The 72,089-nt window shown below is 36.8% G+C and overlaps 3 protein-coding genes across 3 annotated transcripts in view; 1 reads left to right on the top strand and 2 right to left on the bottom strand.

Annotated features, from left to right (window-relative positions):
* The first annotated feature begins 19,668 nt into the window (after positions 1-19,668).
* Positions 19,669-31,650, top strand: LOC121433963 (prolactin-8A9-like). Its single transcript, XM_041632642.1, has 7 exons — positions 19,669-19,686; positions 21,589-21,712; positions 26,470-26,648; positions 27,458-27,496; positions 28,340-28,447; positions 30,196-30,375; positions 31,462-31,650. The coding sequence occupies exons 1-7, from the start codon at positions 19,669-19,671 to the stop codon at positions 31,648-31,650; spliced, it is 837 nt and encodes a 278-aa protein (XP_041488576.1).
* A 2,156-nt stretch (positions 31,651-33,806) lies between these two features.
* On the bottom strand, positions 33,807-41,487 carry LOC121433926 (prolactin-2B1-like). The gene is made up of 5 exons (XM_041632609.1): positions 41,457-41,487; positions 39,152-39,330; positions 36,601-36,708; positions 35,448-35,627; positions 33,807-33,989 (listed from the first exon to the last, which is right to left on the bottom strand). Exons 1-5 carry the CDS (start codon positions 41,485-41,487, stop codon positions 33,807-33,809), a joined length of 681 nt encoding a protein of 226 aa, XP_041488543.1.
* Positions 41,488-65,929: 24,442 nt separating this feature from the next.
* The window catches only part of LOC121433962 (prolactin-7A1-like), an 11,426-nt gene continuing 5,266 nt past the window's right edge, over positions 65,930-72,089 (bottom strand). The window contains exons 2-6 of the mRNA XM_041632641.1: positions 71,798-71,967; positions 70,915-70,998; positions 69,638-69,745; positions 67,723-67,902; positions 65,930-66,145 (exon numbers count right to left, since the gene is read on the bottom strand). Coding sequence (XP_041488575.1) covers positions 65,930-66,145; positions 67,723-67,902; positions 69,638-69,745; positions 70,915-70,998; positions 71,798-71,967 — 758 coding nt within the window. The remainder of the gene's footprint in view (positions 66,146-67,722; positions 67,903-69,637; positions 69,746-70,914; positions 70,999-71,797; positions 71,968-72,089) is intronic.

The following is a 72,089-nucleotide window of genomic DNA, read 5'->3' as shown; positions in this document are numbered from 1 at the left end:
CACATTAAGTGAATAATATATTTTCAAAAGTCAATAGTAACTGTTGATTCCCCAATTTATAGGTCACTCCAGAGAGCTGTTATTGGCCACTTAACTAATACATTTTTTTCTTGTCCACTTACTCAGTCACTTTGGCAAGTGGTGGGTTTACACTGGAGCAAAATGTCATATGCATCTGACTGCATTAAATGTAATTTCTAACTGGGAGAGAAACAAAACACAAACAAGACCCAAGAACACTGTGAAGCAGATGAACAGATTTTGGGGAAGTGTAGACTCCAAGACAAAGCTTATTTCCTGTGGTACATCAAACTATGTGTGCTTTCTTGGATCATAGATCAAGCTTTTGCTCTGTACTTTACAATTTAAGATGCTCTTACATGATTTCAAAATATCGTTTTCAGATATCTTGAAAGAGGGAGACATTATGGGGTTAGGGAGAAACGTGGCACTAGGAAAATCCCCAGGAATCCAAAGGATGACAGCTAAGACCTTAACAGTAGTGGAGAGGGTGTCTGAACTGTCCATACCCCGTAATCAGATTGATGACTACCTTAATTGTAGTCATAGAACCTTCATCTAGTAATTGATGGAAGTAGAGGCAGAGATCCACAGCTAAGCACTGGGCTGAGCTTCTGGAGTCCAATCAAAAAGGAGGATCGATAATATGAACAAAGGAGTCAGCACCATGATGGGGGAATCCCACAGAAACAGCTGACCCAAGCTAGTGGGAGCTCACTGACTCCAGACTGACAGTCTGGAAACCTGTGTAGGACCAAACTAGGCCCTCTGAATGTGGGTGACAGTTGTATGACTTGGGCAGTAAGTGAGGCCACTGGTAGTAGGATCAGGATTTATCCCTAGTACATGAACTGGCTTTTTGGAGCCTAGTCCCTCTGGAGGAAACTTGCTCAGTTTTGATATAAGGCAGAAGGGCCTTGGTCTTGCCTCAAGATGATGTGTCAGACTTTGTTGACTCCCATTGGGAGATCTTACCCTCTCTGAGGAGTGGATGGGGCGTCGGATGAGAAGAAGGTGGAGGAGCGGGAGGAGGAGAGGCAGAAACTCAAATTGGTATAAAATAAAAAAACGGTTTTAAAAAAGAGAAAAGAATAAAAGAATTTAATATGAATCTTAATAGATTATTGGGAAAAATTTTAAAAATGTCTCTTTCTAGCACAAGCTAAGCTGTAGGTGGGTACTTCAAGTAGATCTGAACAAGGGAGCCCTAACTATGCAAACATTCCAGTTAAACTGAAAGATTTTGAGAACAAATATTCAGCAATCTCCTGAAAATTCAGTACATATTGAATATATGCTTAAAACTTTTTCCAGAAGCCAGGCAATGGTGACATACACCTTTAATCCCAGCACTTGGGAGGCAGAGGCAGGCAGATCTCTGTGAGTTCAGGGCCAGCCTGGTCCAAAATAGCTAGTTCCAGCACAGGCACCGAAGCTATAACCCTGTCTCCAAACAAGCAAACAAAAATACTGTTTCCAGAGTATAGAAACTTAATCTCACTCTATTCACCAAGTATTACCAGTATTCAGAATTATGTAATTAAATTGTAACATACATATTGCTATTATTGCAGTGCAATGACTTATAATTCACACGAAGTTTTGAGTGACCAAGATATATTGAAAGTAGAAATGGTTATTTTTGTAAGGACCCTCATTTCAAAGTCTAGTGTCTTTTTCCTAGAGACACACCAGAAGAACACACAGTTGGATGTGGTTATGACTTAATTATATGTGCCTCTAGGAGACCATTATATATTTTAAGTAAGACACCCAACAACATGATTAAGAATCATGCTCCCTGTGCTCGCTAGAGTTGGGCACTGAGAGAGCTACATTGTTTTCTTCATGTTCAGTAGACCATCAGGTAGATGAAACTCTATAGGGATTGTTCATTCAGGAATTAGATAGTAAGTATTATAGACATATACATATATCAAAATGGCTCAGGAAAATATGTAATGATATAGAAAACACTCTAAGGTTTGAAAAATGACTATTCACTTTGAGTTCTTTTATCAACACCATCAATATAATATGGATACATTATTTCTTTTTTTTTCTTTTTTTATTGAGAAAAGGAGAAAAAAAAAACAAGTTTCCACCTCCTCCCAGCCTCCCATTTCCCTCCCCCTCCTCCCCCCCTACGCCCCCTCCTCCCACCCTTCTCCCCCTCCCCCCACTCCTTTCCCCCTCCCTCTCCAGTCCAAAGAGCAGTCAGGGTTTTCTGCCCTGTGGTAAGACCTAGGACCTCCCACCTCCGTCCATATCTAGGAAGGTGAACATCCAAACTGGCTGGGCTCCCACAAAGCCATCATATTACGTAGGATCAAACCCCCGTGCCATTGTCCTTTGCGTCTCATCAGCCCTCATTGTTCGCCATGTTCAGAGAGTCCAGTTTTATCCCATGCTTTTTCAGTCACAGTCCAGCCGGTCTTGGTGAGCTCTCAATAAATCAGCTCCACTGTCTCAGTGGGTGGGTGCATCCCTCGTGGTCCCGACTTCTTTGCTCATGTTCTCCCTCCTTCTGCTCCTCATTGGGACTTTGGGAGCTCAGTCCAGTGCTCCAGTGTGGGTCTCTGTCTCTATCTCCATCCATCACCAGATGAAGGTTCTATGATGATATGCAAGATATTCGTCAGTATTGCTCAAGGATAGGGTCATTTCAGGTTCCCTATTCTCAACTGCCCAAGGAACTAACTGGGGACCTCAGCTTGGGCACCTGGGAGCCCCTCTAGGGTTAGGTCTCTTGCCAACCCTAAAGTGGTTCCCTTAACTAAGAATTGTGGTTCCGTGCTCCCCTGTCCAACCTTCCTTTATCCCAATCCTCCTGCTTTCCCAAGGCCCGACCTCCTTCCCTTCTAACTTTTCTCTCCCCATCTCCCCTTACCCCCAACCCACCCCACCCCAAGATCCCAATTTTCTCCCCGGCAATTTTGTCTACTTCCCTTAGCCAAGAGGATAACTATATGTTTTTCCTTGGGTTCCCCTTCTTACTTAGCTTCTTTAGATTCACCTATTGTAGACTCTGTGACCCTTATTTATGGTTAGAAACCAATTATGAGTGAGTACATCCCATGTCCATCTTTTTGGGTCTGGGATACCTCACTCAGGATAGTGTTTTCTATTTCCATCCATTTGCATGCAAAATTCGAGAAGTCATTGTTTTTTACCGCAGCGTGGTACTCTAGCGTGTATATATTCCATACTTTCTTCATCCATTCTTCCATTGAAGGGCATCTAGGTTGTTTCCAGGTTCTGGCTATTACAAATAATACTGCAATGAACATAGTTGAACAAATGCTTTTGTCATATGATAGGGCTTCTCTTGGGTATATTCCCAAGAGTGGTATTGCTGGGTCCAGGGGTAGGTTGATCCCGAATTTCCTAAGAAACCGAAACACTGACTTCCATAGTGGTTGCACAAGATTGCATTCCCACCAGCAATGGATGAGGGTACCCCTTCCTCCACAACCTCTCCAGCAAAGGTTATCGTTGGTGTTTTTGACTTTAGCCATTCTCACAGGTGTAAGATGATATCTCAAAGTTGTTTTGATTTGCATTTCCCTGATTGCTAAGGAAGTTGAGCATGACCTTAAGTGTCTTTTGGCCATTTGAACTTCTTCTGTTGAGAATTCTCTGTTCAGATCAGTGCCCCATTTTTTAATTGGGTTAATTAGCATTTTAAAGTCTAGTTTCTTGTGTTCTCTATATATTTTGGAGATCAGACCTTTGTCTGTTGCGGGGTTGGTGAAGATCTTCTCCCAGTCAGTAGGTTGCCTTTGTGTCTTAGTGACAGTGTCCTTTGCTTTGCAGAAGCTTCTCAGTTTTAGTAGGTCCCATTTATTCAAATATTTATTCAAACACAATGTGGATGGACAAGTTTCTTAACCTTATGGGCATTTGTTCTAAAATGTAAAAAAAAAAAAAGTTAGACTACAACTGCCAGTTTAGTATCAGACAGTGGAGACATCAGGTATTGAAAAATATCCAAGTTGTCTCCTTCCTGCCCTGATTTTTAATGGAGTTTCCTTGAGGAGGGGCAACAGGGTCTTTCCTGATACCATAAGCTAAGAAATAAAATGTCCAGTGATAGGAAGGGTGATTCTTTTGTAGGTGTTGTTCCGTGAAGTACTATAGATACGAACACTAAAGGTTATTGACAATATTCTGGATATCCTCATTGGTGAAGACACACGTAAGTCATATAACATGGAGAAATTAAAGTGGTACATATCTTGAAGCTTTATCACTACTGCATAAATTCTATAGTGCTATGAAGAGTACCAGGGAAGAAAAAGGAGTCATCAATTTGACCCAGTGATGAAACATGCAAGTTACAACATTGCCTGTCTGGCAAAAATAACCACTGGTGCAATAGTGTCAGGAACACTCTGGAAGTAATAAGTCACTTTCTGGTTAGTTTTAAAGCCCCAGTGCATGAGAAAGCCTGTATCTGATACGACTGGACTAAGAATATATAGCTAAAGAATTCATTGACCATAGATGACTACCACTTCCTATTATTCTCTAGACAGAAATTAGTACTAAAAAGACTCCTAATAACTTATTATTATATTCCCAAATAAGTTCATCTCTAAACTGTTATCTGAGAAACTACTTTTTGCAGTAAATGTTGATTAATAAATAGACCTACTGAGCATGTTAAACAGTATAAGGCTGTAGAATGATTACAACTAGATGGAACACATACACCCAATTCCTTTCAAGACTCAAGGGTCCCTGATGAAGTGGGGGCAGAAAGAATGTAAGGGCTATAGGACAGGAATAGTTATATTGAAAGTGTCTTCTCTGTACAGCACAGAAGCTGCAATATAATCTCATGCTACTTGTGACAGTATGCTTAAGATTTTTATTTGCCCAAGATAGAAAAACTACCAATCTGGAAAAGGGACTTTGGCAGGAAGTTGTACCCCTATCTAAGGACCATTTGTATTGATAGCTACTGAGAGATAGAGAGACAGAGACAGAAATAGAGACACAGAGAGAAACAGAGAGACTGAGATAGAGACAGAGCAAGCAGAGTAAAACAAGAGACAGAGAGACAGAGAAACACACAGAGATGGAGAGAGATAGAGACAGAGAGACACAGAGAGAAAGACAGAGAGAGAGCGAGAGCACCAGAGTCAGTTTTCTCTAGAAATTCAGACCATTGGAAGATGATTATGCACCAATAAAAGTCCATACAACCAAAAATATTTGGCGGTACAAATTGGTCTTGATAAGTTTCACAATAGTCACAAAAGGAAACAAAAGCAGCAACGGTGGGTGAGCAGAACGTAGGGTATATCTTGGAAGATAAATGAATAAATTCAAAACATGTTGTACAAGCTTCTCAAAAACAAATAAAATATATTTTAAGTAGAAGGGGGAGATTAGTAAGGAAGCAAGAGTTCATTAGGATGGGGAAACCAGTTAATAAAGTCATTGTGATCAAAGTACAGAATGTTGAAATAAAACCCATTATAATCACTTTTAGTATATGGCAATAAAAATTTTTAAAGAGGTAGATTTGGGAAACACAAAATCATCCTAAGTATACTCCAATTCATGACTACCTCCTAAAACTAAAATCGTCTGGATTATCACTGGGGATGGATAAGCACAGAGACATGAAGATGAACAAGCTGAAACTTAAGAATGGACAATGGTTCCCTCCTCAATGAGTACATTGTGTACCGCTCTATCCTACGCACGGGATTCTTAGGAATGCTGCATAAGAGTGTTCAGGGGAGCATCTGCTATAGAACCTTTTGTAAGCCTCTTCTCTGAGGATGTGAAATATTATGCAATCATTTGTTTTCCCAGAAATTTATCTGTGGGGAAGAAGCTGTTCACCCAACTCCAGGCCGTTTCAGAAAGCACTCATTGCAGTAAAACAGCTCTGTTCTATAGGGCTAACCAAAAGTCAGAGTGGACTGCTGACTGTGGCATAGAAGACCTACATCTATCAAGGTTGGTGATGCCATGGCAAAGAATCAGGGCAAACCACTCAAGAAAAAAATGGATTATAGGTCTGAAAAGTACATATTGACATCTATTGATAAACATTCTATTATATCTGAGTGTTTGCTTTAGAGCAATGGTTCTCAGCCTGTGGGTCATGACCCTTTTGGGAGGGTGGGGGTTGAATGATCCTTTCATTGAGGTCACCTAGGACTATTGGAAAACACATATAATTACATTAAGATGCATAACAGTAGCAAACTTGTAGTTATGAATGACAACAATTTCATGGTTGGGGTGTCACCACAACATGATAAGCTGTAATAAAGTGTCAGAGCACTAGGAAGGTTGAGAATCACTGCTTTTGAGGAAAACATTGATATGAGAATGGGATCTGTTCATGACATACTGAACAATTATGAGGGTTTTGTTTAGCATCCACATAGATGAAAATTTCAGATGCAATTTTACCCTTTCGTGAAGTAGGCCACGCTAGGCACTAGAAAACATGCTAACCCTCACCAAAGCTACTGTTATCTAACACCAACCTCTGTGTGTCTTAATAGTTTAGTGATGTATCAGAAGAAGACTGACATGTTACCAGCTACAGTTAGCTGTTAAAAGAAAAGGAATAAGATATGAAAGGGGGAAGTAGGGAGAGGGGGAAGGAAATGGGAGGCGGGGAGGAGGTGGAAAGTTTTTAAAAAAAAATCTTACTAGAGTATCTAAATATTTTGAAATCTTCTCTGAATGCATATTATCTCAGCCAGATTCAGTAAAGTCTAGGCTTCAGTGAGGTAGATTTTCTTTTCTCCATCCCAAAGTTTGATTCATAAGAATGAAAGAAGAAAACTAAGAGGTTTTAGCTGACCCAAAAACTTGACTTAAGAATAAAAGGACATGTATCAAAAGGATGATGTAAAAAAAAATAAGGAATAATATAGTATACACAGGCATAGGGGAAAAGCATCTCTAATAGTTCTATGTTTATTGAATGAAATGCCACTAACTGGCATGTGTTACCTCATTGTGACTTAGTGAGCAGCAAGGTTTCTACGTCTTCTTACACCATTCTGGTTGTTTAGACTACATTTGGACACTTGTTGGAACAAACTGATTGGACCCAGTTCCTGAAAGACATTCAATTGTCTTATCCCATTATGTGGAAAAATCAGACTGGGGTTGAACTGGAATCTTCTTTTATGCTCCTTGTTTCACAATTTAAAAGACACTAAGGGATCTGCCTGGGGATAACTGGCACCAATGAAAGAAGCAAGGGTGGGTCAATGACAAGGGCATCTCAGAAAAGTTTCACCTCAGTATGTGTGCCCCTGGAAAAGGTTAGTGTACTAGAGTCCTGGTTTCTGTGTACTTTTGAACTCATGTATACTCTAGTAGATTTCCCAAGGCCACTCACAGGTATACCAGCAAGGAAATCAGGTTTAAAACCCTGGATAATTTTCCAATTACTCTCCTGCTTCTGGAAATTGTGGTAGTGTTATCACTATTATGGAACTGTTGTATCAGTGTGTGTCTGCTATTGGTAGGGTTAACTAATGACCAAGTCAATTTAGAGTTCCCCAATGCCAAGTTGACTACACAATCACTGATGGACATGTCAGACCATGTGTAAATTTGTGTATGCTAATTACATGCTAAGGCCAGGAGCAAGCATAGCAAAGCATGTCCACCACACCCACTATAACACAGCAATTTTGGTTATAGGAGTAACTGCTAGTTAAACTGCTGCAAGAAAAAACTGATAGGTGCTGTGACATACTGGCTCAATATTGAGTAATAAAGCATACACATACATCATTCTTTCAAAGAGGCATGAAATTTATAAACCTTTACTGAAAGATTGCAAGAGTATGAGGAAGGAAAACATGTGAAAACATACATGAATGTTACACCTGGTCTGATATGTCCATCAGTGATCATGTAGTGATCTTGGCTTTGGGGAACTCTAAATTGACTTAGACACTAGTTACGGCCTACAAATAGCAGCCTCACAGACAAAAGGGTTCCATGATAATAGTGATAACACTACTAACATTTGCAGAAGCAGGAAAAATACCCAGGGTTTTAAACCTTATTTCCTTCCTGCTATAGCTGTGAGTGGCCTTGCGGTAACCTGCTGGGCATATAGGAGGTCAAAAGCAAACAGAAATCAGGATTCCAGTGCAGAAGCCTTCCAGTGCCCTTCATTCTGTCCCACATATAAGAAAAAAGACATTCTAATAGTTAGAAATCATAAACACTGCTTAAAAGTCATCAATTGCCATGACAGTTTCCAGAAAAAAACATATAGTTCAAATGTTGATTTTGCTGAGATTCAGAAATGGTAATTTACAGAGAACACAAATGTTCAAAATGTCACAGCTAAGAATGAAGAAAATTTTTCTTGACTCTTGCATCTTATGCATGAGTTTGACTACTTGGATTAACCTTCAAAACTTTCAGTTCTGAAGCCCTGAACAGACAATGATAGTGGATGTATTTCTTACATGCTTGACTAATCAGGGGATATGGAATTATTTAAACAACATCAATATATTTACTGACTGTGTTGGTACTAAAGTTCTATAAGTAACGAGCACAGGAAAACAGAATTAATGATATCAATGTATTTTATAAAATAGAAAACAAAAGTATTTGTCTACTTCATGTTAAATTATGGAAATTGGAAAGCATACCTATATATACATACATAAGCATGCATCTATAGACAGATAACTATTTATTTATAAAATATAGATTTATATATATTTTGCAAAATAATGTCTGAAGCCAAGATATGAATAATTAAAGTCTAAAATATGAGTTCATCTAATAGCTTAGTTATTTACCTAAGAAGTCTTTAGCAAAATTGCTTAATACAAATGTTTAGATCCTCTTACTTGTGAGCATTTGAGTTTAGGTATACTTCAGTCGTAAATCTTTAACATTGGCCTGGTATATCCTGAGTACATGTTCATGAGCATCACAGAAATTTGTGTAGAATTTAGATCACTGTGAATCACATTACTTTCTTATTTTGCCATTATTTATGGGTAGTGATAACAACTTGGTTTCTATATCCAGTTTATTTTTGTTGAGACTGTAACTGTTGATATGTTGGAGACTTGCCACTGTCTATTGTTTCAGCAAATTAGGGAGGAATTCATCAGTGGTCACTGTCAAAAATATAAATATAAAGCCGGGCGGTGGTGGCGCACGCCTTTAATCCCAGCACTCAGGAGGCAGAGGCAGGTGGATCTCTGGGAGTTTGAGGCCAGCCTGGTCTACAAGAGCTAGTTCCAAGACCGGCAACAAAGCTGCAGAGAAGCCCTGTCTCTAACCCAGCAGCACAGACATTAAGGGCAACATTGAATAAATGGGACCTACTAAAACTGAGAAGCTTCTGTAAAGCAAAGGACACTGTCACTAAGACAAAATGGCAGCCTACTGACTGGGAGAAGATCTTCACCAACCCCGCAACAGACAAAGGTCTGATCTCCAAAATATATAGAGAACTCAGGAAACTAGACTTTAAAATGCTAATTAACCCAATTAAAAAATGGGGAACTGAACTGAACAGAGAATTCTCAACAGAAGAAGTTCAAATGGCCAAAAGACACCTAAGGTCATGCTCAACCTCCTTAGCAATCAGGGAAATGCAAATCAAAACAACTTTGAGATATCATCTTACACCTGTCAGAATGGCTAAAGTCAAAAACACCAATGATAGCCTTTGCTGGAGAGGCTGTGGAGGAAGGGGTACCCTCATCCATTGCTGGTGGGAATGCAATCTTGTGCAACCACTTTGGAAATCAGTGTTTCGGTTTCTCAGGAAATTCGGGATCAACCTACTCCTGGACCCAGCAATACCACTGTTGGGAATATACCCAAGAGAAGCCCTATCATATGACAAAAGCATTTGTTCAACTATGTTCATTGCAGTATTATTTGTAATAGCCAGAACCTGGAAACAACCTAGATGCCCTTCAACGGAAGAATGGATGAAGAAAGTATGGAATATATACACATTAGAGTACTACGCTGCGGTAAAAAAAAAAAAAAGGGTCACGGAGTCTACAATTGCTGAACCTAAAGAAGCTAAATAAGAAGGTGAACCCAAGGAAAAACATATAGTTATCCTCTTGGCTATGGGAAGTAGACAAAATTACCGGGAAGAAAATCGGGATCTTGGGGGTGGGGTGGATGGCGGTTAGGGGAGATGGGGAGAGAAAAGTGAGAAAGGGAGGATGGGGGGAACTTAGGGAAACAGGATGATTGGGATAAAGGAAGGTTGGATAGGAGAGCAGGGAAGCACAATTCTTAGTTAAGGGAGTCACCTTAGGGTTGGCAAGAGACTTGAACCTAGAGTGGCTCCCCGGAGCCCAAGGCGATGTCCCCAGTTAGTTCCTTGGGCAGCTGAGGATAGGGAACCTGAAATGACCCTATCCTAGAGCAATACTGACGAATATCTTGCATATCATCATAGAACCTTCATCTGGTGATGGATGGAGATAGAGACAGAGACCCACACTGGAGCACTGGACTGAGCTCCCAAGGTCCCAATGAGGAGTGAAAGGAGGGAGAACATGAGCAAGAAAGTCAAGACCATGAGGGGTGCACCCACCTACTGAGACAGTGGGGCTGATCTACTGGGAGCTCACCAAGGCCAGCAGGACTGTGACTGAAAAAGCATGGGATAAAACTGGACTCTCTGAGCATGGCGAACAATGAGGGTTGATGAGAAGCAAAGGACAATGGCTCCGGGTTCTGATCCTACTACATGTTCTGGTTTTGTGGGAGCCTAGCCAGTTTGGATGTTCACCTTCCTAGACATGGACGGAGGGGGGAGGACCTTGGACTTTCCACAGGGCAGGGAACCCTGACTGCTCTTTGGACTGGAGAAGGAGGGGGAGAGGAGTGCAGGGAGGGGGAGAAGAGGGGAGGAGGGGGAGGAAAATAGGAGGCTGGGGGAGGTGGAAACTTTTTATCTGTTTTTTTTTCCTTTTCTCAATAAAAAAAAAAGAAGAAAAACCGCCCAAAAATAAATAAATAAATAAATAAATAAACAATAAATATAATATTTTTACAGAACAAGAGATGTGGATAAAAATAAAGATTACTAGGGCTTCTGTGCTTATGTGACCAAAGGTCAGTTTCCATGTTGGGTACAGAGTTCATAGTGCTGGCCTTCTGCCTCTTAGCATCTATTAATAGTACTTAGTTCTTTTGGTATTTTTCATCTTATTTTTGCTTGTTTTTATTTCTACCTTTTTTTGTTTTGCTTGTTTTGTTTTTGTTTCAAAGAGACAAAGAGAGAGTAAATAAGAGTTTGAACAAGAAGTTAAGTGGGAATGGAAGTTGGAGATTTAAATCTCTATGGGAGAGGGTAAAGAATATAATCGAACTATGTAGTATGAAAAAAAAATAGTAACAAAAGCGAGAAAAGGGAAGTGAGAATAGCTTATCTTTGCTTGATGTCTGCATTTTATCTGAACAAGGGCATTCAGTGGAGATGATGAGAAAATAAATTAGACCTCAATCCAAAAGATGACACCCAGAAAACATATCACAGCATTTGTAATAAATGTCATTGACAATTCTTTTTACTCACGTGTTTTTCTTTCATTTTGTGTTCTAGATTTTACAGTCATCAACAGACTATACTTTCTAATAAACCATTAAATGTTCACAAAATACCTGATTTTTATCCTAAATAAAATAGTTAAATAAATATGTTTAAGATGTATGTGATAATTAATACATACTAATTTACATTTTTGTATTTTAATTTCTTCTTGTTTAGTCTTTTGGAAAATGTTAGATTAATTTTATCAACACAATTCCATTCAGTATTTATGATTAATTTTCAAGAAATAATTAAATATGTTCAGTGATAATAGAAAGAATTGTCCAATTTAACAATATATAGTTAAATGAACCATCAGTTTTGAACACCAAAAAACAAGACAGTAATAAACTTTAACTCAAATCCCAGAGCAAAACGAGCTTTGAAACAAGAGCTTTTTTGTTATTTGAAAGACTCCATTTCAAACCATAAATACTGAGAAGGGTGAGAATACAGAGCAACAGTGAGAGAGGATATGGCGCAGAGGTTAGACATTTAGATGAAAACAAACTGAGATTGCAGATCTAATGAGAAGGAGTTGATAAAACAGACATTTTATTCCTTAATTTCAGGTTTATTTGACACTCACTTTTAAAATTGCAAAGTATTAAATGCATTCAATGCATTCCTATTCTGATCACGGATTCCTCAGTTTTTGTTTTAACATTTACAGACATTAGAATTCCTCAGAGATCATGGTCAAAACTTTCAACAGTTGCCACACTTTTTCTCTCAACACCCTAAAAACAAAAAGGAAGTCAAAATGATCTCAGTGAGTCCTCAGTCCATGGTTTTTTCCTAAAGAGCTCAAGCTGCACACTGGATCAGCCATTCTGTATGTCATTGTGACCACTAGATACATGTTATAATCACACCGACAAGGAAATGCTGAGAAATTGAGCAATGACAGAAAATCGTATTATATAGTTGATGAACTGTAAGCAAATAAAATTTTAATAATAAATAATAAAATTTTGTAACTGAGTTATAAATTGTTCCTTTAGATTATGCTAGTTTAGCAATGTCTGGCTACCAGGTTTTATTGATTATTCTGTAGGAAGCTGACCTGAATTGGATACCTATTTCAAATATTCATTCATATATGTACATAAGAATGTAAATCCGGTTGTTTTTATTACATATTACTAATGGCATCTCATTAGTAATATTTTATATTACTGACCACTAAATCAGCTCTTCTTGATTCTGAAGAATCCTCTGGTTCCATGTTTGCATCTTATTCATATGTTATTAATCTCTGTTTTCATGAACTTTTCCTATGGCTTTACTGAAAGGACTCAAACATGAAGATCATGCAAATACTATATAATGTTCCTCAGAGTGAAACCATGCTCTCAAATATTAGGGAAAGATCTACTTACTATGGCAGTTGTAACTTGTAATTTATATGTTCATTCCTGTATGACCTTTACCATAACTTCTCTTAAAATGATTTGATTTGGTTTGAACATCATATGGAAGTAATAATGAGAAATGAAGGGAGAGGGAGAAATAAGATTTTTATGACATTCTACACTGGTAGACTCTTCATGAACTAATATATTGATTTCACCCCAGTGTCCTCAAAAAATGGAATATTATCATACTAACTGAGGAATATAAAGTGAATATTTGAAAGGTTATTACAAAATTTTAACCAGCAATATGCCCAGAAAGAGTGGGAATCTGTAGTTTCTCTAACTCATGCTTTCACCGTTAGTGATATGCCACAATGCTGCGAGGATCCATCACTATTGGTAAGGTCTTTTCCTTCATATCTTTATATAAAAGCAAAGTTTGTTTCATACCTTTCTAGTTGTTATATTTTATTACCACAGAGTTGCTTATAAATACCAACACTGTCAGTATTTTAAATCAGAGCTGTTTCCTGTCTGATCCAGGCAGTGAGCACACACTGGGAGGTCAAACTCCACTGAGATCCCCACTGATGCTAAAAATGAAGCGAGCGCTGTGCCATCGCCCTTCATCTGCTCGTGCTGACGGATGGACTGCTCGGCTAGAGGCAAGGACAGAGAGTAAAACAAACTGAGAAAAGCACGCTCGTGAATGACAGAATTTCCTTAATAAATCCTTGTTCTCAAATCCCCTACAACCTAACTATCCTAGGTGAGGGCAATTGTCAACAATTCAATTGTCATGATGACTCTGACTGAAAATGACTTGGGCCACATGTCACACTGGTAATGGTCATCTTAAAGCTTTGGCTTTGTGTAAGGTCACAATTATTAACACTAATAATTAATTCATTTAGTACTAAACATATCAAAATCATGGACTTTTTCCTAATAGAAAGAACAGATGCCTGATTGACAAATGATGTGATTGATATTTTCCTACTTTCATTCACGTCAAGCCTTAAAAATTTACATTATTGATGACTTAGAAAATCATATAAAAGCAAAACACATTTTATTTCACAACAGTATTTTTTCCCTAAAATCATATTAGGTAAGAATCCTGGTAATTTTCAAGGTCCTTACACATTATTTGGGACATTGGATCCCTCTTGTGAAGGGAAACCAGACAGTCTTTGAGGAAATCAAATTTCCAAACCCCGGCAGTACATAGACATTCGAGTACACAAAGTTGGTATTCCAGGTTTTACTGGTAGGAACTCATTCCCACTCTCCCCAAGCCCCCACCTCCTTCTCATACGTAAGAGACTGTGAAAAGTTCTTAAATTAGTAGTCATATAATACAATAAGTTTATTTTAAAATTAATAAAATGACACGAAGAGAAAAGATGCTATTCTATAACCTCCTGGGAGGGGAGAACTGTGTCAGGTTGCTCTTACACACATTTCCTATGACACATAGTGAAGAATCTTTCATGGAACAGTCACTTTCCTAAGATTTCCAGTGGTAAGACGTAAAACTGACACCATCTTTAAATGCGTAAAATAAGAATACCTAAGTAATTTTCAGTTATTCTGGAATTCCATTATATTTTGTTCTATTGATTCAGTCATTTCCTAATTGAATGTATTGGCAAAACTTAACCTTTTGTCAGTTAAGATTTTCTCACTCTCTGTTTTGGTTTGAGTGTAAACTGTCTTTACCGGCATTTATGTTTGATTTCTTGAGCCTCAGTTATTTTCAGTGTTGGAAGTCTGTTGAAACTTTGGTCATAAGATTTGGTGGAGGAAAGTGGATCACTGGGAAGTGGGAAATAGCTGAAAGAAAGGTATGTCTCTTTGTGTCTTAGTGACAGTGTTCTTTGCGTTGCAGAAGCTTCTCAGTTTTAGTAGGTCCCATTTATTCAATGTTGCCCTTAATGTCTGTGCTTCTGGGGTTATACATAGGAAGCGATCTCCTGTGCCCATCTGTTATAGGGTATTTCCCACTTTCTCTTCTATCCTTTTCAGTGTGTTCGGGCTGATATTGAGGTCTTTAATCCATTTGGACTTGAGTTTTGTGCACGGTGAAAGATGTGGGTCTATTTTCATTCTTCTACAGGTTGACATCCAGTTGTGCCAGCACCATTTGTTGAAGATGCTTTCTTTCTTCCATTGTATACTTTTAGCTCCTTTATCAAAAATGAGGTGTTCATAGGTTTGTGGGTTAAAATCCGGGTCTTCTATACGATTCCATTGGTCGACTTCTCTGTTTTTATGCCAGTACCACACTGTTTTCATTACTGTAACTCTGTAATAGAGTTTGAAGTCAGGGATGGTAATGCCTCCAGAAGATCCTTTATTGTATAGGATTGTTTTGGCTATCCTGGGTTTTTTGTTTTTCCATATAAAGTTGATTATTGTCCTCTCCAGATCTGTGAAGAATTTTGATGGGATCTTGATGGGGATTGCATTGAATCTATCAATTGCCTTAGGTAGAATTGCCATTTTTACTATGTTGATCCTCCCAATCCAAGAGCAAGGTAGATCCATCCATTTTTTGGTATCCTCTTCAATTTCTTTCTTCAATGCAGTAAAAAACAATGACTTCTCGAATTTTGCATGCAAATAGATGGAAATAGAAAACACTATCCTGAGTGAGGTATCCCAGACCCAAAAAGATGAACATGGGATGTACTCACTCATAATTGGTTTCTAGCCATAAATAAGGGTCACAGAGTCTACAATAGGTGAATCTAAAGAAGCTAAGTAAGAAGGGGAACCCAAGGAAAAATATATAGTTATCTTCTTGGCTAAGGGAAGTAGACAAAATTGCCGCGGAGAAAATTGGGATCTTGGGGGTGGGGTGGGATGGGGGTAAGGGGAGATGGGGAGAGAAAAGTTAGAAGGGAAAGAGGTGGGGCCTTGGGAAAACAGGAGGATTGGGATAAAGGAAGATTGGACAGGGGAGCACGGAACCACAATTCTTAGTTAAGGGAGCCACTTTAGGGTTGGCAAGAGACCTGACCCTAGAGGGGCTCCCAGGTGCCCCAGCTGAGGTCGCCAGTTAGTTCCTTGGGCAGCTGAAGATAGGGAACCTGAAATGACCCTATCTTAGAGCAATACTGACGAATATCTTGCATATCATCATAGAACCTTCATCTGGTGATGGATGGAGATAGAGACAGAGACCCACACTGGAGCACTGGACTGAGCTCCCAAGGTCCCAATGAGGAGTGAAAGAAGGGAGAACATGAGCAAGAAAGTAAAGACCATGAGGGGTGCACCCACCTACTGAGACAGTGGGGCTGATCTACTGGGAGCTCACCAAGGCCAGCAGGACTGTGACTGAAAAAGCATGGGATAAAACTGGACTCTCTGAACATGGCGAACAATGAAGGCTGATGAGACGCAAAGGACAATGGCACGGGGGTTTGATCCTACGTAATGTGATGGCTTTGTGGGAGCCTAGCCAGTTTGGATGTTCACCTTCCTAGATATGGACGGAGGTGGGAGGTCCTAGGTCTTACCACAGGGCAGGGAAATCTGACTGCTCTTTGGACTGGAGAGGGAGGGGGAAAGGAGTGGGGGGAAGGGGAGAAGGGTGGGAGGAGGGGGCGTAGGGTGGGAGGAGGGGGAGGGAAATGGGAGGCTGGGAGGAGGTGGAAACTTGTTTTTTTTTTCTTCTCCTTTTCTCAATAAAAAAAGAAGAAAAAAGAAAGGTATGTCTCTGGGACAGGCCTTTTACAATGAATCCCTCTTCCTGCTCTCTTTTTCCTCTCCTCTCTCTCTCTCTCTCTCTCTCTCTCTCTCTCTCTCTCTCCAAATACACCCAAAATTGATGCACCATGTTTTTATTGCCGTAATTAAGAGCTACTCCTAACCTCACTTTTCCTATCAGAATGAACTGTACCTTCGCCTTTAAGGTAAAACAAACAATTCCTTTCTAAAGACGCTTCTTTTTGCACAAACAGTAGCTATTACAGAAGCTACATTAGACCATGTTGCACAGAACAATTGACTGTAAATTGTTTTTATATCTACAATATAATTTAAACTTTGGGGAAATTTTCAGAATAGGGGCAGAATGATTGTAAGAGCTAGTGGACCACGATGTTTTCTGTGGCAACTGAGTCTTTGCACTCATGAAATCTCAACATTCTGGGTCTCTAAACAAGACCCAGGAAAGTACAATAGTTGGCAGAGTAATATGAAGCAGGGAAATCTGTTGTTAGGTGGAGAAAAGTAGGTGATCAGTGATTTCTGTGAGAGAGAAAGGTCAATCTTCCCTCAGAACGGGCCCTCAATGGTTACTCAACAGAAGTGGTCATTTCAATAAACGTACAGAGAAACAGATGAGCTTTCATCTTTCTTTATTGATTTCAATGAAATATCTGTCTTATGATGCACTATCAAACAAAAAACAACAAGCATTCCTTACTTCTCCTAAGCATTCTTCCGAGACTTTTCCTGTGTTCTTTATCCTGAATCTAACAGGCTTCCTTTGGGTTTGGTATCTGCATTGGTTTAGTGTCCACTCAAATCTCCTTTATTTCAGTCATTAACATTGTGTTCTTGCGGATCAAGTCACACACCATTGGGCAGTTTAACCTTCCTTCCTACTGCTCCAGATACAGTCCTTTCATCTGTAGAACGGGGTGGAGCATAAGGGGAAATGAAAATTTCTCTACTCTCCAACTTACATAGCGATATGATAGACCTATTTCAGACAAGATCACAATTTAGTTCCTTCTAAGTGGCAACTGACTCTCCTGTGGGTCACTTTGGTGATTTCCAAGGACACCTACTGACAGGATACAACAGGATGCAGAACATTAATAACCTTGCTGAATTTCCCTACCCACTACATAGTTCTGACATTTGCATTGTCCTTTACATCCTTTCTGTAATGTTGGTTCAAGTTAAATCCATAGTCCAAGAGAATGGTCAAAGTGATCTTTATCATGAATGGCCAAGAGAGTTATCTTCGTTAGGATTACTTGAGCAGTGAAGTAACAATAGCATTGAATCACTGCTGTCTCTTAATTGGGGCCTCTAAGAGCCTACTTCTCCTGTTCATATGGACATAAACAAGCATAGTAACTCAAATTCACTAGCACTCATCACCTGAGGAATGATATGCCATTCTTCCTTTCTTTCGAATCTCACGTGTACTTTTGTCTGGGAACAATCTCCTTAGAGTCATTCACTCAGACATTCCTGAGAAGCTCACTAATCCTAATAGTCATTCAATACAATTAGTCAGAACATCTGATATTTGACTTATTCAGTCTGCACAGTTATGATTAGTTGATGGAAGCTTAGCTTGTCAAATGTGACTAAGCCACCTAAGATAAGGACTCATCACACTGTCAGATGCCCCTAGAGGAAGGTGGGTTACCAGGTACTATTTCAAAGTATCAGAGATCTGCAAGGATTTCCAGACAGCAGGAGACCATGCAAACAAAATTCTAATGAACAGAAAATGGAAACAGTGGATGAAATGGGGAAAATTGAATGTTGGGGGAAGAAGCAAGGAAAAGCAAGACTCAATTAAAGCATATCTTTAAAAAGCATGTTATGCTTTTATCCTATGGTGATGCTAGTACACTTTGATGCTAACAATGATACTACAGGGTTAGGATACTAAACTTCATGATCACCTAAAGCTACTTTAAGTTTTAGACCCTCATATATTTTTATATCATCTTCTCCTTCCACTTGCCTTTTCTCGACTTATGTGTTTTCTAGAAAGTTTCCTTGCATCAGAAGTACCCCTTCCACCGGGCAGTGGTGGAACACACCTTTAATTCCAGAACTTGGGAGTTAGAGATAGGTGGATGTCAGTGAGTTTGAGGCCAGACTGGTCAACAAAGCAAGTTTTAGGATAGCCAGGACTATTACACAGAAAAATCCTGCTCGATAAACAAAAACAACAACAACAACAACAAAAAAAAGTACCTACTTAATGTGCTGGCTTTGTGGGAGCCTGGCCGGTTTGGATGTTCACCTTCCTGGATGTGGACGGAGGGGGGAGGACCTAGGACTTGGCACAGGGCAGGGAACCCGGACTGCTCTGTGGGCTGGAGGGGGAGGGGGAGAGGAGTGGGGGGAGGGGGAGAGGGGTGGGAGGAGGGGGAGAAGGGTGGGAGGAGGGGGAGAGGGGTGGGAGGAGGGGAGGGGAGATGGGGGGCTGGGAGGAGGTGGAAACTTGTTTTTTGTTTATGTTTTTTTTTCTTCTTTTCGCAATAAAAAAAAAAAGTACCTCTTCCTTGTCCTTCATCCATTGAGTTGTTAGAGCTTTAGAGAGAACAAAACTAGATAACACTCCATGACAAAATTCAAGAAAAATTCTTGCTATGTAATAAAAATTCCTAATGGTCATAAGATAACAGTTCAGGTGAAACCTATTGGATTCCTTACAATCAGGCTCACTTCACCTGAACCTGACTTCTCCCTGATTGTGATGATCTCTATCTTTTAGAACGCATCCAAACAGCACGCTTCAAAATGTCTCAGTTCCTCTACTTCCTCTTGAATATATTCAAAACTATCATTGCTCTGACATGATTCAAACTTTTCTTCAAAAGATGGGTGCATATCATGAGATCAAGGGACGCTTTATATATGTTAGTTTTGGCTTCTTACCAGTCAATTTATGCATGCATGATGATAACTAATCAGGGAGAAAATTCGGCAATGACTACCAATTCTAAAGTACGTAAATTTCATGGCATTATTTAAAGCATGGATTTATGCTAACATTTAATCAATTGTATATGATGGAGAAAGGCCTCTCTTCAAAAGTGGCATATAGCTGAAACCGATTTTTTCAGAAAAAAAAAGGTTTTATAGCTGTATTACACAGAATCAGCAAAGAAGAGTGAAAAATAATGTTTCAAAAGAACATAGCAGTCAACTGTCTCTGATAAGAGCATTTGTGGTTGCTTCTGCAGATTTCAACAAAAAGTAACATTGGAGTGAAATAAAAAAGTAATCGTTTTATTGTAGGAATAGGAGCTATGATACCAAAACAGAAAGAAACACACTCCACAAACTGAAGCTTTAAAATGTCATGTCATGGGCATAAAAATACCAAAAGAAAGAATAAAAAAGAAATGGTGACTGGTAGTTTTAGCTGAACTTGGATAAAGTGTTAAGCAAATATGCAAATTACTACACTAATGTCAGAGTAGTGGATACTGCTAAATAAATAAAATATGAACAAAAACTATCATCAAAGAAATTACTGAATGATAAAATCATTTCTTTCAAGGCCTCAGAGTTCTGATGGATTGATGAAATGCTGATTTATCAAATAAAAAAAGAAAATGTATTCATGAATTCATTTTCAATATTTCTATAACACATGCATACCCTGACTTTAATAAAGAGGAGATTAATTTTATTATAATACATTAGTAAGTAATCAATGTCTAAGTCTCTGTAGATATTCCATAGAGTAAGAAATGGGAACCCCTGATGCTAAAAGCCTTTCCGCCATGGACAGTGACAGCCATCAGTTTTGAGTTGTATGACAGCATCAGAAGGTACTACAAAGGAAGATAGCTGGAATTTGATGATATACCTAGAATATATGTGATCATGGGCTAAAGGTGATTTTGGAATGCAGAACTGATAGAAGAAGACAGGCAAGCAAGTCTATATTCAATGACGACTGTATAAAAGGAACTCATCAAGGACTCTCCAATGCAGAAGAAATCAAGGCAGCCATCAGCAGTCCATGGCTCAACAGTGGAAGATGGCACATGGGAATGACAAAGGATCTTCAGAGAATAAGAATAGATACAAAAACACATGAGGGGAAGATCCATGAGATTAAGATGAGGTCAGTTACCCATATGGCCAGTTGCTCATGAACTTTATTTTCCAGTATGAACCAAATTTACCAAAATATTGTAACATAAAACATCATTAAGCTGAACTTAATCAAATGGTACTTCTACGTATGTAATGTACAGGATGAAAAGACTTATCATTCTTAAGCAATAACATGACAGAAGTCACTATCTTCCTTGTTCCTCATTGGATTTGTTCTTTTTTTTTTCAACAAAATAGACAAACCTTTATTCAAACTAACCAAAAGGCAGAGAAAGAATGTTCAAACTAACAAAATCAGAAATGAAAAGCGAGACATAACAACACATATGAAGGAAATCCAGAGAATCATTAGGTCATGTTTTTTAATTATTATTATTAAAAATTTCCACCTCCTCCCTGCCTCCCATTTCCCTTGCCCTCCCCGCTACTTCCCTTCCCCTCTCTCTCCAGTCCAAAGAGCAGTCAGGGTTCCCTGCCTTGTGGGAAGTCCAAGGTCCTTCCCCCTCCATCCAGGTCTAAGAAGGCGAGCATCCAAACTAAAGGAATTAGTGGTTGTCTGCAAGATTTTCTTTGTTTAATCTTAGCTTAGAGTAATTTTCTCTTTTCAAGTGTGAGCATGGCCTAAATTTTGAGATAATAGTTCTCTTTGAATATGTGTGTATATGTATATATGTATGTATATGTGCTTGTCTGTATGAGTGCATGTACAAGAGGGGGTGGGGCAGAATATGAATAGATGTTTGTGATAGTGACTATTGAAAACTTTACAAAATTTAGAATGGAAAAAATGTGACAGAGAGACAATTCCCCAATCTGGGGAAAGTCACCAGACTCCAAACACCCAAGAGGCTTTTAGAAGACAAAATAGATGAGAAGAGCAGAAAACGTTCAACTGAACATGGTAATCAGGTAGCTGTGATGCAAAGAATCTTCATTTAGACAGATTAAGAATCAAGTCGAAAACTTGTGTTTGAGCATGGCAATATTAACCCCCTTGATTTTCATCAGGCAGTTTTAGATCTCACGTCCTGCATTCCTGAAAACTACACTACTTTGTGAAAAGAAATGGGAGTCTAGTCTTCAAAACTGTGACCTAAATGTTTGATTGTATCTCTTCTTCAACCATGACTGAGCATAAGACTACACATTCAGTAGAAGGGGTAGAATATAAGTGACTGGAACATGATTTAAATATCATTTAAAAAGTGCTAATACAGTTGATACAGGAAAGGAAAAAAGTTGAGAACAGGGTCCAGGGGAAGTCAAATGTGGCAAGATTTGCACTCTGACCAATCTAGGATTTGCAGTGGAAATGCTGACCACATGAAAGATGTGCTGGTTATGAGCAAATGAAAAGCTATAAACTGAGTAACAGTCCTCCATAGGGTAGAAAACAAGAGAGGACTTTCTACTCAACTCCCAGCTGCAGCACAAAGATGTCTTAGAGGGAGGGACAGCACATCAGATAAAATCAACAGGTTGGCCAATATTGCCCTTGAGCAAGGGAGGACATTACAGAAGACCTGAGGACATCTCAAAGGAATCTTAAAGGAAAGGCATATTGGGTTTTCTCAATTTGCCCAGTAGATTAAACTCCATGGCTTTCTAAAATCATAGTGGACTAAAGTCAGCACTATTTGGAGGAGGAGATAGATTGGTGAACATAAAAATGATACTGCTTGCCCTAGGGGAAGGCAATTAGCTCTGCATCAGAGAGTACTCTACGTGCAGTTCTCTCATGTAGATAGGAATGCTGGACGTGAGTGTGCAACAGGGACTCAAGCTACAAAGGAGGGTGTGAGTGTTCTCTGGAACCTGTGAAATTGATGTCAAACTTATATGGTTGAGAAAAGGGGAGTTTGTAAGGAGGAGATTACTCATGCAGACCAGGACCCTTCCCTAAAACACTTGGCACACAGAGCTCCATGGCCTAGGGCCAAACAAGAAATTCTTAAAAGGTGAAAGATATCTGGAGGGGCAAGATGTTTTTTCAGGTCTGAATGTTTGTTGCTTTACTTTGGCCATTAGCCAGATAGCATCTCTTTCTAATCATATGACAGAGATCCAGGTGGAGCATCCCAAACAATTCATAAAGCTGTATGTAGATTGTAGGATTAAAAAAGAAGTAACAATGCCATCTATGCTACTCTACAAAACCATATACTTTTGAAGAAACAACTGATATATGCTTGAGGATTTATATGGTATAGCACCAATGTCAAGATGGGATTAGTGTCCATGTAGATGCAGAATTAGGAAGTGAACATATGTTTTCTTGAAACAGATAACTGTAGGTCTATGGAAATGAAAGTCTGCAAAACTTCCATTGCATAAATCCAATCTCTATACACTTTACTCATTTGAGAGAGACTCTGAAAGAATATTAAAGATAACAGTTAAGGAATCTATGAGAGTGTACATACATGAAAAGAAAGGGATTCCTGAGAACCATTGGATTATTGTATTAAATCCCTTGGATCAGGGTGAGTTACCGTTCCAAGAGATATTGGGCAGTCTGGTTTCCAAGGTCCCTTGCACCATTCTTACAGCTATATCTCCTTTTGAACATGCACCAGAACTAACTGATTGGCCTAACTTTTTAGGCAGCAAACATACTGTCTTAAGAATATGAAAAAATTTGGTTGGCACTAAGGTAGAAGATCCTTGCGTGTCAATTGGCTGTCAGAGTCTGGAAGCTCCTACGGAGTTGTCTGTTGAAGAATTGTCCAGTGATACTATGGCTCAAGTACTAATGCTAGCAGCAAACATACAAAACTATACTTATTAGGGAAACAGTGTCACAAATGGTTTTTGGTGCAATGAACAAACCTGAAATGATTAAGGCCAATGCTAAGGAAATAAACCACATTTTGTATTTTAAGCCAATGCACAATCGTTTACTTGAGAAGTCATAGACTCTCAAGAGGAGTTAAAGATGCTTGTCTGTTAAATATATTTGATGTCTTTCAAAATGACTTCTAAACATCTAATTTAGTCATGTAGATTACTATGTCAGTTTAGTTCAAAAAGAAATACTCTTCACAGTAGTTAGAGATTTCTGGTGGAGATTCATGATAACACTATTGATAATTTACTAATTTTATGGCACGATGGTCAAATATTAAATAAAGATTCCCTCTTTGTCCATAAGCATTGTAAAAGAGATGATATAAAGAATGTAACTATCTAAGGAGGGGGGCATAATTATGAACAACAGTTTTCTCCTGGTCTGAAAGGACTATCTGTCACCAGGCAGCTGAGATGGATTCAGAGATATCAAAAACAATTTGGGTAAGAAACAACACGTAGAAAAGAAGTGAAAAAAAAATCCAGACTCAGCTAAGTATGTGGTAATAAAACTGCTTGCATTCCCTGAAGATAGACAGATGTAGTTCACTAATGAAGGATTCTCCATGTGACTTCTTGTTGTCCAGTGACTGTGCATGCCTTTGGGACTATCAACTAGAATATATAGGAGGAGGAAACTAGCCGAATGTATTACTCCAGTGAGCCAGTTCTCAAGAGACAGCACTCCTCCTCTTTGGGAACTTCTCAGAGATGGAACGGCCCTTGAGTCAACTTCATGTCTGTAAGTAAACTCGCCCCTATGTATCTCTAAATAAAATATCCAGTTCAGTGCTTCAATGATTTGCTTTATTGGATATCATTCTTTGAAATCTTTGGTGTTATATCTGGTATGAAGAGACATTTGTTGATAGGTTTCCAGGAGACTCAGCATGGTCTTTCTAAGATCCTTTAAAATTACTTGACTTGAAAGCAACTGTACAGGGAATAAGTGACAATCAGGTCAGTACTTATCAACATCTTTCACCTTGACACATGTTACAAATGTTCAGGAATAAGATGTGCTATCTCTATTGAAGTGAAAGAAGGGCAGTGTTGGAATCCAATGAGTAGAAATATGGGGAACATTAAACAACCTCCAATGCTTAGGGCATCTTCCAGAAAAAAAAAATACTGCTCAAAAGGACAATATTTTATAGTTAGGAAAATTGGAAATTATCAACATTGTAAAGTCAGTGTGTCCAATTTGTCTTATCTCATGGCAGAAGAAACAAAATTTTGACCCAGTGTATTGTTATAAGAGTTTTCACAATGGAATAAATCTAAAGAATCTTCAAGTTCAGAAACCTGAAGTGGACAAATGGCAGATTGTGACTTGTATTCTTTTTCAGTTTAGCACAAGTCAAATAATATCATAAAAAGAAGACTAAAGAGTGTGAACCAAGTGCCATATTTTGTAGGTGATATTTTGTAGAAAAATGGGGATATCTTTTGAAATAAAATAGGAAGATATCTTTACATTTTTGAGAATTTCATAGATGAAGAATATTATATTATTTAATTCTTCTAACTCTTCAAAAACTTTTTCCTATGATCCCTCTAAAGTTTAGGGCCATTTTTTATTTAATTATTATATTTGCATTTGTGCATACATATAAAGATAGAAACAACCTGTTGAATCCATTTAGTGTCACTCAGTTGTCTATGAATTTAGAGCAGAACAATTGATATTACATCAGCAAAGGACATTTTCCATAAGTAAACATTCTGGACCTCTAGCTTTTATATTGATTCTTCTTCCTCTGCTTATGTTCCTTCAGCCTTAAGTTTTGGCCTTGTATTGTACTGCTTAATGAGTGGAACTTTTTAGATTGAAGTCAAACCTGATCATTGTCAAAACTTTTAAATGTGAGTGTTTCTAGAGACAAAGACAGGAGGGCAAATCATCTTCTAGAGCTTCTATTATAATGTCCCAATGACAGTTTATCTTTTCAAAGATTGGCAATTAGCTCTGAGAAAACTAAGTCTCAAAACTGGGACTATGTCCTCTGCCAGAAAGATAAATGACCAATGGGTGATCTTTCTTTGATCAAAAGAGCAAAATCCTGATTGTTGGTGTCCTGCTTTCACCAATAGCCAATAATAAGCCATTAAGAAAATCATTAAGCCATATAAGTCTTTTTCCTTCATAAATACATTCACATTACAATCATGACAATCTAACCTATTCACTCAGAGAATTGTTATGAAGATTAACTTTAAAGAAAATAATCTAAAGTTTTTGATGAATTAGTATTCTGTTGAAGTTTTACCATAAATTAGCAATTCCAAGCTAACATCACTTTTAAGACAGCATTCTCTTCATCTTCTGTTTTAATAGTCATCTTGTGTTTTGATATAGCATGTAGAGAAAGCAAACAGATAAGCTGTACTGTCCTTGTCTCGTCATTTTCCAAAATGCTGATATAAGGCATGAAGTTTAAAAATTATAAATTCTTCAAGAATTTGGTAACTCATAATAAGCTTAAACTCCAAAGACACTAAACCATCTAAAGAGAATGATTTAAAAATACTAGTTGAGAGGGAAATTCAGTTCCAGACATTTGTAAAATCCAGAATCACTTCAGGAAACAATACAAAATAATGGGAAGCCACCTCTCTCTCAAACTATTATACAGGAAAATATCATTAACTGCCAAAGTATTCACAGTGATTTTATCTGTCATTCCAGATATTCAATATCAAGTCTTGCAGTAGAGAAATCTTTGCCCAGATAAACTTTTTCTGAAGAGGTTGAAGCTTGAAAAATTCTTATTACTGCATCATCCCTAAGTGACTCTTGTTTCTATGTAGCAGGGACACTCTTACTGCTGCTGGTGTCGAGCCTACTGGTATGGGAGAAAGCTGCATCAGTTCCCGAGTGTTACACAAAAGTGGGGGGCTGCTGGGACCCACTTGTGGAAACCTTTAACAGTGCCATCAAACGGGCAGAAACCATCCGGGATGTGGCTGAGCAAATGCATCAAGAGTTTGTAAGTACCTTAACCTTTATGCTAATGTCTGAACCGCACTAGGAACTGAGACACTATCATGACACAAATATTAGAAAATAAATTTCTAAAGGACATGTATTAGTAAAGGAAGTACCAACTACTGAAACATGGACAGGGTCAAAGAGATAGTTTGATGAAATTTCAAGGAATCTAATGGCATTTTTTACATTTCCTCTGATTTTATTTCTCTTAAAAATAAAAATATATGGTAGAAACTCTTAATATGTGCTTGGGTAAGATACTCATTACCTCATATTTCATTCAGGTTCACAAATTTGCACTGTTAATGTTCATTTAGCACTGTAGAAAATGTACATTGGAGTAAAATATGTATTTGGGACAGAGATAACCTAATGCATGTGAAAAGGCAAGAAAGAGAGAAAGGAAGGAAGAAAGGGACTAAGGAAGGAGAGAGTGAGAGAAAGGAAGAAGGGGGAGGGATCAAAGAAGGAGGAGGAGGAGGAGGAGGAAGAGAAGGAGGAAGAGGAGGAGGAGAGAGAGAGAGAGATAGCCTTTCAAGAAGCCTCTAAATACTAGAATTGTGGTTTAAAGATTTTCATTGCTAGTCTTTGTTCAGTATCAGGGCAGAATTAGAAGTGGTTTCTTTTGTTTCTTGCTGATTGCTGCAAGTCATTCATTTTTCAAGGTCAGAAAACACAAAGAGAAAATAGGCAAACCTTCAGTATGATGGACATCACTAGAATGTGTCTGTTTGCAAAAAAACCATGTACCCATGTTGGTTTTTTATTGACTAGATGTTATTTTTTTTTTCTCTTCACATGACTCAGTTCCATAATGAATTCTTTTCCAGTACATTTAAATATCTGGTAAGTACCCTACCTCTTTCCAGCTACTTTCCCAAAGGAGACCATGTCAATGATCTCAAGTTAGATGAGAAAGCCTTAAGCTGAATTTTTACTTTCAGTTCTGAAGTGACAGTTTTTCTACATCCTAGCCTTCATAATAGTCTATTAACCATTCTTGAATTAGCTGATTATTAGAAAAAGTAAGGTATCATAAATTTACATTTAAGTCAATTTAATATATAATTAATAATACATTGAATAATAAAACACTTGAACATTAATTGTTTTGTATATTTTGATTTTTCATTGTTTAGAGTTTTCTACAAAACACTCTATCTTTCATGTGTAATTTTGTTACAATGAATACAATTTTATTCTAAAAGTATTATAAAATTTTTACTACACAGCTATATGTATTCAAAATTCAATGTTAATTGAATAAATTTGAAATTCTGATGTCTGGGTAAGAAATTTCAATATTTACTGACAGAAAATAGGAATACTGATAAATATGTGTTATGGTTTGCTGCTGAGATACTAGAGAAAGATAATAATTAAAACACTTAGTTTTTGATAAATTTGTTCCTTTTTTTGCCTTCCAAATAGTAACTTTTAGGAAGAGTGAGAAGACAGGCCAATAAAAGAGGAGTTAAATGGTTCAAAAGTTAGTGGATTGGCAAATTAGGCTGCAGATCCAATAGACACAGTAGTAAGTGATGGGCACTTTCTTAATTCTTTGATTTTTGTTTCTATGAAATAATTATTGTTAAAAATTACCTATACATAAAAATGCATAAATTATTCTTGTCATGAAGTCCTTTATATAATTTCTGAGCTCTCACTGAAGTTTGTTTTAAACTGCAGCTTGAACTAATGTCGAAGAGGCACCAAGCTGTTGTCATGGCCAGACTAAACTGCCATTCTAATGCCACAGTACATCCAGATCTGGGAGCTGAACCCACAAATATCAAGGTAAGTCTCCATCTTGGGTTTTCACTAAACATCAGAAGCGATACAGTGGGCTTTTGGTGCTACAGTTGCTTCAACCATTATGATAGATGTGGTAATCATGCATGCAGAAAACAATGGAGTTCAGGTATGTTTTAAAAAGTTACAATATATTGTCATTAAATTATAAATAAAATCAAATAACTAATAACAGTGTAGCAGATTCTTAAATAGTTCATTTAGAGGATGGCATTTTATCAATGTCTTACCACTGAAATTTCGCTCACTACCTTTTAGGACACTTTGAGCTAAACCAGCTATTTATGTTTATAAACTCACTTTTACTTAAGTGACGATAATGTAGCTATCTTCATTATATATTGTTGATGGGTTCCTCATTGTGACATTCTACATAACTGAACACTACACCTTCTCTATTTTCAAATCTGTCTTGGTTCTAATATCATTTTTACCTGTCTCATCACTCTGTGATTCTCCATGCCTTAACTGAAAGGCAGAAGAGCAGAATAGTCCTGTAAACACAATTATATGTTTCTTAGGATGTAACGATGTTCCAATTCATAATGAGAATGTTCACATATTACAGCAGTTTATATTTTATGATAACGATCATCTCCTTATTTCCCTGCAATAGCAAATCTGAATATTATTTAAATTTAATATTAAATGACAACAATGAGGAAAATAGGACAGAGATATAAAGAAAATGTTTTTTAAAAGCCACAATATTGCTAAACATATCGAAAAGCATTCTCTTAGCATTTCTATATTTGAAACTTGCCAAAAATTAACAGAAGGTGATATTAAATGTAAAAAAGGAAAGGAAGGTTTTGAAAAAATTGTATTTACACTTGTATGAAAATTAAGAATTCAAGTGTGCACTTCATCAAACCATAGATCTCAGTCTTAGCCACATAAGAACATGCTCCCATGTCTTTCCATCACCATATGCCTGCTCCTTTTCCTAATGCCCTTTACATCTTTCTATTGTAATAAACAGGCTCTAGTCTGCTCTCATTTTCATGACCATGGGAGATACTAACAAACATCAATACAGAAATAGTTTAAATCAGATATGAACATTAAATACTGGAGGGGCAAATTTCTGTTGTGATTCCCATTGATTCTGCTATTAAACCCAGTGTTCTTCATATATACACAGTTCTTCACCTGTACATACCAACAGATATCCCACTATCTCAGAGGCAAGCAGACAGCACATAATAAGTACCATGCTGTTCACTCTATTCTTGTTCTGTTGTCTTAAATTCACCTAGAAATCATAAATGAGTACATTAATGAATGAATGATTTATTGATATGTACTAATCCCTGAGTGAAATTATTTGAGTCACTTTTCCCTGGCTGGTGGCATCTATCTTTCCTGAGTCAAATTTTATTGACCTCTATTTAGTCACAGCAGGACCTGGTTTACCAATTGATAAGCAAAATAACCAAACAATGAAGATCTCAATAGGGAGTCAGCTGTTAGAATTTCATAGGGAAAACAAACGTGATGACATAACCTCTGAAAAATGCCTATTTATAAGTGTCATAATTTGTTTTATTTTGTAGACAATAGACTAATTGTTTAAATTTTATATTGCCACACTATGTAACATCTATACAATATGCAAGATACATAAATAATAAAAACATGTTTGAGTTCAGTTTCTTTCCATAAGTTTTACAAGCAACTCACTTGCTGTATTGAAATTATTTTGATTCAATGGTTCTATTGTGTTTTCTTAGACCAAAAAACTTTTGAAATCATTGATCCATTATATGGGTGCCTGGCGCAGGCCTCTATACCATCTCGTGACTGAACTGAAAGCCATGCAAAATGCCCCAGAAAGTACAATTTCAAAAGCCAATACTATTGAAGAGAATAACAGAGAACTCCTGGATGACCTTAGGTGGCTACTCACCAAGGTAAGCAATTTTCTGTTAGTTATTCTCATTCATAAAAGAGGTAGGTTGCATAATTTTTAAAAATATTCTGAAATAACCTACTTTGCCAGAGTGCAACGTAGATATCTCATCTTGTGTTTAGTCTTCTCCTAAGACATTGATTCTCAAACATGTAGGTCATGAAGCCTTTGGGGGTCCAATGACATCTTCTCAGGGGTCACTTAAAACCATTGGAAAATGTGGATAGTTATATTATGATTCATAACAGTAGCAAAATCACAGCTTGACCTAGCAACAAAAACAATTTAATGGTTGGGGATCACCATAACATAACATATGTTAGGGGACATCTTTCCCAGGAGGAATAGAAGGAGCTCAGCTATTCTCACAGTCATCCCTTGGCTCTGCATAATAAGTCACCATCTGATCTTCATCACATGTGAAGTTTACATACACAAACTACACACGGAGAGTAGATTTAGTTGAAATGCATAAAAGAAAAGTGCTATATAACAGCCTCTATGAAATATAGAGAACACATAAAAGTTTTCTGAGTGAGAAACTGATCACCACCCCATCCACTGTCCAAAAAGTCAAAAACAAATTTCCTACCTTTCCTCTGTTTGTTTCTGAAGGGGAATTCCTTCATCAGCAATCAATTTCATGTTAGGGCAAATGCACATGCATGAGTTTTAACCATAGTTTTTGTTTTTGTTTTTTTAAATATTTATTCATATATTTATTTATTATTTTATGTATTACAATATTCTTTCTGCGTGTATGCCTAAAGGCCAGAAGGGGGCACCAAACCTCATTACAGATGGTTGTGAGCCACCATGTGGTTGCTGGGAATTGAACTCAGGACATTTGGAAGTCCAGGCAATGCTCTTAACTGCTGAGCCATCTCTCCAGCCCCTTAACCATAGTTTTTACAAGGCTAACTGCTTAGGGGTCTCCTGGCCAAGATAAATGAAAACCCATACCTTTGATGGAAGCATCATTTCTGTATGTATTTCTGTGGTGATTAAGCATGTAAGAAGCAAGGAGAAAGTTATTATATTATACTAATATAATCAACAAGAAACTGACTATCATTTTGATTTTTAGGTATTTCCTACAGCAAACATAAAGGAAAAAGATCCTGTCTGGGACTATCTTTCATCCATAAAATCAAATGAGAAACAGTATAAATTTTTGGCAATGTTTAACCTTTCCTACTGCCTACGGACAGATATATTACACACTGTACGTCATCTGAGAACATTGAAGTGTCGAATAACTGAGAAAGACTGCTAAGTGCTCATCTACCCTGACTGCTTTGGAGATGGTCCATAACAGTCCATTGCCAAGAAGTTTCTTTTAATGTTATACCTTGTGAATGCATGTGTGCGTATAACAGGCCACTTTTTGAAAAATAAAAACATTCTTATTCTTAAATCTAAAAAGTCTATTTTTCTTTTGTTCATTGAATAAAATATCTATCATATTAAGGTTAGGTTGCCCCAATCAAATTCATCACAAATAATAGATGTTATGTATGCCAAAAACATTCATGGCTTACTTCACAGGAAAGAAATGAAGCTCAAGTTACTCAAGCAAAGTGTAAAACTCTCAATTAAATAATCTATGTACCATAATAAGAAATGTAAATTTTATAATGCTTCATGAAATCAAGACTGTCCTTAGGGAATAATGTTCACTGTAAAAGCATAGCCAAGACAATACGATTGCTGTGTGATTCCACAGTCTAAAGACAATTTGGGAGGAAGTGGGGCAAGGAGTAGATACAATAGAGACATAACAAATGCATGAATGAAATTTCCAGCCAATTTTAAAAACTAAAAATTGCTTTAGGATGCAGATGTCAGTTGCTCAAGATCTCTTCATTGTGTCCCACTATAAATTTGCTTCTCCATTACATGATCATAGGTGTGTTCTGCAGGTTTTCATTTCTCTGTGTCAAACACGCCCTTCTTTGCTCTATGTTTATTTTATTTGAACTAGATATATTCTTCATATAATCTGTGTCTTAAAATCATAGTCATTTTGAGATGTTGATACCCTAGGAATATCTGCACAGAACTCTGATGAAGCAATAAATTGCTTTTCTTCCTAATCAAGATAGGGAACTTTTAACTTTCTATTATCAAAAACTATTTTTTATTCTGTTCCAATTATACCCTAAATGTTGTGGCAAGCTGTGCTTTGATATTTTTGAGTCAAATATGTGCTTAAAATAGCACCAGTTACTTATTGTACTTACTGGTTTCTTACAGTGCTATATATTCACTAAATTTGTAGCTTCTTTTGTTGAATATCTGAGATATACATGAATTATAGTATAGACTGCACATTGTTACATATTTAGTCTTTCTCATATATCTAACTATCAAAATCATCTCTCATGATCAACTCAATCTAAACTGGCTACAAAAATGAATGAAAATATATCAAACCATGAACAACAAATGGAGGCAGTTTTCTCATGTAGTGAAGGGCGAAAGGGCAGAGATTAGAGGGACCACCATATCTGGCTCAACTCTTCTATACATAGAAACACTGATTGCTGAGTTCTTCGGCTATGTGCTTTGGAAAATTACTAGTGCACGCCTAAGAGAGGTTCTTACTACTTCCAAAAAATATATTTCGAGCCATAATCAGAAATAAATTTTGACTGTTGCATCATAAGTCACTAATGGCATTTTTTTCTGTCTTCTGATCTCTAAATCTCAAAAAAATGCAAAGGAATGCAAATCCAGAAGGAGGGGAAGAGACATTGTAGGACCTGTTCATCTCTGCCTTCCCTGCTTTCTTACTTCAACCACTTGAGGATGAGAGCAAAGTTCTAAAGAACATTAATGTGAACAAAAATGGATATGAGCCTTGGAAAAACTTGTTCTACTCAGCATGAATTGAACATCTGGAATTTGTCTAAGATGATGCTTCAGAGACTAGAATTCAGAGGAACGTGGTTAAAGACAGTTGGAGAGAGTTTCAGAGTCATTTCACACTTGCGGTCTAACACACTTCAAATTATTGCAAATTTTCACAGTATTTACAGATAATGCGAGTGCATGCTGCCTATTCTCTCAATCCATATTCTGGAAACCAATCCAATAGGGACTACTTGGCATTTAAAATGTAGCTGCCAAATTCAATGCATTTTGATGGATTTTAGATACTGTAAAACAGTAACATTGTTTTTTGCTGATTCTAACAATTTTAAATGTATTAATATTCTGAAAACGCAAAGGAAGTTGTATAATGTGTTTGTTAGGTTCTTAACTTCTGTTATTTGTCAAATATTTTGTTTTTGCACAATCAACAAAAGAAACTTGGACCAAATTGAAATTCCAACAGTTTTTATTTTTAAAGAAAAGAGGAGAAAACTGGAGCCTTGTAGTATTGTCTTATCTAGGGGCATCTCAGAAACAGATGGTATAAATTTGCTCTTAGCATTTGTCTTGGATAATTTGGTACTTGAGGACCTCAAGAAAAGTGTTTACTCTGCGGGAATCTCTGAGCAGGCAGTGGATCAGGTTATAAAAGGCAAAACAGCGAACATCTTCATTGCTTGACTTCAAGGATGCCAGGCCAGACCAGACAAGGTAGCTCTTATCATATTTCTCTCCAATCTAAACATGATCACCAAAAATATAATCAGCCTAGTATTAATTGTATTTTAGTATTTTACATGCTTATTCTTTCTAAATATAGATTTATGAAAGTACTTGTAAAGTTAAAATCATAAAATAAATATAGATTTTCATGGATATACTTCACCAAGCCCAAATGAATACATTTTCTGGCACATGTAAAAAAGCTAGTAAAATGTTCTTTACAGGAATTGATAGATGGACAACCAGCAAGGTGTTACTTAATTTTGTACATGAGTGACATAGGGGCAATGGAGGAACTGATTTCATTTTTATGATTGAACAAACTTTGTGTGTCCTAACCATAGACTCAATCTTGCTTTTTTTCTACTTTAAGGAATTTGACATTAAACCAATTTCCCTTCTGTTTTTAACCAAACCAGTTGTCCAAATACTGTGTGTACAATAAAGCCTAGAACAAATGAGGATTGCTTTGGATAGTTCAAGAGGCAAATATTCAGAGGATTATTGTGTTAGAACTATTGAGGTAATTATGTATCTGTCTTTATACCCAGGAAAGATACTTGGGAGAGAGAAAATTCTGCCTACTGATAACCCTGGATAAGGGACTCAGAGTGAAGTATTATTGAGAGGTGTCCATGTGTTGATAGTATCCCTTTTGATAAAAAGGATATAACTGATATGAATGCATAAAAATGTTTCTCCTAGGAATCTCAGAAACGTCATATTTTTCAATATTTTACTTTCTTATTTTTGAAATAATATAATTACATTATTTCTCTCTTCCCATTCTTACTTAAAAACCTCCCATATATTTTTTTTTGCTATTTTGAAAATTCATGGCCTTTTATTGATTTTTACATTTACACATTTGTATTTACCTATGTATTCCTAAATATAAAGCCTAATTATTCTGCACAATATTACTCATATGTATATTTTAAGTGATGACCATTTGGTATTGGAAAACCAACTGATAAACTTTAACTTGGAGAATCTTATTTCTCCTGTTCTCAACGTCATTTAGTTGCTTGTAGTTGCTTGGGTTCTTGGGGTAAGATTGAGGACTCATTGACCCTCCTTTGAAGCTCTGATCACATTTGTATGTTTATTGGAATTGCCCTTGTTCATCTCTTGCTTAGGAAACCATGTTGCTGAGACTCTGCGGATGATGTTTATGAGATTCCTAGGAGAGACATTTTTATGCAAACTTCCTGATTCTATGGTTTATAAATCTTTCCTCCCCATCTTCTTCAATGTTCCTTGAACCTTAGATGTGGGAATATTTTGTAGATGTATCCATTGGAACTGGACTTCATAACTCTTCATTTTGACTGGTTACGATTTTCTGTAATAGTCTGTATGAATTACATTGATTTTAAATTTTTGTGCAAAGTAAAACATTTAAAAATACATTAGTCATTACAAAGAACTCCTCATTTAAGTATGAATAAAGCTAGTCAGCAGGCTGCTCACCTCACGGAGTATTGTTTTAACTCCCACCATGAGTTGTCCAACTTTTCCCTGAATGTCTCTGGCTTTGGCGAGGATAGCATTAGGGTCTCCTGGCATGGCAGACATTTCTTTCACAAGATGATTCAGAGGGTCATTCCAGGAATACAGTAGATTGCATAACAGTTTCAGTAGAACTTCTGGCTAAGTAACCATTGAAATAGGATTAGATAAGGAAGCTTTGCTCTAAAAAACTAAAACATTTCTGTAGCTATTCTTATTGTTTTATATAGGATACAATTTGTATATGTGAAAAATAACAATGACATTATTATGAAATTTTGTGGAAGATTAAATTCAAAACTGTCAGTGGAGTGCTCTATGAAGTGTCTAGCAAAATAATCACTCTCAATAAATAATTTCTCTTGCTCAAACTTCCACTGTTAATTTTTATTCTTTATTTATAGCATAATTATTTAAATGAGAATTGTAGACCTATATTTGCCATTTAGCAAAACATGAAGAATGAACTGTATCTTATAGATGTGTAGGGATATATGATAATGTTCAGCTCAATCCCGAGATGTGTTATGGCAGGGAATCATATACGAGAGATGATAACAATCATAAATTGGAGCTTAAAATGATATGTAGACTTGCCATCATACTTAAAGGATGATTTTATCCCTAGAAATAACGTACAGCATTCATTAGATTCTTATTCTCAGCTGATTTTCAGTTACAAAATAAAGGTAGATCATTTAGGAATTAACACATAGTGAAAGAACTTAACAATCAGAAATAAACATGTCAGTATATACTGTGCTGTCAAATTTGGCTCCATCAGTAACCATGAGAAATAAAACTGCATTTGCATTGTATATGATTACATTAATGAATATTCAACCAAGAATGTTAATGTCAATTGAAATGTTCCTGCATGTAATGACTAAAAATCCAGGAGTTTAAGGTGGTAAAGGATCTTCTCCATGTAAAATTAGAGATCCTCTAAAACACAGCTTAGTATATTTCACTTGTAATTTACTAGCCCTAGATTATGGCTTCATTAGTTCTCTATGATCACAAACAAGGAGCCTCTGATCACATTCACTATATGTGGAAATGCTAGGTTGCTTCAGTTGATCTGGTAAAGAAATACAAAAGAATAAACACTTACTTTGCTTTCTAGAACTTGGTTCTTGTTTCCTGGGGTATCAAGAAAATCAGTGGGACAGGTGTCAGGGATCCTGTCATTGTACCTCTTGCCTTGGGCATATTGTTTGTCCTGGACAGGATGAAATATTAAATAAGCTAGAGATTGGAAATTATATGAAGTATTCCATGACCCAAATTCTGATGCATTTGATAGATGATATTTAATTTAAGCTCAACAGAAGAGAATTGATGCCTAGTAATGTAAACCTCGCCAACTATTTGTAAATGGAGGTGTCTGAGAACCTATTACTGGCAGTTCTTAATCCAACATATTCTGTAACTGTATTCTAAATTAATATCTTTATGCCCACAGATATGATTAATCTCATCGCTCACCAAAGAAGGTTCTTATTGAAATTGATTGAAGACCATTATAGAGATCCATAACTGATTAAAATGCAGAGAATGAATGACTTTGAGATTCCCAATTCCAACTGATATATCTGTAATGCATCCTTAAGCCTAGAGTCAGAGAAACTCTTAAAGGGGCAGTGGGGTAGAAAGCTTGTAAAAGACGAAGTCCCAGGAAACATGCTTCTTTAGGTATGACAGGTAAAGTGAACCCAGAATGCTCAACAATGCAACTGACCGAACAAGATCAACAAAATAATAATACTGGCTGACTTGTTAACGTATACAGGAGAAATACCACACAGTTCAATCCTTAGATGAAGACTTACAGGGGATCTATGGCTGCCGAGAGAGGGAAAATCAGGTGCTTCCAGTGATGAGTACCCACATCAGTTGTCTATTCTACGTAGTTAGCCATGGATAAATGCACATATAGGCAAAGGAAAATGTGAACATACATACATATATATTTACATACATGCAAATATAGATATATTTGATATGTGTATGTATATATATAAGACAGCAATAATAATAAACCATGAATTTGTTATAGGAGGATACTGAAAGATTTGCTGAGGAGAAAGAAGGGTAACCCTTTCACAGATGCAGCATTCATGTATGAAATTCTAAATAAGAACAAGCTGCTACTGAAAAGTTGAAATTAATATATTAGGAGAAAGACTACAGTTTAAAACTTGATCAATAGTCTCATTTTCCACCCAAATAACCCTCAAACATCCCAACGTTCCCCCTTGTTTGTTATTCTCAGACTTCTTAAAAGTTGTTCATTGCAACAACAAAATTAGCAAAACTACAAACTGCTAAGTATATATCATCTTTATCTGGCATTTCTGACAAGTGCCATAGTAATTAAGTATATATAGTTTCTAGTTTCTAACTCTGTTTGTTAAACATCTTAACATTATAGCTCCTCTTGTTACGACGTCTGTATCTATACAATTTCATTTACCAATGTCATTGTTAATTCAGAGTACTATTTTGCTGATGGCACCAAGTAATAAAATCTCTTGGAATAAGACAGGAAATAATAAGTTAAGAGATAATTAAGATAGAAAATTAGGATTTGCAATTATCAATATTTATTCATTAATTTGCTACAATAGATTTATTTCTTAAAGTCATTCTGTAAAACTGTTATTGTTATTGTTTTGATAGTTTGAAGGGATACTTAAGATGACTTCACATATTCAAGGCAACCCATCAAGAAATGAAAATGGCAGAAACAATAGTGTACAATATGAATGCTAGAGGCGTATGTCTGTGTGTGTGTTATGCAAACTTGAGTCACATTCTTACATATCCATTGATGTATGTATGGAAGTACTTATTGATTTCTATAAAACAGGTAGCATAATATAATATGCAGCTTTCAATGTATTTTAATCATGAAGACATTATACACTTTCATCTCTATACCAGAACTCCTTGTTGCAAGCATATGAATTTGAATTGTTTAAAACGGATTCACTGCATTTGCAGATTTATAAAGAAAAAGAAATGGAAAAGTTCTGATGACCTGTGTCAGTATCTCTACTGATTGTAGTTCTCTGCAAAGTAATCCTCATTTATTAGTTATCTGTAATACCCAAAGTAAAGACACCAGAGGCCAAAACACTAAATCAGTGGTTTCTAACCTGTGGATCATGGTCCCTTCAGGGGTCACATGTCAGATATCCTACATACCAAATATTAACATTATAATTCATAATAGTATAAAAATTATAGTCATGAATCAGCAGCAAATTAATGTTATGGTTTGGGGTCACTACCACCTGAGGAACTGTATAAAGGGTTGAAACATTAGGAAGGTTGAAAACCACTGCACATAATGAAGGAATAAAAATCGTGCCTTTCTCTTAGACATACATTTTATGGCCCTATGTCACAAGAGTAAATTAAAATAAAGTTCAAAAATAGAGAAAAGTATCAAAATTATTTCATTTGAGGATGTAACTGACATTTTTGAGAATATCCTTTTCTCCTGCTAAAGGGTATAGTAGCTGCTAATTTCTTCTCCCTATGATGGCTCATTGCTTGAAATTTCCGTCATGATCTTCCTACGTTAGGCTATACTATATCCCAACCACTAGCATGAAGGCCCATTTTAAAAGGAAGTCATTAGTGACAGGAGTACTTACAAATTCGGTGAACAGATTTGCAGCTTGTCTACTGGTGATCTGAGAAATAAAGGTGGCCAATGTAAACAGTCTCCTTAAGGACTTCTGGGTATCCCCATCCCTCTTGACACAGGTGGGGGCAGAGGTCACATTCTCCCACAAAAGTAGGTAGGACACCAGGAGCCGCAGGAGTGCCCTAGCTAAAGGAGAAGAGAAGGCACTGTGAGGGCTTTTTCTCTTAGGTTGTCAACAATCACCCTGCCAATGGTAGTCTTATCGGAGTGACTTTTTTTACACCCTCGGTGCTTCTAGATGTGCTGGGTAATGAACATCTTCCACCGTGCAAGTTTAGTTATGCAAATATATTTGCAAAGACTTATATTTTGAAATGTGTCAAAGATACTGAATTTTTAGCATAAATTTCAAGACATGTTTTCTGTTTTTTCCTAACATGTGAAGCTGAACATGAATTAAGTTAGGATGACCTAATTCTATTCTTATGGTTGTTTAATGTCCTGCAGATTTCTCTTGGTTTTGGATAAGACACTCAAGAATTTGTAACTTGTATTTTAGTGTCTAATATTAGAATATTTGACCCTCATCTGACGAAGGCAACATGCACATGATTGCTTTATCTTCATTACTTGTGAAAAATACTTTACTTGCCTTTCTATTGATAGTGAGGATGAAGAGAATGTTCTCATAAACATGATGCCACTGCCTGGAATTGCAAACTCAGCTCCAAAATGTCATGTATTTATTCCTTTGCAAAATGTTTTAGACATTTTCCTCTCAATTTGATGTTTACAATAAGTCTGTGAATAGGCTTAGCAACATAGTTGCAATGAAAACACAAAAATAAATAAACTGAATTTGTAGCTCTGTGATTTTGTAATAATCCCATTATTAGCAATTTTAAAAGGCCACACAAAAACACAATGAGGACTTTGCTCCTCCTTTGACATTCAGTGTGGCCACGAGTTTTGGTTATTACTAATAAGGGACAACACATTGTCCTTGGTGACATGTCACTGGCTACAAAAATTTGATTTATTTGATTTCTCTTCTCTATATAACAGATACTTTTAAATGTTTTTGCAATGATCAGTGTTGATTTTATCAGTTTCCTTTAAATGTGTCCTTTACTTGAAGAACCACAGAACTGTAATGCGTCAATAGTTAACAACAGGGTAAAACACCATGCATTTATCAAATTAAAAGTCTATTTACTTTTATGGACACAAGTCTGAAACAAATTATGTTATAAAATATGATTCTTATGACTAGATTTCAATAGAAACTTTGTTAATATTAATAGTAATGCCCAACACAAACTTAGAAAATTGGTAGGGGGAATGTAAGGGAAACATCTACACCCAAATACTTAAAATATCAAAATATAGCAAAAAGTGGTGTAAAATACAGATAACCATCAATTTTATACATAAAATAAAAATATTATCAAAATTTATATGCTGCACATTTTCAAAAATATACATACTTTCCTAAATTTATTTTAGGAGTGATATGCATATATTAAATATATATGTACACTCCATACATGTCAACTGAAGAATTTTCATAGTCCAAAAAGAAAGACTCATTATTTTTTTCTACTTCATGAAATCAAGTTCATATGTGTTACTAATTCATTTTTGTTGAGATATTATTAAGAAAATAAAAACAAGTTAGCATTAGTGTGAGGTTTTGCATCACCATTTTACTTCAACCTAATTGCCAAGGTTCTGTAATACCCACATCTACTAGGCTTGCCTACATTTCTTTCCAGAAGTAGAAAATTGGTTACACTCATTCAAGACAAAGAACTCACAGTCAAGACTCCAGACCCAGAATATGTTACTACCTTCCTTCCTAATATGTTACTAATTTGACCCATAGAACCTACTGCTATCATTTCATCTCAATGTCTCCTGGTTTACAATTTTTATTTTTGAGTTGAATATACCCGTTTCATGTAATATTTGGAAAAAGCCCTGGTTTCTAACCCTTAGACATGGGTAATGTCCCACAACCACTTTTTTACATTATATCAATTAATACAAGACAAAACGTCTCTGGACATAGCTCCATACCTCTCTATGCCAAAATGACTCCCCTTTGAAACCCACTAATCCAGAATGTATTTTCTTCCTATATTAATGACCATAAAGTATGTCTAAAGTCTATGTGGCATTGCTTTTCCTTGTTAGGTATGAATAAATGTCCAATTATCCCAGGTAGGGCAACAATTATAGCAAATAAATAAACTTCCCAATAACATAATGCTAAAGCATCTATAGTGGAACGTAAATGAGGAGTTACTTACAGGAAAATATTTGAGTCAAAGACAATGGCATTGCTGAGCAGTCACACCCCAGCTTCTCTGTTGACTGAAGAAATCTGTTTCAGTTTGGTTCTTACTCTGTTAGCTTTCCACCTCCTATATAGCAGAGCACATCCTGCTAGAGGGCAGAAGGAAGTAACACCAAAAATCTATATCAGGATCTTATGACCTCTAGGGTCAGGGAATCCAATCTAGTATGTGTGACTATGGTCATATGTGAATCTTTGTGCTTATCTTATTTCCGGGTTGCGGGTAGTGTTCAAGATATTTTGTTCATAGCCTCAGCCATCTCTGGTTCATGAAAACTGATGTATTTTTATACTCAAATAGAAATAGCTATGGACCAGGCATTAACTATTTTCTTAAGATAATTGCATGTTCCTGTCACCTTATCTGCAATGCTGATGAACTACCAGGTTCTATCAATAGGTATTTATTCTCAACTGTTTATATTTTGCAAGTCTTTATCAGTATTTGTGGTATACTGTACAGAGTTTTACTTGGTAGACAGATAAAAGAAGTAACAGGTAAACACACAGTTTGGAAGGCAACTGGTAGAAACATCACATCTATTGAAACAAACAACTGCAGAGGCCATATTATTAGGGATTATTCCATCCTTAGACACAAAATTTGAAGTTGAATAATACCAACTACAGGTTCTATGAGGCTAAGATGATCTTAAATTCAATGAGAAAGCAGTTTGCCAACCTTATAACAGTTGTATCTTTATTGGCCTAGGGGTTACATCTTACATGTCTGCGTGTTCCATTATCATCTTTTGCACCGGTCTTATAATGACACTTTATTCCAGTAACTAATATGGCACCATGTGGCATGATGAAGCTTCCTTAGTACTAAGAAAATGTCCATTCATTCTCAGTCTAATTTCTTCATAACATGCAGCATGAATATGTAGATTCAGCAATAAGTTCTTATCACTTAGTTCTGACATGCACCGAAATCACTGACAATGCCTCTATGGGTTCGAATCCAAAGAGTCTACCTGAGCCAATAACTCAATGGAAGTTAACCAATCTGGTCTCAGAATTTTCCAACAACCTAATAGGCTTTGGTGTTACCTATTTCTACCATGAAGTGTTCCTTCTGGCATATTCTCAACTGGTATGATTACTACTCTTTTTGGACTGATCATTTTCATCTATCTTTTTTCTCTGCTCCTTGAACAGTTGTAGGTTAGTGTGTTGATCACCATCCTCTGCTAAGAGAATCTTCTTAGATGGTAGTTGAGAGATGCGTTAAACAGGGATTATAAAAAAATCATCAGGAGCAAGTTTAATGCTCTGCCAATTTACCAACCTAAAAGCAACAAATTTACCACTAACTAGCACGTCTGTCCTGTATAGCTAGAAGTTCTTGGTCTGATAATAGTACCAGATATATGTTTCATCTAGTGGAGTGGGACTTAAACCAATCAAGAAATAAGTTAGGCACTTCAATTATATTCTTGCTACTGTTGCATCAGTGGGCATTTCTTGAGATATCAGGCATTGCTATAGATGGCAGAGTTCACAACTGTGTGTAACTGATTAAGTTCCTGCTTGGGTAGCTTGCCTGGCACCTTCCAACACTATCGAAGCTAGCCAGTAGACATGAAGCTTCCAGTTTCCTACCAGCTTGCTTTTGTTTTTGTGTTGTCCTTAGTAATAGTCTTATTAATTCTGGGGTTTGGCCAAGAGCAGTGGTGACCATGTCATTGTAATAGAAGTTTCCAAACTTTAATGCTTTTTTTCAAAGAACCACTCCTAAATTTCACTAATTTTCCCATTTTTTATTTTTATTTTCACTGACTGTTTCTATTGAGTTTGGTATTTTTTGTTTCTCTTTTCCTTCTTATTTCTTTATAAAGGGATTTTAAACATTTCCTCTTATATATGCTACAGGCTATTATTCATTTCAGTACATCTGTGGATGCATACTGCCAGTTTTGAAATGATACATTTTATATTTTATGAGCTTAACCCCTTCTTCTTTTGCTATTTTGCTCATTGTCAAGGATGATTTAGCAGAGTACTGTTTAATAATTTATGCTCACTCATGCTTTCGTTGCATTTTGTTTATAAAATTTTGCTTTCCTTTCATTACAATGAGAATAGTCTTTATGGGATTTAATTATGTTATACATTGACACATTATTTATTACTACTGCTTTTTCACACCATACTAGGCTAGGATGTGTTTTTCTACTCAATTCTCAGTTTTTGCTCAGGTCATGTTTAGTTTATGTGTTCTATGGCATTGCACAATCACCAGAACCTATTTGCTCTATTATTTTCTCAAAGTGAGGATGGTATGGGCAAATTACAGTCACAGGATTCATTAATTAATACCTTTAGAACTTAAGTTATTACTCTCTGTAACTTTTATTACCTCTCTTGATTGTAATGAATACATTGAATATAACTGGGCATGTACTACCTATTCTACAGTTCATGAATAGCTTCTCTAACACTTCCAACTGCTATTTAGACCAGTGCTGCTTGCACAGGCCTGAAATCTCAGAATGTGAATGGTAGAGGCAGAATCTGAAGAGATCAACTTATCTGTACCTTTTTAGAGAGTGAATTCCCAAATAGCCTGGTTAAGGAGACTGTGCCTTTGAAATTGAAGTTACAATGATCTCATGCTGGGTTTGTGCTTTTTACATTAAATAACAAAATCATGTCATTTTTATCAGCAATAATTACATGAGAACCTTTATTTGAGGTGAACTTGTATACATATGTATTATTTTATGTGTACAAATGTATGTATCTGTGCAGGTGGTTGTCACACATCAATTTTCATGACCATGTAGTAGTCCAGATGTTGATTTTTCACTGTCTTAATAACTTTTCAACTCATTGATAGATAGGAATCATGTATCTTCTACGAATTAACCATTTACGCTAGCATGTCACACCACACAGGCCACGGATACTCTCGATTTTTTTTCCCCTCTTCTCAGTTTAAGAACCTATGACTTCATGGCTGGTATTGCACTTGGGTGCATAGATATGACTCATATCTTTAGGACTCTGTGCTAGCTCTTTATCTAATGAACCAGGTCTCTAAAAATTTCCTTTGTGGCATATTTCATAAAATGCTGATATTGCTTCTTCACATCCACTTTTAGAGTTGACCAGTATTGTTTGTTGGTAAGAATACATTTTCCATTGGAAATTTCGAATATGTGTTGCAAACCTGGTGGCTCTGTGTGCATGAGCTTCTTTTCTGAGTCTTCTATGTAATTTCATAATCTTTGTACCTGCCTTTATACTAGTCTGACGTTGGTGAGAAAGGTAACCACATTGACACTTCAATCTTCAGTCATCTTATACTTTGCGATATACATTTTTCCATGCCTATATGTTGATAAATTTCAGATTCTCATCGGCTACTTTACCTGGAGATGGTTTTAACATTTGTGAGTTTGTAAATGTTATATTACATAATGAAAAAATTTAAGGAATGCTTCTGATTATTCAAGGTCCATATCTACCATCTTCATATAAGTATTAACATTAAGTGCTGAAGGAGATTTTTAAATAGTTTTTTTAAAAAACATAATAATCATCCAGGCCTTATTTGAGCAGCAGTGTGGATGAGATTTCATGAGTGCAGCTTCTCTGACATTTCTAGGAGATGAAACCTGACAGTAACCTTTCTGTTTCTTTAGCTCTTAGAACTTTTCTTTTTCCTATTCTCCATTGATTCCTGAGTATTAGGTTCTGGAGCTGTCTTGTAGCTGTATCAACTGGAGAAATTGTTATCCAGGAGGCTTAGAGGGACAAAAAAAGGGGGAATGCATTTTAGGAAATAATATTTCAGTTTTTGTCTGCATATGCAATCATCATTTCTTGAAATAACGAATCTATACTGTAATTGCTACATGTAAATAGAATTATAGCTGAATTTAATACCTGAGTTCCATTCCTCCAATTCTTATGTCTACCCAAGTATAATACAGTTTGTCTTTTCTACTCGAAGATACTAAGTTTGGGTGGGTGTCCTTATGGGACACATTTTGTATAACATATTTAGAAAATATCACCTTTGAACATAAAACTAAGAGTAACTTAAGAGTACGTGCAAAGTGAGAGGCTTTGAGTCTAAATATGTTCACCCAGTTCCTAAATACAGATAAGGGTTGTAACCAGGATGTGACCATAGAGCAAGCCTGAATCTGTGAGACCAAGAATCCAGGTGAAGTGACAAAATTCTAAAGATAATAATGGGCCCATTTACCCTCAGCCAGGACAAGCAATGGCAGCTGTCAGTACAATGGGATTTGAATAGTAGTAGAGTATGCCTCAAGATGATGAAGACTAAAGACTCATGTCCAAGTTCACTTTCATTTCTTTGATAAATCTTATCAAGTAAGTTGGTTGGAGAATAGTTTGTTGTGAGATATACTGCAAAGGGACACATTTTCTCATGGCAGAGAAGCTGAGAAAGTGGGTCTCAGGATTTTCCACAAGCAGGAAACAGAGGTATAGAATGGTTTTGATCTATTTCTTTTATCCTGTATGTTTGGTCTGGGACATAGCCCATACAATGGTTGATCACATGTGTGGTGTTAGTCTTCTCTTCTAATTCAGCTAGTTACAGAATGCCCGCCCCAGACATATCTTTTTCTCCTAGATAACTCTAGATGATAACAAATTGCCAACCTTCATTAACAATTGTAAATCCAATTCCTCTCACATGATGTGGTAGTGTGACTGAGCAATTTCTGTCATGTTGTTCAGTATTTATATGGCTTCCAACTTGTGGTGTAGCTTTGCTGAAGAGAGTGGAAAATGAGGGCTAAACAGTGAGAGATAAAGAAGCTTTTGCCTATTTCCATTATTCCTATACCATGTTTTCTATTATAGTTGTGAACGCCCAGCTTCCTGTTCCTGCCATATTTCTACTTCTTGACATGCCTCCATTTTGAAAACACAGAGTCTTATTCATCTGGAACCACAAGCTTCAATATATTCCCCTTTTTTTGTGTTACCTTTGGTCATGATTTTTTAGCACCACAACTCTACAGTAACTAATAGAATGACATATATACCTGCCATTTTAAAACAAGATGTTTTACCCCCTTCTCCATAAGCTCATAACCTTACCAGAATACATAATTCATTGAGATCATTATTGTGTCTCCAAAGATTTTTGTGATGTCACCTTTGTTCACAAAGTCCACTGTTTTTTGAGACACAAGGCAATTTCTTAATTGTGAAATTCTATAAAACTCAACCAAGATATAGATTTCCAATACCCAATATCTTGAGGAAAGCAGTAGAATTCTAACAGGGAAGAACAGGGATTTATCAAGGGTGATATAGCACTAAAAAATTAATAAATTCTTGCACAGCTAAGCAGCAAATCTTGACACTTCGTATGTAGTATCTGTGGCTCATGATGGAATCATTTTGCCTCTAAGGGGCTTGGGTAGCCCTGTCTCTCAATGTTACTGTATATAGCTTTTCCATTAGGCTATGTGCACTTCATGCCTGCATCATGCCTCAGTGAATAGTCTGTAGTAGGAGGCTGCTTGTTCGTCTCCTAGCCACAGATTCCCTAAATAATCACACAGGGACTGTATTAATTAAATCACTGCTTTACCCATTAGCTCTAGCTTCTTATTTGCTTATCCTTACATATTAATTTAACCTATCCCCATTAATCTTTGTATTGCCACGTGGCAGTGGCTTACTGGCAAGGATCCAGCTTCTCTGTCTCTGGCAGGGCTATATGGTTTCTCTCTGGCTCTGCCTTCTCTATCCAGCATTCAGTATTCCCCACCTAGTTCTACTCTGCCCTATCAACAGGACAAGGAAGTCTGTTTATTAACCAATGGTGTACACAGCATACAGAGGGGAATCCCGCATCAATAGTCCCTTTTTTAATGTCTCACACATCTTGAGGTCTCTATTACAATTTTGGTTTCACCTAAGAACAGCTCACCAATCTTTGAACATGTATCCAAAGTTCTGAAATTGTTCCAGAATCCTCCCACAACCAATATAGTTGGGTCTGTCCCAGCAATGCTACACAATTTCTGTTTTAGTTAGGATTACTATTATTGTAATGAAACCATAACTAAAAGTGACAGGGGAATGAAACGGTTTATTTTGTTTATATTTCCATATCATTGTTCGTCATCAAAGGAAGTCAGGACAGAAATTCAAACACTGCGCAGGAATGGGAGGCAGGTACTTATCCAGAGGCCATGGAGAAGTGCTACTTGCTGGTTTGATCCTCATGGCTAGCTCAACCTGCTTTCTAGTAAAATCTAGGACTACCTTTCCTGGTGGTACCATCATCAATCACTAATCAAGAAAATGCTCTACAGTCTTGAATACAGCCTAATAGTATGGAGGCATTTTTCTCAATTAAGGTGCCCTCCTCTCAGATGATTATAGCTTGTGTCAAGATGTCGGAAAACTAGCTAGTAAAAGGAATACATGTAAGTGTCCTTTGAACAGGATGTCATGTGGTCTGGTTGTTTGACATGGGGAAATCTGACTAATACTAGGTCCCAGATTCCATGCTGGTTCACTTTCTTAGTGCCAGATGGTACTATGTCAGTGATTAAAGTTCTAATTAGAGACCTATTCAGAGAGATTCAGTACAGTTACCACGCCATAGCAAAAATAACTTATTACTATGGTAGTGGCACAATTTATAGGTGTAGTCACCTGTTTTTAGGTGAGTTTAAGTCCTGTTCATTGAAGGAAACTTGTATTTGCTACTGAGAACCTGGCAAGAAATCTGACTGGGAATGTTGGAGGCTCCAATCAGAAGACTTTTGATGTTATTTGGTTAAATGTTGGTCCGATTTGCTTACAAAACACCTTTTAGACGTATTTTTCCCCTATTCTTGCTCAGATATGTTAATTAGTAGTGAGAAATCCTACAGTGTTCTGGGAGCATAGCAAAGGCTTACTTACACGTGTTAAGGTGCTCAGAATGAGTGACTGCATTGATCTAGTATTCTAAATGTTAAAATAGAAAGAGGAGGAGGGAGAAGAGGTAGGGAGTAGGGTGAGGAGAAGAAAAGGGAAGAAGGAACAAAGGTAGAAAAAAGAATGAAAAGTTATCATTCCATCCAACATCAGGAAATGTATTGGAGGAGTTAAACAAAATACAATGGAATCCAAAGAAAAGCTAGGAAAAAAAAATTTCCTTTGGGCATGAATTCACATTAGCCTCGTAGAAGAACAACGGCTGTGGTTTCCTTCACATGATTTCGACACTAGTCAAATGCAGATGTCTAGATTAGTCTGCATGGAAGTACTGGGAATCATCATGGGCTCCTCAAGTTGACATCCAGATGTAGGGGTTAGAAAAAGACCTGGATGAGTGAAGCCTTCAGTTAATGTGCACTTTGCCACTGGCACAGCCTACCTACTATTACAAGACCAAGTGACTCATGGGAAATGGGTGAAACCATTACCTCTATCAGGCTTAAGTGGAATGGCAAAATTTTCCTTAGTGGTAGAAAAAGCATGAGTGTTTATGAGGGATTGAACTGTGAGTGCAAAGGAAAACAACCGTGGCTTCCTCCTTTAGGACACTTACTTTCTGAGATTGTTGCCCTGCAGGGACCTCCTCTCAAGACAAGACAACCCTTCCACTTGTGCTGTACCTAATAAACAACCGGAGACTCCAAGTTGCAAAAGTATCAGTCAGAGAACCCCACAGAATCCCAGGTTTTCTCAACCTGGGTCTGTGTGTCTGTCCTTTCTCATTACCATCCTCACTCTTATCCAGGACTTCGGGACTCAAGCCATGCAGGTCTCACTCAGTAAAGTGGCACCTTTAATGGGGACAAGGAAATAGAGACTTCCGCTCCAGCCAAGTGGCACTCGCATGGAAACTCCTCCCATTGAAACTGAAATCCATTGGAAAAGCGAATGCTCTGGGGAGCGGCAAGCCCTTAAAGAATAAAGGATAAACCAAAACAAAAAGGGAAGGGAGCTCATTCTATTATCTGTGAGGTGTAGAATATGTGGCAAGAGATCTGAAAGGTAAGTAGTTAATGATAGTATTTGAAAGAGATCTTGGGGGACAAGCAAACTGTCTAGAGATAGACAGTTCTGTACTGATGCTTTGAAAGAGATTTTGAGAAACTGTGGAAATAAGGTTAAGGGAGAATTGAGAAACCGTAAAATTCAGGCAAACATTACTGCTAAAACGTGACTTCTGGATCTCTGGGGAACAGGCACATGACCCAGCAACGATAATGGAGCTTTGTGCCCCAGTCCTGCCTAAGTGGTCAAACTATGTGGGAGCAGAGGCTAGAGTATTGACATTTTCCAGTGACCTATCTTGGGAGCATGTCTTGGAACACTTTGAAGAGGCCATAGTATAGACAAAGACATGTGTGACATATTGTCCCAGGTTTGCCGGACAGGCTGGTGTGAAGCACCAGGGAACTGCTTATTGTAGCCGAGCTCTAATACCTACCCTAAAAAAACAAGTAGCTAGAAACAAAATATGTCGGTGGTTTTGAATGTCACTCTTTAGCTTTAAGAAAAACAAAACAAAATACCTTGTACTTAACCAAGGTTTCTAACCAACTTAGTTACGGTTTCTTAACCAAGATTACATGGTTATAAAAAAATAAAATATATTAACCTACACTTTGTGGCCCTAAAATTTCCAGGGTGCCTTACAGCTGACAAGCTATACACAAAACAATAGGGTTTTGAAAATGTTGAGGGGACTTAGAAAGAGACATAAGTGTTCAATTTACAAAAAAACAAAGGTCAATTTTGGGTTTTGACTCTCTCTGCAGCCCAAAAAATAATAGTGGCATGTACTACAAAAAAAAAAGGGGGGGGGAGGAGAGATGCCTGTTGTACATGTAAAAATAAAACCTTCTTTTCCCATTATGGGCTTGTCCACCATGCCTCCTGAAATACACTGATACTTGTACTTGCACTGATACTGATAATTGGTGACTTTAACATCAGTGCAATTTAGGTTTGTTGGAAATCCACTGCAATGCCCTTCAGTCGGGATGACGTCTGCAGTTCACTAGGTAACGAACGACACTAGAAGCTAAACCCTATTTGAGAGATGGAGCTCTTCTCAACATCTTTCGGGGTTTTGTGTCAAAACGATATAATTTTTAAACAAACGAAAACAACAACAACAAAAATCAAAGTTAGAGAAACAGTTGAAAAATTGAATTCTTGTGAAATCCTCCAGATAAAGGGAAATTTGTCTTTTTCCATGGTGTTTGACAGTAGCTAACATTTCCATTTCCTATAAGGAATATTATCTGAAATTTATGTCATGATGCTTACTGCTCTGGACTCCAGGATAATCCAGTCATTCTTCTTTTGGGATAACCATTGTAGGTTATGTACTTACAAATTGCTATTCACTTTTGAAGCAAGTTCATGGATGTTTTTAGCCAAAATGACAGTATGGTCAAATAGTCCATGGAGTGACACCATGCAGTGGTGATAATGGGTATCACTCAGAACAGAGGCCACATTCCCCCGACAGGATCAGGCTTGACAGCAGGATCAGCAGGTGTTCCTACTGAATAGGAACAGGATTCACTGAGGGGTGATTAATTTATCTGAGGTTCCAGAACTCATCCTCTTGGGGTGGCTGGGGGGTCAGCAATATGTCCTTGGCTGTATGAATTGCTCCAGTTAGGCTAATGTGGTGAAGAAAGGTCCTCCACTGTGAAAATTTAGGTGAGTAATTATATTTGCTTTGCATTACAAGTTGACAGAAATAGGCAAATTCCCTCATTTTTTTATTATTCCCTGAGTGCTTTGTGAATATTATAGACACCTGGAACTTAGGCTAATTCTGAGCACTCTCTGCAGATGGTTGCATGTCTGGAGAGTTTATAATGATTTTCCATTCCCAGATGCTACAAGGGTTTATAATGATTTAGCTGAGTATCTCAGAGTTGCATTTCGAACATTGACAAGACAAGAACAACACATCTCTTTGTTTTATATTGATGTTTGATATGAGTAATACCTGACTGATGATTACTAATACTCAGTATGAAGAGAATCTGTCATCAAAATAATCCCAAAAGCTGAATTTTCTACCTAAAGAGAAAAATCCTGTGTATTTGTCATTTTATCAAAAGCTTTGGGTTCTATTTCTTTAAAATTGAGCTTAACAATAACCCTGAGAGCAGACTGTGCTTTTGTGCCTATCCTAAAATTGTACCAATGAGAGGGTGTATATGGGTAAATGATTTCCTCTAAGTCCTGTTATTACCCAGTGGGGGATGCAAAATGCCCACACACTGGACTGGACACCCCACCTTGCCACATCTTACACTCCTGGGGGCATTCCTAGTGTACCTGAATAGATAATCACTTTTATAGTCCCAATGCCCAGTGTAAGCAGAATTTGTTGCCACTATTTTAAAGAATAAAATTTGCCTGGAATTGCAGATAATGGAAGACACAGGAAGTTTGATTTTATCTACTTCACTTGTTCTGTAAAACACTCATTTTTAAGATGTTTGACAATGGTCAGAGGTGTTTTTATCTTCAATTTAATGTTTTAACAGATAAGTAGAGGCTGACTTCTAACATGTCAATAATTTATCCACTCAATGGGATAACAGCACATGCACAAACCAAATTAAAAATTACTTTTTAAACTGAATGATGCTTTCGCTAAAGAAATTCTGAAATTTAAAGAAAAAAAGGTGTTTGTGAACCTAAATGTTGGAAGACTCCAGCATGGAACTAACTAAAGTAAAGCTAATGGTATTGTCTGGAAAAATATTTACATTCAAATACTCAAAATAAAATTTTCCAAAGGAACAGGACATCAAAAATAAGCAAACAACATGTTAGTTGAGAAATTAGTTGATATGAGAAAGGTATATTATGAAGTTATGTTTTTCTAGAAATTTAAAGCTTTTATAATATAATGCTCCAAGGAATTGATTACATGAAATATATATTTATATGGATGAATTGACTCCTTCATTATCTAATGTGTTTTATATTTTAAGATAAGGTAAAATAGAAATTTATTCAGATTATTTTTCATTAAATTATTTTCATCACTGTTAGGAAATTTCCTTTCCACTATTAGCTACAAAGAAGATTCTTCAGGAAACTCCTTTCTATTAGCAATATTGTTTGACTTATATTCAGAAAACAGTATATGACAAAAATATGCTCCCATCATATACTGAGACTTTAAAACAAATATTACTTCAACCTTCGCAGAGAAAAATAATATGCATAATACAGCAAATAAAAAACAATACATTCTTCTGTCTGTACTTGTACCAATATGAAATAAGATACATTCACTCTTATATTCTCAGTAAGATACAGTTTTGAATCTCAGCCCAGTGGTCTTTCTGAAAGAAGATTATATATATGTATGTTATATACACATACATATATATATAATCAAACACAGATGTGTATATATGTACCCACACATATCATGATAGTGTATTGGCTTACAATTTCAGAAATGGATTTGTTCCTAGGAATTAGCCTCAAACCTTATTAGAAGCTTGCTCACTGTACCATAAATAATTGTGCCACTGTTATTTGAATGACTATAACTTGCTATGCTTACTGTTTGCATTAACACCTGGGCCATAGTGTCATTATTAACATTTTCCACCAGTCAACTCTGTAGTGGCTTCCAGACCCTGAAAGTCAATCAACCAACCCTAGCCTAATTGTTATGACTGTTTTTAGCATTGAGCCCGTCAGTTAGTTCAGGTGTACATCTAAATGTAGATGCAGCAACATGAACAGTATGGGTGGCCTTTCCAATAGGTCTTAGGAAAATAACCCGCTCTGAAATCTGATATTTTGTTGAATAAGCATAGGGCTTGCACAAGTACATTTCCTTCACTTCATGTACTCTCTTACACATTATTTAACAGCTGTCTTTTGTATCCTTCCCGATGCCTCATCAAATGAGTAAAGTATGTAGACACTGGAAGCTTTAAAGTGCTTCAGTATTTCTGAAGACCTACCCTTACCTGCTTCAAGGAACCATAAATTCACTTCTGGATTCTGCATCTTCATGGACCTTAATCACCACATCTTGGCAACAGTGTTTCATTTCTTGAAGAAGCCTCAACCACGTATCAGCTGTTTCTTATAAGGCAGAAGGTTGTGAGAGTAGAAGTGATGACATCATCAATTCCTTTCCAAGCCTATAAACGACACGCAGCTCCATGAACTGTTTTCGATGCTCCACCTGGGACTCTGACATATGATTTTGGAGAGATGGCATTTGTCTAAAGGTCAAGAAGGAGCGGGATCCAATCACATCTGCCAAGCCTACTGCTCCTCCACCTTTTGTCTTCCACCTTTTGACAGTCTGTTTTTTTTGGCCCTATGCCCTAGTGCTGTCTGTCTGTCATCAGTACTTTAGGGAAACACCCTGGTCTGGATGAATGATCTCTTTCCTCACAGATTCCCCCTTTTTCAATCATACAAGGTCAACATGCAGTTTACAGTCTCAAGCAAAACATTAAATGTGATGCACAGCATACAGCGCTGGCACACATATGCCTTCAGCATTCCTATCTCCATAGAAAAACTGTACACAGAGTACTCTCTAAGGGGGAGATACTTGCCTACCCCTAGGACAAGGCATATCCTTTTTTATGTTCAGTGATCTAGCTCCTCATTCTACCACTGCTGGCTTTAGTCACCATGGATTCTAGACTACCTGGCAAATTGAAAAGAAAACAGCAAATCCATTCTTTACTATTGGTTCCTCAAGGGGTCTGCAATGTCATTTGTGGAAAGTCAAGATCAATTAGCATATTGATTCTGACAGGTGTCTTTCCCCTCTAAGAGATCTGTTTCCTGTATAGCAGGAATGGCAGTAGAAATCACTTGTTCACCTTTTACCCATTAGGGGAGGGCTATCAAATGTTTTGAGCCTTTCAGGGGATCATAATCACCATATCTGCCATACTGTCAGTATTTCTATTGGAAATTCTTGCTTTATCACACACAGATCTTGTCACATTTGTTTTTCAATGAACCCTATTTTCAACTTTATTTCTCTTGTCTTGACTGCATTAGTACATTACAAACCAAGTTTGCAATCATGTTCCAGTCACTTAAATCCTAAAGCACCTCTTCTATTGTAATCTACTGTACACATAATCTTACGCTGTTGGAGAGGAGGTGATGCAGGAAAAACTCTTGAGCCATTGTTGTTGAAAATCACTTCTCACAATTTTAATTTTTTTTTTTTTTTTTTTTTTTTTTTTTTTTTTTTTTTTTTTTTTTTTTGTTGTTTTTCGAGACAGGATTTCTCTGTGGCTTTGGAGCCTGTCCTGGAACTAGCTCTGTAGACCAGGCTGGTCTCGAACTCACAGAGATCCGCCTGCCTCTGCCTCCCGAGTGCTGGGATTAAAGGTGTGCGCCACCATCGCCTGTCCTTTAATATGGTTTTTATGAATGCAAGAAGTGAGAGTTAAAGCTAGTCTGTAAAAGCAAAGGGGTTTATTCTTCTCATGCCAAAGCATGTATCTCCTAGAATTTTTGTTTGATCAGATAGATAGTGAATATTTTCCATGATATTCTTATGACTATAATGCCCTATGAACAGTTTTTATTTCTTTTTATGTGTTGCCTTCTAAAAACCTCTTGGATGTTTCAATTCTTATTTTGCTCCCAAGCTTTAATATTTTCTTTTCCAGCATTTAGGAGGCAGAGGCAGGTAAATCTCTGTGAGTTTGAGATCAGCCTGGTCTACAGAGCTACTGCTAAGACAGCCAAAGCTACACAAAGAAATCCTGCCTTATAAAACCAAAATGTGTGTGTGTGTCCCTCTGTAAAAACAACCCACCCAAAGCCAAATGGTTTTAGTGTAGAATTTTACTGGATGTTCAAAGAACAGTTACTCCTCCAACACTCCTCAATTTATTCCACAAAACAGAAACAGAAGGAACATTGCCCAGTTCATTTTATGAGGTCACAATTACTAAAACCCAAACACATATAGACCATAAAAAAGAAGGAAAGGTAAAAGTAAAAGAATTACAAAGCAATTATTTCCATTCTGAACAAAGATGCAAAAACATTTAATAAAATGTTTCCAGACCACAAACACATCAAAAAGACCATCCACCGTGATCAAGGAAACTTCATTCCCAAAACCCAGGGATGGTTCAAAATATGTAATTTGATAAATGGAATCTACCATATAAACAAACTTTAAGAAAAAATCATATTGTCATCTCACTAGATGAAGAAAAGACCTTAAATAAAGTTTAAATTATGTTTATTATAAAGGTCTTGGAGAAATTAGGGATTCAAATAACATACTTCAACACAGTAAAGGCAGTATCTGGGAAGATCAAGGACAACGTCAAATGAAATAGAGAGAAAATGAAAGCGATTCCATTAATATAACAAATAAGACACGGTTGTCAACTCTCACTATCCCTATTCAACATCATACATGAAGCCTTAGTTAGAGCAACAAGACAACTGAAGAAGATCAACAGGACACAAGATGGACAAGAGTGGACATGTCAAAGTAGATAGGGAAAAGACCAGGAGTCCTCAAGTCTTCACAGACAACTACAGGGAACTAAGCAATGTGAAGAGAAGGATGACTAGTCTTCCCCACTGAAACATACAGAAATTGCTTATCCAATAACAAAAGATCAGCCCTGAAAAGCTACGTTATACAGACTGAGCAGTTGTTTTATATATATAACATTGATTCTAATATCTATATGTAATACAGATAAATTGCCTATAATTGATAACAATAAATGAAAAATAAGTCATACATTTGATAACGAGCAACAAGTGATTTATTTAAGATTTTAGAGGGAGGAAAGAGAAAGGATGAATAATGTAATTATATTCCTATCTCAAAAATAAATTAAAAAATTTGGAGAAATAGGGGTTAAATATGCTTCCAATGGTTCTCTTTTTTTTTTTTGCCTCTGCTGTCCAATGAATGGCAACAGTTGCAGATTTTTTTGCAAAAAAAAATAATATTTTTGCAAATTGTTAAGAAGAAAATTTCTGCTACCTTTTCATTCTTTTTCAAGATATTAGATAGAAAGACTGCAGTCAGCAATCATTTAGGATGAATGAAGTTTAATAAATCCATATATAAATCATGTGTTGTTTATTGACCTTTACATAATACTAACATATGAAGGGACAATCCAGTCAGTGGTGATTTCTGAAGACGTTGGTTTGGTTAGGTTTCCATGGCTGTGACAGATAACCTGAGAACAAAATCTAAAGAGGAGAAAAGGTTCATTTTAGCTCCTAATTTCCAAGTCAGTTGTCACTGGGGCTGATGACAGTACAGTATAGTATGATAAGAGCAGGTGTGGGAGAGGTGGCCTTGTCGCACACTCACGGTCACACAGGAAAGACACTGGAGGGTGGGGAGACTCTCAATATCCCTTTCCAGACCAACACCCACCCACACCCAGGAATATAACTTCCTCCGCCAGGTTCTATTTCCTTTATTTTTACCATCTCATTTCCGTGCTCCAGGCTGAAGAGCACAGCTTCAAAACAGGAGCCTTGGGAGACTGCTGCAGACACAAAGTGCTACCCAGTGAATTACAAGTTCTCAGAAAGCGGGACTCAAGTTCAAAGGGAACAGACAGTGCTCTTGTCTTAATCAAATACAGTGATGAGGAAGAGTGACTTCTGTCGTGACGTTGCTGAGAAAGGGAAGCTCCTGTCTCCAGCACAGTGCATTCGCATTTGTAACACCCTTACACTCTACTCAGTACAGTGATGTTTTCAGTTACAATATGTTTGGTCAATTTTATTACAAAACCAGGGATACACAGGAGAACACATGTTTATGGAAAACTGGTCGTAAAGCTAGCTGGCCTCACATTCTCACTCCTTGGATTTTCCCCGTTTATTTTCTTTTCCTTTTATTCATTCATTTTTCCATTCAAAAATTTACACTTCCTCCCCTCCTCTCATTCCCCTCCCGCTCCCCTACCCCCCTCCCTCCTTAAGAGAGCGCAGGAACCCTGCCCTGTGGGAAGTCCAAGCCCCACCCCCCACCCCCGCTGCCAGGCCTAGAAAGCTTTGCATTCAAATAGACTAGGGTCTCAAAAAGCCAGTACAGGCAGTAGAAACAAGTCCCAGTGCCTTTATCAATGGCTTCTCAGTCAGCCCCCATTTTCAGCCACATTCAGAGAGTCTGGTTTGATCACATGCTCATTCTGTCCTGGTCCACCTGGCTTTGGTGAGCTCCCATTAGAACAGGCACACTGTCTCAGTGGGTGGACCAACCCCTTGCGCTCCAGACTTCCTTGCTCATCTTCTCCCTCCTTCTGCTCTTCAACTGGATCTTGGGGGCTCAGTCCGTTGCTCTGATGAGGGTCTCTGTCTCTATCTCCATCTGTTGTCGGACGAAGACTCTTTGGTGATATTCGAGATAATCATCAGTGTGATAGTGGGGCAAGGCCAGTTCTGGCCCTCTCTACTCTGCTGCTCAAGGACCTAGCTGGGGACATCCCGTGGACACCTGGGATCCCCTAAAGAAAGTGTGGAATATATACACATTAGAGTACTACTCAGCGGTAAAGAATAATGACATTTTGAATTTTGCATGCAAGTGGATGGGAATAGAAAACACTATCCTGAGTGAGATAACCCAGACCCAAAAAGATGAATATGGTATGTACTCACTCATTAGTAGACTCTAGCCATAAACAAAGGACATTAAACCTATAGTTTACAAGCCTAGAGAAGCCAAATAACAAGGTGAACCCAAAGAAAAACATATATAGATCCTCTTGGAAATTGGAAACAAACAAGATCGCCTGGCAAAAGTTGGGAGCATGGGGGGTAACATGCTTTGTGGCAAAAGTAATGTTCTGGGCAAGTAAATGTCCTTATGTCAACTGATGAGAGTGTGCTGTCATAATTGGCCAAGCAGAGCACAAAAGAAAGTGATGGCCTAACATTGAAAAGACAAGGAGGGCCAGTATTTCAGAATGTCCTGCTTTACAGAAAAGTCTGTCAGACATGCTAGCCTGTAGGCAAATGATGGATGCCCCAACACTGCAGAGTAACTTTGGGTGGCTATCTAGGCAGCTAGTGTTTCTGTCATTGTTTTTTGAAAGTTGCTTGCTTGTACTTCCTGCTTACTCAGTTAATATTATTTCCTTCTGGGGTCTCCAAGGTAGTTGAAAACTAGATAGTTACAATTATAGTCTTGCTTGTTTACAAGACTCAGAAAATAAATTTACTAAAGAAATGTAAAATATATGAGGTTGAGGGATATCAGAAGATAGTTTTGGATGGTAATGCAAGTTGTTATAGAAAGTAAATTAGGTCCAAGACTCATCAAGATATACCCACAATTATATCTAAATTTTCTTGTATCCTGTGGCTTAAAACTTATGTGTTTCCTTTAACAAGCACTGAAAAATTATACTCTCTTTTTCTGTATCACTGAACACATATATACTATTCTGATAATTGTAAATCCTCAGTGGAATTGAATGAACTAGTTCAAATTCGTTATCAAAATTGGGCATTTTTTAAAAAAATAAACAATGAAGAATTTTAAAATACAAAAATGTCAATTAATATGCATTTATTCATAAATGCACACTTCTTTAAACATCATATTTGTGTAATTATATTATTTAAGATATCTTTTATTAAGAACTCTATTTATGTTTAAAGACTTTATCTATAAACACTGGACCCTTCAGGGACAAAGAATAACTTAAATATATTGAGGTAAAAAGAACTGAGATGAGGATCTTTACAGAGCAGTACATTTTCATGGCCATTTATTGAAAGCTGCGTCATCAAATTGTATAGATGGTATAGAATGATGGTGAAGATACTTAGGCAGAATGACTTCTTTCTGCTTCGCATTAATGAATGCCTCTTGTGGGCAGGTTGAGAAGCAGAGCTAATGTAACATAAACTCAAGCTATAAACCTTCAAATAGAGCATAGCTTTCTGAATTTAAAATTATTGGTCAAAAGGTTCTTCCAAAACAGAAATAATGTTTTCAAGTCAAATAATAAAATAGGATAACTCATGTGCAAGTCTAAGAAAAGGACAGAAAAAAATAATCTTTTTTTTCTGAAATTGTGACAATTTGAACTCATTGATCCTTGTGTTCCTGGCAAATTACAATTTTATAATTTCTGCAACATCCATCCTTCCGAAAATTGCCCTCACATTTGAACATTTTAAACATCTTTGTTTTCTAACCAATTAGGTAGCATTATTCTCTCTTTTCCCTCGTGGATGACAGTATATGTTTTTAAGCACATATTTATATGTGTGTATACACAGACACACACACACACACACACATACATCATATCTCAGAGAAGACTATCGGGTGTTTTTTAGGTAAATACTAATCATGTTTGTATTTTATATTTTGGGGATGAAATCTCTCACTAACTTGAAACTTGATAATCAGATCAAACTAACTGGCCAGCCAGGCTCCAGGATCCACCTGCCTCTGTTGTCCCAACACAGAAACTATGATCCTGAACCACTACATTTGGCTCCCTCTGTTCCATTTCTTTTCTTACTTCAAGTAAGATATGGAATGTTAGTTATTTACTTCTGTTTGACATTAAAAAATAAAAAGGTTCTCATTTTTGTGAACCTGTGTAAATAGTCTACTATACCATTGTAAATAGTCTTCCTAGACTGTAAAATGTCCTAAGCCTGGTGTTGTGCTGCTTGAACAAAGACAGATGTCTGTTAACACAAGACATGAGACAGGATTCTAACGAAAGGATTCCATCTAGTAACCTTGGAGAACCAACAGGTTGATCCGATCTACTCCGAAGAGCATGAGTGAGCAGAGCTTACCTACAGAACCATGGTAGACTCAATGACAGCCGCATCTCAGAAAAGTTCCAATACACTATGTGGGGCACTAGAGAACGTTATTACACTGAGGGCCTGATCTTTTTTTTTTTTACTTCTTCCCTCCTGAATATTTTGGCAGATTGCCACAAGGTCACTTACAGTTGCAACAGGAAAGAAAGAGCTTTAAAACCCTAGGTAATTTTCCAGTGGTTCCTCTGCGACAGGCAATGTCAGCAGCAGCATCGCTATTACCACAGACCTATGTATCTGTATTTCCCTGCTATTTTCACAAATTGTATCCATATTATTTTAGATACTTACGAAGTCAAGTTGAATTCACAGTCCTCTATGAAAACATAATAACAGGCGTAAATTGCTGTTGTTTATCACATCCCTCCTTCCCCCAACTCTTGAATTTGTTCTGTAATTTTTAGTGTTCTTCTGCTTCTTAGAATTGTTAAGATATGTATGTGACCTTTTCCTGGAATGTTCGACCTCCTCATCACATCATTATTCAATTATTCTCAGCAGTTTAACTGGTCAATTTTTTGGTAACAAACTGACTACTGTAAAGTGTCTCTCCACAAATTTGGCATAAAAACGATTTTAAATTTGACAATTACATTACAAAAGGGAAAGAAAAAAAATTCTCTGTGTATTCTAAATCCTTATAATGTACATATTTTAACTGTGTTAGCATACACAGCATGGTTTTCCTCCTGTAGGTTGGCCTTTAATTAAATCAAAATGCTGTTGCTTGCTGCCAGAACTGTTGTAGCAGAATTATGTTGGTAGACATGCCTTGGCACTTTTGTTCCTGTATGAGCACACATACTCTATATTAGATCATTTTGAGATAACTCAAATTGTAGAGTTTCAATTTCCATAAATGTAATGCTTCAAGACATTATTATGTATAATATAAAAATTTGTATCTGTATGTGTATATACATACACATATATGTATGCATATATGTGCTTATGTGTTTTCAGACAAGACATTTTTATAATCTAAAATTAATTGAAACAGACAAATACCTTTGTTCAACATTGTATAAAATCCACTGATGTCATTAACTCTGGATCTTGGCCAGTGTAACCTGTAGAGCATTGGTATCAGCACATTGTAATATTGTCGTGTCATTTCGTTTACCCCAGACAGGCAGACTGTAATACACACATTACCATTTCTTAATATCAGCAACATCACTCTTAGGATTATATTTTTCCTTCAGAATTCCCTGGCATTAGAAAATTTTTAAAACAGCATTTATTTTGTCTTGCCATTAAGCACAAGTATATGTGTTCCCTCTCTTATATGTTTGTTGATGAGTGGGTGGCAGAAAGAGAGAATTGCTTTGTTTTTCTTTCAACATTAAGTCCCTCAGTGGCTTCAAACTTGGTTGTTAGATCCGCCATGCTGGTTAGCCAAAATCAAAGATCCACCTGTCTTTTTCCATTAGCAATTGAATTACAAACCTCAGTCAACACAGCATCTTCCCACTGTGCCCTTCCTTCTATTATTTCAAATAGGAATCAATGGTAGAAGGATGAGGCATCTTGCCATATGGTGACTGTAATGAGGAAACAAAAAAAAAGATGAAAATTGGCCACTTTGTCTTCATTTTTCTTTATATATTTGAGCTATGTAATGGCATTGTTTCTCCCTTAAATTTTCTCTCTCCAAACCCTTTCACATATCCTTCCTTTTTCTCTTTCAAATTCACAGCTATTCTTTTATTAAATGTTACTATATGCATATATATATGTTTCTATATATGTATTCCTAAATATAACATGTGCGAACTGTATAATGTTACTTGTATGTAGGTTTTCAGGGTTGAAGATTTGGTATTGGTAACTAATTGGTATGCTTTTACATGCAGAAGATGATTTCTACCATTCTCAACATTCATTAGTCACCTATAGTCTTTTGTGTAGTGTTGAAGTTCGTGGTTTTTTTGTCATTCATTTGTTATTATTCATATGTGGAGTAATATCATAAAAGGTACATATTATAGAAATAAAATATACAGACATTGGCCTATAGTTTTTTCCAAACAACACCAAATATGCCTTATTTGACTAGCTACTGTGCCCAATGCTAAATCAAGTTGATAATACTTTGTTGTCCTCTGTAAGTCTACCACCTGTTGTTCTGGTGAGTTATGTACTGTTGGATTTCTCTGCTTGTCCATAGGGAAGCAAAATATGCTGGGATTAAGAAGGTTGTAATACTAACTATTTTAGATAAAACTGAAGCCAACATTTTAGTGGCAAGAAGCCCAAATAAATTTTCTACAGGAATTATTATGTATTAAAAATGAATCAAATTTTAATTGTTGTACTTATTTGTGATTTTTATATTAATTAAAGACATTATAACAAGGGTCCAACAAAGACATCCTAGTCTTGGTCTTTATGCTTCCCTCTGTCTGCACAAAACCAAAACACTTTCCTTTAAATAAACAGTATATTTATAAGAATGTACAAGTGTCAAACAGTGGCATAGAATTGTCTTTAATAAGAGAATAGACGGAGTAGCTGTAGAGATGTCTCAGTGGCTATGAATACTGGATATTCCTCCAGGAGACCTGTGCTTGATTCTTTGCACCCATATGGCAGCTTACAACCATCTGCAACTAAAGTTCTAGGGAATTTAATATCCTCTTCTAGTTCTCCAGACACTAGGCCGTACATGGCACGCATACATACATGCAGAAAGAACATTCACAAGTATGATTTAACATAAAAATAAATTTTAATAAAAGAGATGCACTTGATGGCAAACTCAATAAAGTGTAACCTCTCACAGTATGCTCACTACAAAGATCATCTACGAAACCCATCTCTGATGAAAATGATGCTGTGGGGAAAAGAAGATTTGAAAGTATTCCACTGATCCACTGGGTTTCAACAATGTCACACCAAGACATGACATCTAGGACAAAAGCGTTAACTCTTCGTACATTCATGGCTATTCAAGCATCCATGCACACTGTGGGCCCTAGTTTGAAATCTATCGGGTATTTCATATCTAATGTCTAACATTATTAAAGTTTGAGCAAATGAGGATGGCAGAAAAGTTGACAGGGCATATGAATAAGGGTGAGGGCTTAAGTTGGATGCAACCCAGAAAACCACATATGTGGGGTCAAATTTTATAGAATATCTGAGCCTCAGTTTTCTTAACTCACTCAGCCACTACAATAATTGAAACTTGTATCATAATTGAGATGGATTAAATGTCATAATGTCAATAGACTTTTCTGTAACATTTCTAAAAATGAGGTGTCTATCTAAATACACTCTTTCTTTACTTTCTTTTACTCTTCTTATATTATCATGTGTATTACTAACAAGAGTAGCAGATATAAAATTAATGGTACACAATTAAAATTATGGTGTGAAAACAATTATATTGTGTGTGTGTGTGTAGGTGTGTGTATGTTTGAAATGTAGTTAAGGTCATGTTAAGGTTGGTTAAAGCATGTAGATATGGCATAATGTGTAAACTTTGTAATAACTGAGGACATTATTCTATTATGATAACTATAAAACTTAACAAACACCTTTTGTTCAGTTGGTGCTTAGTTACCAAATAAGAAAAGTTCAAGAATTCACTGAGGAATGGGCATGCAAGTTGGAAACCACAAGAACCTGAAGGGTACTGAAAATATGAAGGGTACTCAATATGAGATGTCATAGAAAATAATAATATTCAAAGTTACAAAAAGAGGAGACATTTGTAATGTTCAATGTGTTTGTATCTTCTATATACACATGAATATAGTTAACCATGTGTGTAATTCTATTCCAAGTTTTCTCTGCAACCATGTAGACATTGGCAAAACACATTCTCTCCATAGAGAATTTTTGGACCATCTACAATATTACTTGGTCTTTAAATTTCATTGTAATTTATCTATTCCATAATGTGATTTAATATGATTATTCTTTAATTACTTCCTTCCCCCTTCTTCTTTCCCACTTTTTTTTTCATAGAATTCATCGGTCAGATTTCTGCTAACAGGTTAATTATCATCCACTGAGCTACCTAAAAGTGGCCATATGCCCTCACCTCTAGAAAGCCATTAACCATCAATATCTCTGAAGTCATAGGATGGGGCCATTTCACATCCCCATTACATCCAAGAGAGTAAGCAGTTCTTACACAAGCAAGCACAGCCTGTCCATGTCCAAAAGACACTGATTTGCAGTGGTACTCTCTAGCCTCTGAGTCTTGATAATTCTTCTGCTCCCTTCTTCCAACGTAGTCCCTGAAACTTGTGGGTTTGGTGATCTAAATATCTAATTGGTGACCAAACAAGCCTCTAATACTTGTTCTCTGGACTTTTATTATTTGAGAATGTAGAAAATTCTCTAATAAGGCCTGAAAGGTTCAGCTAGTCTATAAATACAGAGATCAAAATGTAGAGGGAAAATTGATACTGGGAAGTATCTTTGACAATGGGTAAGAGCTATATTTACCTGTGAGCTTGTGGATGAGTTTTTAAATGCAGTAAGCGATTATTCCCGTCTATGAGAGGGTTGGGGTTAGGTGAGTACACAGTTCTTAGGTAAGAGAGTAGGCACTCACCAGGCTAGGCCAGATAACAGAATGTACCTTCCAGGCTGGATCTAGAAAGAAGGTAATGGCATGGGATGACAGGACAGGATAATGTCTTATGAACCAAAGGGACTACTCATGCACACAGGATGTGAATCCTGGCCCAAACCTGGAGGTTTGGCAAATATGGGTATGATTCCTGAAATGAGACAGGATGACTGATTATAGCACCATGTGGTCCTCTTTGAGGAGTGTGTTGAGTGTAGTCGACTTAGAGATATGAAAGAAAACATAACAAAGCATCAGAATGCAGGGTATCATGGCCTGGCAGAACCTGCTGGGTAGCTATAGCATGGGGCAACAGTATAGGTTCCTGCAAGTTGAATGACTTTCCTGAGGCAGTCCAATATCCCATTACTTATTAATATGGAAAAACTTCTACATGTAATTTACTCTCTGATTATAATAACTATATCAACATCAATATTAATTTAGCGTGACTCTAGTGTAAATTGTGAAATATTCCTACCACGCACCACGCCCCCGTGTCTGCACTCTGTGTGCTGGCAACCAGTTCGAGAGCTTCGGGCAAAGGGGCTGGAGGTTAAAATACACAGACACACACACAGACAGGGAGACAGCAACACGGGTCATCCTTGAATTCTCCAAGAATGCCCCCTTTATTGTGTTCAGGGGCAGATTATATAGAGGTAGCCACGCCCCAGCCAAACCCACCTGAAACCACTCTCCTGCCATCAGGAACTCCTGAATGTCTCGTGCTCAGAGCAGCTGTATGCACTCAGATCAGGGGATTACAAGAAATTGAGGATCTGGGGTCTCACTGCTCCCAAAAATTCCAATAGCCAATCAAACCTTTTAAAGTTGTTAACACATTTAGTACTAAATGAATAAAAGATACAAACAAGTTATCTCTCTAAACTTTGGCATATATGCAATGTTTATTTTTCTTTTAAAAGAAACCCATTACACCCAAGCAAACCTTCAAAATGTGTAACATGAAGACTATTTAGAAGGATGCAACGTTACGAATTTTCAATTCTTGGGGATGAGCATATGTCACTATTAACAAGCACTGTACATCGCAGGATCATGAGAGAAAGGTCAACTGATTGTAAATCAGTGTGCAAGCAATATGATAATTTACAAAGGGCAATAAAGCGAGAGTCTTCGTCAGATGACTGAATGTCTTCGAGACCAGACCAGATGGTATAATCCACATTTTCTGTTGTTCCATAAATCTGTTGACCAAAAGAATGATCAGTCAGTTATTATTTACATAACTTGTATTTGCTTCTCCTTTCCTTCCTAGATGTTAAAAACATTTAAGGAAATGATAATACTATTAAACTGTTTGCAGACAAGTATCTGTTTTAGAATACCTGCCTGTAAGAGTGACGAAAATGTTATGGGAGGAACCATCCACTCTTTGATTAGATCTAAGCAACAACTCCATGAGATATAGCCCATACCTGGCACTGTTAATGCTGTTAATGAGGCTTAGAACCTAAAACTAGACATGTCACAGAACTAGGGGATACCTACTACTGTTATTCATTAAAATGAATATAGCAATAAAATATTGTGATACCTATAGATGTGTATAGTCCTGATGGAGGAAGGTCATTGATTAAATAAAAAGAAACTGCTTGGCCCTCATTGGTTAGAAGATAGGTGGGAGGAGTAAACAGAACAGAACGCTGGGAGGAAGAGGAAGTGAGCTCAGACTCCACAGCTCTCCTCTCGGGAGCAGACGCCTCAGAGAGATGCCATGCTCCGCTCTCCCGGGCAGACGCACGCGATGAAGCAAGCCGCCAGGTTAGACATGCTGAACCTTTCCCGGTAAGATCGGTGCTCACAGATTATTAGAGATGGGTTGATCGAGATGTGAGAATTAGCCTGTAAGGGCTAGAGCTAAAGGGCCAAGCAGTGTTTAAATGAATACAGTTTGTGTGTTGTTATTTCGGAGCATAAGCTAGCCAGGCTGCCGGGGTGCTGGGGATGCAGCCCCGCTGCTCATATTACTACATAGTCCCCATCAGAGAAGTTTCTTCTGACTGTAGTTATTAAAAAGAGATACACAACTATATAATGTGCATAGATTAAGACACTTTGAACCTCTCAGCTAAAATCGAAGTCTATATCAAATCCTTCTTTTCAAGGATCCAGTATCTACATGGAAGAGGAGGCATAAAATTGTAAGAGGCTAAACTGGTAACCGACATCAAGGAAACAGCATCTTTCAGATATAACAGGACTGATACACACATAAACTCACAGACTTTGACATAAAACTTCCACAGGTTCAAACTAGACAAAATTCCAGGACTTAGATCTGGAAGTAGAAACAAAGTCCTATCCCTAACTAAAAAGTTATTTGCAATTAATAACTGACACAAAAGGGGAAAACAATCAGTTTTGTCCAATAGAGTAAAATCAAGATGTGTGCGAAGTTTCTTATATTTAATCTACTTCAAATGAAAACTGTCTTTTTGTGACTCCGAAGAAAGAGGAATGGGTTGATACTTGAGCACAGAGTTGGGTTTGACTTTGCAATGCATGCTGATTGGCAAGGTTTTATGGTGTTAAGAGAGTCTAATGAAGTAGTCAGGAATATTTTACTCTACCCAGTTACAGGTACTGTTGAAGAAGCTACTGTAAAAAACTTGAACTCCACTGTTTATCCATTAGTTCTGAGAATGTTTACAAGATTGGGTACCAAACTTTTTCTTGCAAATTGAGTTTTCAAAACTTAATATTCATTGCAGAAGTCATATCACTCATGAGTGAGGAAAATAAAAATAATTACACTACTCACCTTGCTGAGTATACTCTTGGCGTCTTCAAAAAGCTCTGCAGTTTTTGTCCTAATGTCTTTGGCTAATGATAGGACATCATTGTGTGATCCTGGCATACTTCCAAGTATGATCAGGAGGTTATGAAGAGTGTCATTCCAAGCCTGCATTCTGCTCAGTATCAGTTTTGGAAAGTCTTCAAGCTAAGCAGTCATGTTTCATCAGTTATATTAATACATGAAATAAAGAAGGATTAGTTAGCTTTGGTTTTCTATCAGACTTATGAATTAAATATCCATTTGTTATTTTATGGGAAGGTGGAACGGTTTGGGGGAATAAAAATAATATAGATTAATAACATAAAAATGATTAACCTGTAATTTGCCACCATAAAGTAATTATGTAAATATCTGTTATTTCCAATAACCCATTTGATTGATCATGTTGTGTTTTCCACATGAAAATCTGATCTCCTTGTAGACTCTTTTATGCTTTGTTATTTTGCTTGTCCAGGGGAACCCAAGAATTTGTTGGGGCTTAGTAGGTATTCTAATTCAGGAAAAGTAGATTCCCCCAGGGTACATGGAGAAAAATTTTACTTAGATTTATAACACAGATAAACTAAGTTGTTCAAAATCATAATTAATTTTAGTTTTTTAAAAGATATTAGTAAAAGTATTCCATTAATGCAACCTGGCTTTAATAAGTATGGTTTCCTCAATGTAGGGCACTCTCTCTCTCTCTCCTTGTCTCTAGCATATAAGCACATTTTTGGAACATATAAATAAAGAATAATGGGATGCCTTTGTTCTTAATAACAGCATAAATAGAAATAATGGGATTTTGATTTCCAGTGTGTTCCAAGGTCTTACATGAAATTCATTCCTGCTTTAACAGAGTTTGTGTACTGATATCTTTAGCTATTACAGAGACAATAAAAAGAGTACAATGAAATTCAGTGGATAGTGTGACGGAATTCAAAAATACATGGAGGAAAGTACAAGATCTAAAAGTGTGGGTGATGCAGTCTCCTGGGACCATTGCTACATAATGAATAAGAGTGAGAACTTGTATTGCACGGAACTCAACACTCATTCTGACAGAGAAAGCTAATTCTTCAAGTTCAGTAAAACTTTCAAAGCCTCGTTCTACTTAAATCAGCTAGCTCTTGTGAGTGCTAATTGCAGCAATGTCAACAAAGCATGCTGTGAAGTGCTTAGCCATGGAGTACCTATCTGGAAACACCCTTTCCCTTCATTTTGCCTTCTCATTTTCACATGATGCCAAAGTCAGTTCATTTGAAGATAAGTTATAGAAAAGAATCATAAGGAAAGAACATAACAGTTGAATACTAGAGTTGTAGTGATATATAGACCTTGTCATAAGAACTGGGGGCATGGTTCATTCTGAGAAACACTAGCCACTGTTTAGAGCACTCTCTTGTTCAGGTGCTTACAGTTAAGACAAAAAAAAAAATCCTAGAAGTTGTGAGCAATAAATGGGAGAGTAAGAAGCAGAAGTACAATCAGATGAGTCTTGAAAATCAAGACAGCATGGTAGTAAATAATGTGAGATTTGCTAGTGGGGAGCCATTTGCTGGTAACATACAAGGACCAAAATGTAATTGAAGTTTTTAAGTAAAGTCATGTGGTGAGATATTATTAAACTAAACCCTCTTAAAGTATAATTTATGGACCTGCTACAATATTACTTAGCATTTGCTTATTTAACATGAAGTATCTAGCATGACTTTTCTTTGCTCATTCTCAAATCATTTTCATGTAGGCATGATTTTCACATCTCTTACAGTACTTACAATGCCCCACAGCATGACAAAGCGAAGTCAGTATATTCCATTAGCTATTTAGGTAAATATATATACATATATATATATATATATATATATATATATATATATATATACAACTATAGGCTTACAGAGATCTTTTGGACTTCATCCATGTTTTCTGGTGTTTTGATGGAATAATTGTGGCAGGAGATGAGATTCTTAACCAGGAATTCCTGATTTCCAAGAAACTCAAGCATCTGTATATTCAAAATTAATATTGTGTTAATTTGTGTCTTAAAAATAAATAAATGAGAATATTAATACACTCAACAGATATGTGATTTTTAAAAATGAAATCAGCTTAAAAACTAAGATTAAAAATTTAACAATGTGATTTTGCAATAATAATTATTAATTAGAAAGTAAATAAATTTATAAAAATTATGTAAAACATTCTAAATTTCTTTCTTCTTTTTTATTTCAAATCTGATTCCCTGAAGCTTCTGCATTCTCATTTTGCTTTTTACTGCTGGAAGCATTCGTGTATAATAGTGAAAGAATGTTATATCATGATACAGCTGTTGATACTTGACACTGTGCTACTTAACACTTGGTCTTCAACATTTTCTCTTATAAATTCAAGTAATGTCATTAGAATGAAGGCTTCTGTGAGTGACAACATAGAAATAAGTGAGGCACTTACTTGATTGGATGACCCTGATGGTGAACTTATCTGAATCCAGATGAGGACCATGTCAAAAAAAAAATATAGTGAGTAAAGAGATAACATGATGACCTTTTTATTAGAAAAAGCAACATCCTCTGGGTACCCATTTCTGTACTGAAGCCATGTTTAGTGTCTCCTCCATGACCCTAACTTACCCTGGACAGACACCATACAGCCATCATCAAGAGAACCTGACTCTTATAAACCAGCCTTCCCAGTGAGTAAACCTGTGCTCCAGAAAACTTAAAATGACCCTCAAGATTTAGTGTTTATGAGAAGCTAATATGTTGTTGCTTGCTTTTCTCCTCCTTGGATTATCAGCGTTTACATTCATTCTATCCATTCTTTGTGACTCACTGTTGTGCACGCCTTCCCTATTAGATGTCCCCAGTGTGCTAAGTAAAGATGTCAATGGCAGCTGGCTTCAGAGAAGGAAGACCATGGAATCCGAGCTCTTTCTTGGATACAACTATGAAAGTATTGTGTTCCAAGTGCAATGATATTTCAAAATAATCAGGTTTTTCAAAAGGAGAATAACCTTTAAAATCATTATATTCTTTGCAAACCAGTAATTTTCTGGAGTTGTTCCATTATTATGCTACTTTTCAGTTGTTGGTGCTTTGTTTTACCCATGGAGGTGTATTATTTGAAACTTGGATTTGAAGCTTTCCTACGCTAAATTCAAGCATAGTCATTAACATGAAGACTTAGAGTAAAGAAGATGGAAGTAAGCGAGGTACTTACAAATTTATCAGAAACTTTTGCAGATGATGCACTGACGGTCTGAGACAGGATGGAGAAAAAAACTAGTGAGTTAAAAGACAACATAAATGCACAAAGATACATTCTCTGGCTGCCAATTTCTATACAGAAGCCTTGTGTATTTTCTCCTCCTCATTTTTGACTAACCTTGTTAACATTGTTCTCATGAACAAAGAACTCACTTCTTTTCTAAACTTGCATTCTAAGTGAATAAACTCATGCTTTCTAATTTTATAAACAAGAACTTCCAGCATTTAAAAGCTTGAGAGGCTAAGGTTTGGTTTGCTTGGTTTTTTTTGTTGTTTGTTTGTTTGTTCGGTTTTTTTCTGGTTGTTTGCTTGCCTTTTTCTTTTGCTGCACCTTCACAATTTAGATTATTTTTGTTCATTCTGTGTTACTCACTATATTTCTTCTCTATTGGATGTATGCTGTGTGCTAAGTAAAGATGTTAACAGAGACGCGCCTCTAGCGAACAAGGTAAGAAAGTCAGACCTCTCCCCCAGCTCTGGTTATTAAAAAATTTTTGACACAAATTAAAACTTAAGAAAATTTAAAGATAAGTATGGGGAAACTCCAAGACTTATTGAATTCTTCAAAAGTCTTTGAGGTTTCAAGAAACCTACTCCAATCTTCTTATTTCATATTTCAATAAATGTTGTTTTATCTTGTTATTATAAAGTATCCTATTTGCCATATACCTTTATGTAAGGTGTAAAGGAAATTTGGCTCATGGTAACTATAAATGTGGTATAGGACAGTCCTTGACAAGGAAGTTGCTTTATGAAAAAGTAAGTAAAACAGATATCAGTGAAATACTTACAAATATCCTAGGCAAATCCATGTTGAGGTCACTGATATTCTGGCAGAGTAGCATTGCATGGTCAAAGAGTTCCGTGAGGTACAGTTCATCAGTCTCATTGTTATTCAAAGGTGCAGAGGCCACTTTCTCCCATAAAAGGAGGTTTGACACTAGCAGCACCAGAAGTGCCCCTAATAAAAGAAACAAGAGTCATTCAGATCCATTCATCCAAAATTATCACAAAGAAATGACATCATCTTTTCCCAAAATCTTCTCCTGTTGACTTGATACTGTATAGGGGTGAAAACATGTT

The sequence above is a fragment of the Microtus oregoni genome, unplaced genomic scaffold, assembly GCF_018167655.1.
Source record: "Microtus oregoni isolate MIOR12 unplaced genomic scaffold, Mior012 000042F_ref0000377, whole genome shotgun sequence".
NCBI classification, from domain to species: Eukaryota; Metazoa; Chordata; class Mammalia; order Rodentia; family Cricetidae; genus Microtus; species Microtus oregoni.
This window is presented reverse-complemented; position numbering and strand designations above follow the sequence as displayed.

What these genes read in the sequence shown, in the direction of transcription:
- LOC121433963 (XM_041632642.1), top strand. An exon ending in AGCAAATGCATCAAGAGTTT is followed by an intron (nt 26,649 to 27,457) that starts GTAAGTACCTTA and finishes CACATGACTCAG; the next exon opens with TTCCATAATGAATTCTTTTC. An exon ending in CTGAACCCACAAATATCAAG is followed by an intron (nt 28,448 to 30,195) that starts GTAAGTCTCCAT and finishes GTGTTTTCTTAG; the next exon opens with ACCAAAAAACTTTTGAAATC.
- LOC121433926 (XM_041632609.1), bottom strand. Translation starts at nt 41,487, where the DNA reads ATGCCATTGTCTTTGACTCAAATATTTTCCT. An exon ending in CAAATCTGTTCACCGAATTT is followed by an intron (nt 36,709 to 39,151) that starts GTAAGTACTCCT and finishes CATCCTGTCCAG; the next exon opens with GACAAACAATATGCCCAAGG. An exon ending in ACCAAGTTCTAGAAAGCAAA is followed by an intron (nt 35,628 to 36,600) that starts GTAAGTGTTTAT and finishes ATGGTTACTTAG; the next exon opens with CCAGAAGTTCTACTGAAACT.